The sequence below is a fragment of the Ixodes scapularis genome, unplaced genomic scaffold (assembly GCF_016920785.2).
Source record: "Ixodes scapularis isolate PalLabHiFi unplaced genomic scaffold, ASM1692078v2 ptg000247l_1___fragment_3__unscaffolded, whole genome shotgun sequence".
Lineage (NCBI taxonomy): Eukaryota > Metazoa > Arthropoda > Arachnida > Ixodida > Ixodidae > Ixodes > Ixodes scapularis.
Window position 1 is genome coordinate 1025199 of NW_024609948.1, and position 71622 is coordinate 1096820.

The 71622-nt window shown below is 48.2% G+C and overlaps 1 protein-coding gene across 3 annotated transcripts; it reads left to right on the forward strand.

The window, feature by feature from the left end:
* The first annotated feature begins 20903 nt into the window (after positions 1-20903).
* LOC120847855 (P2X purinoceptor 7-like) lies at positions 20904-28503 on the forward strand. Of its 3 annotated transcripts, XR_006076993.1 has the most exons (4): positions 20904-21378; positions 21441-21656; positions 26558-26767; positions 28163-28298. XR_006076993.1 is itself a non-coding variant. In XM_040219768.3 (3 exons), the coding sequence occupies exons 1-3, from the start codon at positions 20999-21001 to the stop codon at positions 28314-28316; spliced, it is 750 nt and encodes a 249-aa protein (XP_040075702.2). In that variant the 5' UTR covers positions 20904-20998; the 3' UTR covers positions 28317-28503. The 3 variants fall into 3 exon arrangements, 2 of the variants coding, with proteins under 2 accessions (XP_040075702.2, XP_042143674.1); XM_040219768.3 differs by lacking the exon at positions 26558-26767 and having other exon boundaries at positions 28163-28503; XM_042287740.1 differs by lacking the exons at positions 26558-26767; positions 28163-28298 and adding an exon at positions 23355-23805.
* Positions 28504-71622: the final 43119 nt, after the last annotated feature.

The following is a 71622-nucleotide window of genomic DNA, read 5'->3' on the forward strand; positions in this document are numbered from 1 at the left end:
TGCCCAGAAACAAACTCTAGATTTTTTGGCTCTACGAGAGAAGGACCTGGTCGAATGGATCGACGTCTACCTAAAGAAACACGCGTCTTTGCAGAGTGGTGATAGGATCGAGTTTCTAGACTCTTTATTCGAGACGTTATGGATCGACCTATCTAGACTCGAAGGGATAGTGAAGGCGAACGAGCGCGTGATAGGGGTGGCCAAGTCCGACCGAGAAATTGCCGACGCGGTGGACGAGTTAAAGAAGAACGGCTTGACAAAATTTGACGAGGACTTAAAAGAGTACGAACGCCTGCGCAACCGGGCGCAAAACAACACGCTCGTTTCCTTCAAAGACGCGCAACAGTTGTTGGATCGGTTGAGGGAGGTCGGACGAGTCTTGCGTTTTCTAAAGAGCGAACGACAGAGGATATGCGTTCGACTTCCATCTCGCGTTATCGACTACATTTCGCGACACCCGGACTTTGAATCGGGCGGAATCCAGTCGGGAGTCGCCAACGCTCGCGAATATAAAGTGTTTCTGGCCTTTTGCGATGCTTGTGTCAAAAATTCCCTCGCTTGTCCAAAGCCTAGACTTGAACACCACTGGGGAGTTGAACGAGGCCGTGGCGTCTTACGAACGAGTCTCAAAGCACTACCGTATCTACGACGCAGAGTACGAGACGCACGTGGAGTCTAGGCGAGAGATCCTAGCCGTGGTGCCCCAAACTAGCGCGCGAGTCAGATCCCTCGAAGCGGACCAAGAGTTTTTGCGAGCCTCCAAGGACGTCCTAGGCAGAGTGGCGTCCGACGAGTTGGCCGAGTTTGGAGCGACACTCGCTAGAATCGCCGACAGGATACGCGAAGGGGCCGCTCTCTTTGAAAAGCATCGGGCCGTGTTGTCTGCGGCGTTTGCGGTCGGGAGAGATTTTCCCAACCACCTGACCAACTACTACTACCAGCGCGACTGTATGCCATTCGCCAAGACGTTGAACGCGGTTAGCGCGCAGGCCGGCCTCTACGACGAATTCGAGGCAATGCGCGACGGCAGAACGGTGTCGAAGGAGTCTCTAGCCGAAGTGTACGTGCCTCACGCCGAGACCCTGGTGTGTTCGTTGGCGGCTTACGAGGCACACGTTCGTAAGGTATTTACGGACGATGCCATCGATCACATGCGCAGAGCCAAGGAGCGAATATCGCCCGTGCCTCTGGACGCGACCATCGACAACGAGAACCTCAGGGCCGCAATCGTGCGTACCGGTGCGTTAAATAAATCGCAGTTGTCAGAACTGGAAGACAAGATCAGAGAAAGCTTGAATAGGACGCGGACCGTGATCGAAGAAGTGGGCCGCCTGACTACGTTCGGAGAGCACTGGGGTTTTCTGACGGGAGTTGGTAGCGACTACACGGAAGACCGCCACGGGGTATTTGGATACGACGCGGCGTTGGAGACGACGCGCGGAACGCGGTCGCCCAAAGAGTGGCTGTCCACTCTGGCCACGGAAAGAGGTTACAACACGGCCGAGATAGTGCAACTCCTCAAAACGGTGTCGTCGGTAAAGAACTTGTACAACGAGATACTCGGCGTGTTTCCTCCGGAATTGTGTAGTCTGTATTATCGCGTCGTCAAGCAAGTGGTGCTCTCGGACGCCGATTACAGAGGCAGGGTTCTACACGCGGCCGAGGCCCTGGCAAAGATTCGAGCCAAACTGGGCGAGTCGTGCGACCCGAGTGCCTTTGCCAAAACGTTCGCAAATGTCAGAGACGCGGTCGACAGTATGAGGTTTCTTCTCGCGCACGTCGCTTGCGTTCGCACGATTGAAAAGACACAGACGGCTCTAAACGTGTTCTTTGGGCGCTTCCCCCCGCCGCCACTTCAGAGAGACGTTGAGATTCTTCGCAAGTACGCTCTGTTGGCGGCGGGCAACCACGAGCTGGCCGCCCTGGTGTGCGAAATAATGGAGAAGACCCTGAAGGACGCTCGGTCCAACGTTCCGCTCTTGAATTACGTGGACGACCACCCCGACCTGGACGAGTACTTTCTCGTCAGGGTCGTGGAAGCGGCCAAGACATTCGCGAAGCGGTCCACCGTCTGCGAGTGGTTTTTTCGGCGGATGCGCGAGTATTATTCGAAAGAAGAGTACGACACCATGATGACCTCTCATTCTCGGGCCTTCAATTACCGAAACGATTGGATCGACGTTAAACTCATGGCCACCGTGCTGGCCGAGGGCGTGGTTTGCGAACTGAACCCTACCGTGATCGAATTTATAAACGAGTTGCGGAAGGACGAGCGTAGGTTGTTAGGGCTGTTCGAGCGATACCGTGAGGCGGTGTCCACGTTTGAAAACTACAGGCTGGATTGGGCCGGCCTGATCAAGAGAGTCAGGCGGATGCCTCGCGAACGGATCCCGGGAACAGACTGGAGCGAGCGCGTCCATCCGAGCCTCGCGGCCAAACTCGCACACGGAGACGCGGCGGTGAAACTGTTCGAGCTCGTGTGCGACGCCGAAACGGAAGAAGACGCAATGAGCTCCGTATTTAGAGAAACTTCTTCTTCAAAAGACAATTTGGATTACGGGTCGGTGTTTCACGACATGGATCTGTGGACCACCGTGATCGAAAAGACTACCGCGATAGCCGAGCGGCTCTTGGACAAGCACGCGGACGTGTTTGGTTTTCTGGAGAGGCGCGAAGGCAGAGTATCGGCCGGGAACGAGGCCTCCGAGGTTGTGCTGCGTGCGATTGCGCGCGCCGCAAACACCTGGGTGGGCAAGCACTTGTGGCGAGAACTGGTGGCAGCCGAGCTCCTGAGGAAGCACGACTACGACGCGGACGTCGTGTTTAGACTTCACGGGAAACTCGTCTATTCCACCACGGGAAAGGAGTTTTCGAGCGGGGACGTGCCCATCGACGTGTACGAGTTTCTCAAGGACAATGATCCGCCGACCGGGACTAGTCCCTCGATGGAAGTGTTTCGCATGATGCGTCCCGAAAATGTACACGGTAAGCCAGTATAACCACTGATTTTTGTTTACATCTTATATTATTTAACAACTAATTTCTGTAACTCTTGGACATTTTGCATCACTCAAACTATTTACGCCGAGAGTGTAGTCGACAGTAGGCCGGCATATCACCTGGTTTATACCTGTGCGTGATTAATTTTGTAATTATTTTTGTATTTTTTGTAACTCTTGGACTCTGGTGCATTAGTATTATTCTCCTTTATTTTCCTTTTCTTTGTCTTCTATTCATCTGTTTTGCTTTTCTTTTTCTTTTGCCTTCCCCCATTTGCCTTGTCTCCCCTTTTCTTCCTAGACAACCTATTCCTTGGGGTCGAAGAAGAGGAAGTTTGAAATACAATTCAGTTGATAGTTCAGCGCTGTGTGAGTGTATTTTTTTGTGTGTTTGGATTTTGACTAACTGTCTACTTGCGCTGGTTCGTGATGATGCGTTAAAATAGCTCATAATTTAGTTTACAACGTTAAATTATCACTGTTTATATTGCTGAGAGTTTTCACTCTTCGCGTTCACCATTGCGACCGCCGTCCTTCAGCTGGCAACGTTGCTTTCTTTCTCTCGTGTTCTGTCGCTCTCTTTTGCGATCTTTCACTCGGGACCCCGGGTACAGTGGCTACAAGGAGAAGTGTGGCGAGCGCGCCGGCTCAGGCGTGGCACTTCGCCAGGGAACAAGTAGATGGCGCTGCGGCACTTATACACGTTAGCGGCGCGCTGAGGCAGCATTGGTAAGGCTGTGTTTTTATTTGATTACGCCTCCGTATGTCTCACCATATAATAGAAATGGAATGTTTTTTCGTAGTTAACTAAAACTGAACGTCGGAACTATCATTTTCTAATTTTGAAGAAAAGGAATTAGTGAAATATCACGACGTGCGGGCACATATCGACGGCTCGGAAAGTGGGGAAATGTGTTCGACTACGTAACATTTGCAAATATTTTGCCACCCAGTGCTATTTTGAATAAACAGAGTCACTGGCCACTATTCTTTGCCTTACCTTATGAGTAGCTAAGCGTGAGCGCGTGAAAAAATATGCCCTTGTGTTAGTCGTCAAATACGCAGTTGTCAAAAGGTAGAAAGCATTTTATATGTACAGAGCTTTTAACGTTCGTATCGTTGCATGTTTCGCAGGTGCTCACCGTCGTCCTCGTCTCTCTCTGCGCTCTCGTGCTCAGCAGGATGCTAACACTCGGCTATCCTATGAAAAATTGCCTCAATTGTCTTCTTCGTCTTCGCAGTCGTTATGATCGGGTTCGTTGTCTAAGTCGAAGGCATAGTAACGCTTCATCTTGTCAATCGGGGCCGTAGACGTGTAGAAACGCTAAGTGATCGGCCCGGAATGTCCTCTATACGATATGTGTCATTTGGAAGCTTCTCCGTTACTACGTAGGGACCTTAAAACCTTTTTAAAAGCTTTCTTGAATGTCCTATATAGGAAGTGATTCTCTCTCCACCACGACGATGTCTCCGGGCTCAAAGGTCGAAGCGCTGCACCGCTTCTTATTGTAGCGACGTTGCTGTTTTTCCTGATCTGTACGAATGGCGTGTATGGCCGCTGTCGTCTTGTCGCCAACTCAGTTTTAGTTACGTTGGTTTTGTCCCGTGCTGCATCTCCGAGGGACAATGAAGACGATTTTATTTAATTTTTTAAGTGGTGTTTTAATGCTTCTTGGGAACATAGCATGCCGCCCAATTTTTTGTAGACATTTATGACGCGTATTTATGTGCCGATGAAAGAAGTAAAGAAACCGAAACTAAACCATCTCCAGTCTCGTTTCTGGGCCTCCGAAAACGGAGGTGACGTAGGGAGTGACGTCAAGTGTGAATAGTCGGTATCGGTAGTATTTAGGAGATCGAGACTCTGGTTATCGTGGTGGGTTATAGCAGCGCGGTGGCGCGGTCATAGAGTAATATAGTAAACGTAAAGAGAGGACACAGGAGCCGATTCGCGGCCCAGATAGTGCGTTTCATACCCTCCGCTACGTGGCGCTTTTCTACAATTTGGTTAAAATTAATTAAAACTCTTTGTGTGAAAAGTATTTATATTTTAAATGGCAATGCTTTAAAATTGTTTAAAGTACTTAAAACGACTAAATAGTTTAAATCAAATGCGTCACAAAAACCACGTGATGAATGGCGCCTGCCATGGCCTGCCTGCCTGCACGCCGTCACCTCTGCATCATTCTGCATGGCCTCTGCTCGTCCCTGCGTCGTTCGTCTGTGCCGTGCGTGCCTTCCATCTGTGCTTTCTGCTGCATCATGTTCGGTCGACTTTGCATCAATCAAGGTGATGCATGACCGCCCGCGTGCTCGCATGCTCGGCGTGAATTCGTGGAGCCGATCGGTTCGAGCTTCTCGCGCTGTTGTTTCTGCCGGGCTGTCTGGCTGCACTTGAACGTATGTGCATGTTGATTTTCGATGAGATTGTTTTAAAAAAGAATTTAACTTACGACCCTGCACACGACGTTGTCCATGGGTTTACAGATGACGGTGTTGAACGAACCTCGACATTGCAGATAGAGCCTCGGTTGTTATGCTGTCTGAAATTTCCAGGAGGTGCGTTTAGCCCCTTGCATACACTGCTGTGCACACTTCAATAACGTCTTCTGTTTAACGCAGCCTCCTCATTTCTCTCATTCGGAAGCTTTAAGGGGCGGTGCAACGATATTCAATTAGAATGTTTTTCACTTTACACAAGCTTACTGGGACTAGTGGGGCTCAAGGATACTCGCACGCAACGCCACTGACCAAGAAACTCCTTTGTTGCGCTGTAATTTCGAGGACAAAACCGAGTGTTTTCATTCAATCTCTCCTTCGAAAAACCTGATGACGTAGCTGGGCGGTAGCATTACCGCCCAGTGACGATATTTGAATACGGCTCATAGATTGGACCCGAGCATGGCGTGGACACTCGATTTGGGCTCGTGATAATGGATAGCTCGATAAACATTCGGGTAGTGTCCTGTGTCCAATCGCTGCAATGACGACAACAGCCGAACCATAACAATGTCTGGAACTCAGCGCGTGTACTGTGCCTTGCCAACCCCAGCGCATGGTTATGATCAACATTGGCCGGCATATAATCGGCGCCAGATCACGGCGCCGCTTGTTCTAGCTGCGAGTTGAGGGGATGAACTCTGCTCGTTTTTTTTTTATATTTTTTTCTGCGACTTCGATTGCGTATGGTGAAAACGAACGGGTATTTCACAGATCAATAACGCCAGGGATTTGTTTTAAGCGGTATTTGCGCAAAATACAAATATCAGTGCTTCGCCCCTTTAAGACTGTTGGCTTCACAGTAAAGTCTGTGGTTAGGGAGCTTCAAACGTAAGCTTGGTGTGTGTGGTCATAAGCCATTTTTTGAAGTTGACAACGAACAGGTTTACTTTGTCTTTGATGTTCCGCACCTTCCCAAAACAACCAAGAGCAATCTCCAAGCCCACAAACTTTGCATTGGAAATTAGGTCGTTGAGTGGTCTTCTATTGTTGAAATTTATTGTTCTATCCATGAGATGAGCTTGCAATTGGCTCCGAAACTCGAGAGACACACTTTTTCAAGGACCTTTATGTAACATGGAAGGAAATTGTGCCCCACAGGTACTGAGTGCCTCACTCTTTCTTGCAATCATATCCCTTGTTTATGCCAAGGAACTTTCTGAGACAGCCATGGCTACAGCCTATTTTTGTGATAGGATGTGCATACTTTTTGATTGTCTAAATAGCTAAAAAATTCAAGAAGACATGGCAGAAGTTGCCTCATGCCTTTCTGAAGGGAGAATCTCAAATACTTGATTTTCTCCACCAATAACTCGGATGGATTTCAGCATGGCAGTTCCAAAGTAGGAGGCAGCCATAAGTCATCATTGGGTGGCAAGTTACTATAAAAAGTGTCCTCATGCTTTGGGATGAGCTTTCAAGCAGCCATGACTTTGATTTCTTACTTACACGACGCCTGCAGCTAGACACACTTGAGATCGTTTTTGGAGCTATATACGACAGATGCTGGGCTGCAACACAAACCCAAAGGTGCATCAGTTCAACTCAGGACTAAAACATCTCTGAATAAAGAAACTGTTCAAGCTGTCGGACAATGAAAACGTAGAGGATAACAAGGCTGACCTCCTAAAGGAGTTACAAATATCTTCGCACCATGGAAGTTTGATTTCAGACATTGTGGAATGTCTTCCAATTGATAACTTCCCGCCACTAGAGGATATTTCTGAGCTGGCATCAGACATCAGGTCTAACATAATTGATGACTCGTCCACTTTTTTATTACGTTTGGGGCTATTTGATCAAGCTTTTGCTTGAACAGACAACTTACAGCTGTGGCTGTTCTCAGCTGCTATCGGATGAGTCTAATAACTTGACCAGGCCTCACCAGTACTGTCTTGTTCCTAAAGCATACCACGTGCCTGGAAAATTCTTCGGGAACTTAGAAGTACCACCACAGGCTGCCTTTCATTTCATTCAGCAACTAGGAAATCACTTTCTTCCCATAATAGAGAGTGTGACACATGTTCGAGGAGTATGTGCCACCTTGTATAGCACACTTTGAGGTCTGGGTGGTTTTAGCCTTTGCCCAGAGTAGTACCACAAAGGGTTTTTAAACTTGTTTTGCAGAATACGCTTGTGTTGACATGTTTGATTTCTTAACCGAAATTTGGACAAAGTTCGACATCTTGTAAACCCTGAGATGGGGAACGATAAAAAAACGGACGAACACAACAAAATCACACAACAACAAAAACGGACGAACACAACAAGAAGATTTTGTTGTGTTCGTCCGTTTTCTTTTTTTTTTTTATCGTTCCCCATCTCAGGGTTTACAAGATGTCGATTGATTACCAGCTCGCCTGCACTTTCTCACTGTTTACAAAGTTCGGTTGCACTCTTCAGTGGCTAGTAAGAACGAGACAGGTTTAACTGTTAATATTGTATTAAAAAGGGGCGGTTGCCAAACCAAAAACAAAAAGTGCTTATTAAGTGGGCGGTGCAGCTTGCTCTCCAAATATTTGTTTCCCCTTTTGCCAGCGAATGTGTATCACGGCTCCCCAACAGAAATATTTGTCCACTTTCTACAAAATTTCGATAGAAAATAGTGTATAGAGGCTAAAAGTATTTGAAAGAAAATGTATCCACTTTTGTATCCACTGTCCATAGTTTTTTAGCCGTTTTTTTCTGAAGCCATATTTATTTTCTGAACAATTTCGGGGAATGTTTAGGGGCGTTGAATCTTGTCAGATTTCGAATAGAGTTCTCATTGTTTGGTAATGGCTCGCCCGCAGTGAGTTTGAGGCTATGCAAATTGGTGTTTTTTATATTTGCTGGAAATCGGGAATTTGTACTATCCGGCGTGTCCATCGCACTGTTATTATACTCTTATGACTGGTAATGATAGCGATGACCTATTTATTTTTGCACTTACTTCCCGTACCCGAGTCGGCGTGAAAGTGAATGTATCATACAGCATGTTCTCCGTGGAAAGGTTTTGTTAACTTGGTTCCGCTCAGAATCTATTACGAAGTGTACGATATGCCGAAGTCCTGCATATTCATTTATTTTTGTGAGTGTCGATCTCTTTTGTATAAAACATACGGAGCTTCTGAAGTAAATCATGTATGCATGAATGTGGTCCAATAAAATGTGTTGGAACCACTTACTGTTGTTGGCTCCAAAATGCTCCACCAGCCAGGAGTCAATGCGGCGATTGTGTAACTTGAATGCTTTACAATAGAAAAAAAAAGAAAAGAAATATATACACTTCTGCTTTGTGAAGTAAGTTGAAATATTATTTGACACATTTTGCAAGAACTCCATCGTAAAAAATAAAGTAAAAGAGCGTCAATATTAAAAAAAAAAAGAATGCTAAAAAAAACAGGGGCTTGGGGAGTCAAGGAACTCCCGAGAGCCGAGCGGGACGGGGAGGAAAGAGAGAGAGAGAAGGGTACCGGAGAAGCGGAGCAAAAATGCCCAAACCGAAACCGAAACTAACTTGACCGGAAACGGAATCAGATTATACTTAATACCGCCCGCTAGGAGCGCTCCCTGTCACTGGTCTATCTGGGCCGCTGGGGCCTATGGCAGTGTCCGCTCTTTACCTTGTGTATATTACTCTATGGCGCGGTCGTTGCGCCGACTCTGTCAACATGGACGAATGCAGCTCTCGCGAGCGAGTTCGAGCTTCCGTTCAGTGACCGAACACCAACGGAACGGGAGTACGTTTGTGGCGGCCACTGCCATCACCCGACGGAGACCGCCCAGTCGGCAACGAGCGGCCCGCATGCCGAAGGACGGACGCGGGGGAGATGCCGAAGGGAAAGCGGCAGCGATCCCGCCGTTCCGGGATCCGGTTCCTCCGCGGACGTCCTCTTTTCGTCGTCAACGAACACGAACAGCTACCCACACGTGAAAACTAGCGTCGCCCGAACGTATACTGGTCTTCAGTCGACCGCTAGAACAGCCATCTACAGCTACCATTTTGCAAAATCTTTTGAGTACCGTGTCAGAGGAGTGCAACTTCCTATACCGCCCATGGAACGCAAATTGGAAAACCCTGGGAGGCCGCAGCGCCATTTGAATCCCCTGGTATCTGGTGGCTGTACTAAAATCAACATGGCGGCACAGCGAAACCAAAACCGAAACTGCACGGCAGCGCCATTGTGTTTGGATGGATGGGCGGTAGCTTGCGCCACCTAGAGTTAAAAATATATATATTGTAGCATTTTGTTTTTGCCCGGTTTGCGCGTTGCTTTGCTAGGCTTCTGCTGCTTTGCGGCTGGTTTTCGCATTTCGATGCTGGTTAATGTGCGTTGAAACGCACACAAGCCAGCGCTGAAAAGCGAGACCAGCAGCAAAGCAGCAGAAAACCTAGCAAAGCAACGAAAGTGACACATACACAAAAAATATGCAATGCTTGTCCTTTTGCGTTCATTTTTATTCAAAAGACAGTAGAAAATACAGACGAAATTTCTCACTGTTTTGCACACGAGAAACAAAGAAATGAACAAAAAAACAGGATAAAACGTTAAGGTTACGTGCGACGAAGGTGATGATATGCGTCCTTGAAATTTGATTATATAAGTAAGCATATAAGTAAAGACCGATGACGGTGTCTTAATTGCAACTAAAGGAAACTAAGCAATGAGTACCAAGAAAAACAGCTCAGCTCTTTGGTATTGAGTCTTCATCGAGAACCTGCCCATTCGTTTTTAATATTATCACTTAAATTTAGGAGTGAGTCACTGCTAAACGAAACGGGAAACCAGAGCGGATCGCTCTATCGCTCATCCTGAGTTAATCGAAAAATATTTAGGCTCATATTTTCACTCCTCGCGAACAGACGCGTGAATCGCTGACAACAGTACCAAATAAACAGCTCACAGCAAAAAGTTTGCCATCTTTTAAGGTTAGCATATGTGCTCGATCTTGATATGAAAAAGTCTACACAGAAGTCTCCAGTAATTTGACAATGACATATTTCTCGCGGCGAGTGAAGAGCAATCCTGAACAATGATAGGATTTGGTTTTGTGATTGGAAACCATTGCAGCTATTGCCAAAATCAAACAATTAATACTCACTACCACTGCGAGAGTTAGGTTTTGTTTCTCAAAACAGTGAGAAATTTCTCTTGCTCAGAAACTTGAGCAAGAGAAGACCAAAAGAGCGTACCGCACGTCCATTCGAACTCGAAACCATTGATATCCCGGCTTTCGGCAGTCATTGTTTCCGCACTTGGCACATCAGGTGGTGTGTTGATGACGAAAATCCATGCTTGACCACATTACACCAACAACAACAAGTTCCCACGAAAAAGAAAAGATAGCCGCGCGCGCACGAACGCGGGACGAATCTCGCGCCGCGACGCACTCCCAGAAGCGAAACAACTCGCCGGCTCGCGTCCCTCGCGCGTTCCAACGGTCCACCGACTTCCCGGCGCCAGCGGCCAGCGCATCGCGAGGCGAGAGGCGCGGGTTCAGAGAGAGAGAAAGCGCGCCCAGACGCGTTGAAAGAGTGAAAGAGAAAGTTACAATAACAAGCTTCAAAGCCATATTTCCCGGACAATTTCACGAAGGTTGTCAGGGCGGATGTGGCCCTCGTCGATTCGGGAAGATGCCAGCGTCGATGCAACAGGCGTGTCGGCGATTCGGTTGTAGTGGCTGGCTCGGGCTTGCAGGGCACGCTCGATGTTTGTTGCCTCGGCGACAAAATCTTCGACAGTTGTCGGAGGGCTGCGGGCGAGGCCACCAAAGATGTTTTCTCTCACGCCCTGCATGAGGATTCATAGCTTTTTCTCTTCTGTAGCCCGAGGGTCGGCGCGGGCGCTCAGGCGCAGGACGTCCTCTACGAAGCCGGTGACATTCTCGTTGGGGCCCTGGGTTCTGGTTCGCAGTAGGTCCTCGGCTCTCTCTCGGCGGTGGTGGTTGATGAATGTAGCCTTGAGATCGGCCTTGAAAATGTCCCACGACGTCAGGGAGGACTCATGATTTTCGTACCAGTGCTTGGCGGTCCCCAGAAGCGAAAAATAGACATTGTGCAGGCGCTGCTCGTCGGTCCAGCAGTTGTGGCGTGCAACGCGTTCATAATCGTCAATCCAGTCTTCGACGTCTTCGTGCTGCTCGCCGTGGAATGGAGCAGCCGTCCGCGGTACGACGGGCAGGTGAACGACGGCAAGAGCGGCCGGGGTCTCCGACTGGTTGGCCATCGTCGTCCTTCTGGTTTGCTTGGTCTTGGTTGGCAGCAGTCCGTATTCCAGGTCTAGGAACTGGATGTGGCGACTTACTCAGGTCTCGGTGGTGTCTTCGTTGGGTACTCGGGAGCTTGGGTTCGGACTCGTACTGCGGGAACTCGGAGGGGTGCGCTGCACGAACATGCGGTACCCCAGACCTCCACCAGAATGTCACGGGTGGTGACCAGAATAACAATAAATCAACAGGAAGAAATAAACGTTTAATGTGGCGAACTTGTGCCCAAAACAAGAAGGGAATAGAAAATAGTAATAAAGCGTCGCGTCGAAGTCGGCGAGACAGCAGAGTCGAGTGTTGGGGCGAAACTGACTCCGCTCGCCTTGCGGAATCCCTTATGTACCCTCGTGGGTTTCTGGATCGTTCGGCGAAGAAGGTTCGGCGCGTAGAACATTCTAACCTCGAATCAGCAAGACAGTTCTCGAATTCACCAGAACATCACATTACAGTGTCAACAAAAATGTGTAGCCGCGGCCAGGAATCGAACCCTGGCCTTTTGCGTGGAAGGCAAGCGCGATAACCGTTATGCCACGCGCACGCTGCCTACTTGGCCAGCTGCGCGCGCGGCAATATATAAAAATAACACCGTTATGCCACGCGCACGCTGCCTACTTGGCCAGCTGCGCGCGCGGCAATATATAAAAATAACACAATAACGGGAGGAACTGACCCAAAAAAAAGATTACGCTATGTACACAGCACTGTCGACGTATGAAGGAACCGGGCGGCTTCAGAAGGCCGGGGCGAGGCTTTTGCCAAAGGTCTTGAGGAGGTTTTGGAGGAAAATCATGTCCTCCCTCCTCAGGGTCTGTCTCTTGGCGTGGAGGGAACACAGGTAACTCGCAGACAGGAAGTTAGTCACGAACTGCTCCGACGCGTCCTGGAAAAGAGGTGACGCCCGTCAAACGCCAACGAATCGAGGCGATGCGTTAGAACTGGGAGAGGCCCACAATTTTACTGTCGAAAAATTTACGGCTCACATTTTTTATATCGTTTCCATTGGCAAAAGAGGAGAAAATGTGCCACCTTCGTTCAGAATGCTGCAAATTTGCTGCATACGGTAGAATCTCGATGATACGACGACGGTTCGTCCGAATTTCGGTAAGATACGAATTTTTCGAAATTCCCGGCAGAAGTTCGTTAAGACTAATCTATTACGTTTCGGGATAGTCCGAATGCTTTCTCGGCCGCGGAGGATCATGTGAACGATCATCAACAACCTTTACACTTCCTGCGGGACGGCATCACTTGACTCCTACGACTGTAGCACGCTTTTTGAGTCATTTCTCTCGCCGTTCTTTCTATGTACGCACCATGCAATCCCGATAACCGTAGGTGCGTTCCAAAATTCGAAAACACACCCACGTCCACCGCTGCTCTGTGTTGTCGCGTGATGAGAATTTGGCTCGCTGGAGTAACTCGCGTTTGCTCACTCAAGGGTTGCTGCTTTATATTTATTGTCACGCGATAAATGAGTTTCAGCAACTCTGACTGACTTGAGTAAACGTGAGAAATGACGTTTGGAATTGACGTTGATTGTGGAATCAACCCTTATGTAACGGCTTCCGCAAGTGTGAATTCACAAATCCTACAGTGGCTGCTCCTCCGGAACCAGACGAAAACTTGAGAATTGAGGACCGAGACCTGCGCTTTATGCTGAGAAATCGGCCTTCGATTTCGTTACCGCAGATGACAGCCTCGCTACTTGCGGATTAAGGACTGCCGAGGCAATCGTTGAGGAAGTGACAGCATTGCAAGGACGGTCAAGTAGCGGAGATGATGACGGCGACGTAAACTAATGACAAGCAGCCACCGACGACTGCTGAAACACTGCATGCTCTCGATGTGCTGTGCCGCATAGTGAGCCCGAGATCAAGGTCAGCAATGACAGGTACGCTCGTTCTTCCGTGTTCCAAAAGTGCCTTTTGGGTGACATCGGAAAAAGAAGATGTAGTAACTGTGGGTTTATTTACATGATTAAAAAAACGTATGCCGCTGGCTAACCTAGGGCCTGCTTCATGTCGGCTCAGTCCAGTCAATCGCGCTCAGTGTTCTGTCTCGAGCTCGCTCGCGGTCTTTTCGCGAGATTTCGTCTTCTGCCTCTTTGTCCGAGTTACCACACTCCTCCCGCTTTAATCGTTTAGGTGCCAGCGGGAGCTCCAGCATCCGGTAGGCTCGGTGGCACGCCAAGTCTGTCTGGGGGACGCCGGATCCGTTGAGGGTAACGGTTTGAGTGCTCAGTCGGAGGCGTGGCTGCGTCTCCTGCCGGGCCTGGCTGTACCACTGTAGGTGGGGCTCTTCCCGATGAACTCTGCAAGTCTCCAGCTGAGTCCGTCGACACTCTAGGAGTGGCAGCCGGGCCTAAGAGCATCCATGGTGGTGGGCAGGTTGTTTCACTACTTGGTAACTGAGCATCCAGTCGCAAAAGATGGTCCAAGTGAACGGAGACTGTACGTTCCCGTACCTCCACTAGATACAATAGTGGCCCTCTTCGGGAAACAATAACTCCAGGAGACCAAGGGGGTTGGTTCCCTCTCACGTCTCGCACGAGGACCTTATCTCCTACATCAAAATAACGAAGTGATCGTCGTGACTTGTCGTGTGCCAACTGTTGCTGGCGTTGGTGCTTGGTCACAGTCCGCTCCACACTTGGCTTGACTAAATCCAGGCGAGTACGAAGCGGCCGCTTGAGGAACAGTTCAGCCGGTGTTCTCTCTGTGATTGTATGAGGAGTGCTCCGATAGTTCAGAAGAAACCTGGCCAGCCTTTGGTGCTCTGTTTCTGTGAGTGTGTTTCCAGCAGCTGCGTCTTTCTTCCATGCTCGCTTAAATGTCTGCACCGCTCGCTCAGCCGCGCCATTTGAAGCGGGATGGTATGGGGGTGTACGGATGTGCTTCACGCCGTTCATTCGCAAGAAGTTCCCGAAGTCTGCAGAAATGAACTGCGGTCCGTTATCCGAGACAACTTCAGAGGGCACTCCATATGACGCGAAGAGGTTCCGCAACAATTCAATGGTGCGTGCTGCTGTAGTCGTTTTTGTGGGCAGGACTTCGATCCACTTGGAGAAGCTGTCCATTACTACCAGGTAGTGCTGCTTGTCGAGCTCGGCGTAATCTATATGTATCCTCTCCCACGGATTTCTCGCCCAAGACCACGGGTGTAGAGGTGCAGCAGCTGGTTGGTTCTGCATGGATGCACAGGCGTAGCACTGCTTAATGAAATCTTCAATGTCTTGGTCCAAAATTGGCCACCAGAGATAGTTTCGTGCCTTGGCCTTCATGCGACTGACGCCTGGGTGATTCTCGTGCAGCTCATGTAGTAGTCGTTTTCTAAGATTCGGTGGTACGACGACTCGGCTTCCCCATAGAAGACAGCCTTGGTCCGTAGAGAGCTGCTCCCGTTTTTCGAAGTAAGTACGCAGGTTTTTATCTTGAAGGGAGGTGGGCCAACCATTTAGGGTAAAGTTCAGGACTTTGGATAAGGTCGGGTCTCTCCTTGTTTCCACCGCGATTTGGTGACTTGTGACTGGGAGAAGTTCCACATTGGAGACCTGAAGTACCGACGTGTCTTCGTCCGGGTCACTGGAAGCAAGGTCTAAAGGCAAACGTGACAGTGCATCTGCATTGCCGTGTTCTTTGGACTTCCGGTACACGATGTCATAGTTGTATGATAGGAGAGTAAGTGCCCAACGTTGCATTCGTAGAGCGGCTAAGCTTGGAATTGCTGTTTGGGTGTTGAAGATCGCAGTCAAAGGCTTATGATCTGTAATAAGGGTGAATTTCCGACCGTATAGGTACTTGTGGAACTTCTTCACACCGAACACAATACCAAGTGCTTCTCGTTCGATCTGTGCGTAGTTGCGCTCACTCGGTGAGAGCGTCCTAGAGGCGCAAGCAATTGGCACTTCGTCACCGTTTGGCATGATGTGAGATATGACTGCTCCCACTCCGCTTGGAGATGCATCGCAGGCGAGGCAAAGCGGCTTGCTAGGGTCGTAATGTGTGAGCCACTTGCTTCGCAGCAAGCTCTCTTTTGCCTCTTTGAAGGCTTTTTCACATTCTGACGTCCACTTCCAGCGGCTGTCCTTCTCTAGAAGTTGGTGTAGTGGTTTCAAAATCGTGGAAAGGCCCGTCAAAAATCGTCCGTAATAGTTTAACAGGCCTAAAAATGAACGAAGTTCCATCACGTTGGAAGGCGACGGCGCGTTCTGGATGGCTTGCACCTTACTTTCGGTTGGGTGCAATCCTTGGGCGTCGATTCTGTAGCCGAGATATTCCATGCTGCTCTTGAGGAACTCGCATTTTCGAAGATTGGCCCGAATTCCGTTTGCTGTCAGTCGAGCCAGAACTCGGTCCAACAATTGAAGATGATCCTCCAGAGTACTTGACGTGACCAAGATGTCGTCGAGATAGCAAACTACGTGCTCCAGTCCTTGCAGGATCTGATCCATGGACCGTTGGAAAATCGACGGCGCTGTGGATATTCCGAAAGGTAGGCGATTGTACCGGTAAAGACCCTTGTGTGTGGTGATGGTAGTGTAAACCTTCGAGTTGGGTTCTAGTTCCAACTGTTGGTAGGCACTGGTCAAGTCTATCTTGCTGAAGTACTTGCCACCAGCAAGCGTCGCGAACAAGTCTTCCGCACTTGGTAGTGGATAGGTCTCCGGCTGAATGCAACGGTTCACGGTGACCTTGTAATCTCCACAAAGTCGAACGGACTTGTCCTTTTTTGGGACCACCACGATCGGTGCCGCCCAGCTGCTTCTATCAACTTTGGTGATTGTGCCGCGTTTTTCAAGGGCCTCCAACTCTTTCTCCACCACCTCACGCAGGGCGTATGGGAGGGGGCGAGGTTTGAAGAAAATCGGGGCACATTCGGGCTTGACGTGAATCGCTACTTTGATTCCTTTCACCGTTCCCAGTTGGTCGCTGAAAAGCATCTTGTGCTTGGCTAGCAAACTGTCTAGTCCGTTCCGAGCAGCAGGCTCTGTCAGTGAGAAGATGTTGGACCAGTTGATGCGGATGTGCCGCAGCCAGTTTCTTCCCAGCAAAGCTGGTCGATCTCCGTGGACGACCACCAATGGAAGCGTCAATGTCTGATCTTCGTAGGTTACCGGAACTTGTGCCTCTCCAAGGACAGGAATGGCGTCACCGGTGTACGAGCGGAGGCGAAGAGTCGAGGGTTCTAGTGGCAAACCGCGCAGCGACTCGTTGTATTGCCTCTCGGAGATGATGGTTAGAGCCGCCCCAGTGTCAAGCAGCATTTTTACAGCATTTCCTGCAATTTGCAGCAGGACTTCGATGCCGTCGCCGACACTGTGTGTCTCCATCAACTGGATACAGTGTGACGTAGTCGTCTTGGGGACTTTCTTGGCTGGATATCTGGTGTTGCGCACGTGTCTTGCTTTTGCAAACTCGCGCAATGTGTCCCTTCTTCCCGCAGTTACGGCACACTTCCTTCTTAAAAGGACAGTCCTGATGAAGGTGATGGTAGCCACAACGGTAGCAGGTGCTAGACGTAGAGGCACTCGACGCTCTTGGCGCCGCCAGCTTTTTTTTTGTTGAACGCGTCTGAACTTGAACTTTTTGAATTCCTTGAATTTGAGGAACTGCCGTCTGGGTGAGCTGACGAGCGTCTCTTCTGGCGAGCTCTAACCCTAAGGCGATATCGCATGCTGACTTGAAAGTCAGCGTCCTCTCGATGAGCAGGCGGTTGATGTAATACTCGTCTCACAGCCCACAAACGAACCGGTCTCTCAAGGCATCATTCAGGAAGTCCTTGAAATCGCAAGTATGAGCAAGCTTCTTTAGCGCGGCTATGAACTCAGCGAGAGTTTCGCCCTCCTCTTGACTGCGTCGGTAGAACCGAAATCGTTCTGCAATCGTGATGGGGTTGGGCATAAAATGTTGAATGAGTACTTGTTTGAGGTCCTCGTAAGAACATTCAGTTGTTGTTCTTGGAGATACGAGGTCTCGAAGCAGCTCATAAGTTAATGCAGGAAGTGTTGCAAGCAAAATGTCTGCCTTCTTGCCTTCCGGAACCTCATTAGCCGCGAGCCAGCGTTCGAATCTCTCAATGTAAAGATCGAATCGCTCTGACTTGTTGAAATCAGGAACGTTACCGATGTAGGTCATCCTCACCCGGTCTGTGTCAGCGTCGGCGGGGTCCCTTCCTAAAGTCCTAGCAGTCGTAGCTTCCGCCAGGGTGTCAGAGCAGTGGACGTTCGGGTTGAAGGGGCTTTACCTATGCCGTTGATGCACACGGATGATGGCTGGAACACCCTCGTCGCCAATTGTAGTAACTGTGGGTTTATTTACATGATTAAAAAAACGTATGCCGCTGGCTAACCTAGGGCCTGCTTCATGTCGGCTCAGTCCAGTCAATCGCGCTCAGTGTTCTGTCTCGAGCTCGCTCGCGGTCTTTTCGCGAGATCTCGTCTTCTGCCTCTTTGTCCGAGTTACCACAGAAGACTCAGAAGAACATTATCGACTTCTTTAGATGGGAGTGTGACCAATGAATTGGAAGTAGCCCCCTTTGGTTTCACATAGTCATGTGACTTGATTTTTTGTTAGTATGAATTATGGACGATACAAATATCTCCTGCGATCCCTCGAGATTCATATCATCGATCTTCTACTGCAATTGCAAAAAACAAAACCATATTTTTTTTTTTTTTAATTTGCAGTCTTGTGTGGTTGTCATCGGAACTATGGCGTGACCCTTTTCGCGGCGCCATCTATCCATCTATCGGAAATAAAGGAAACCGTTTCCTCTCCTTCGCTACCTTCAACGTCTTTCCCCGCGGCAAGCCTTCCCACCTCGATACCTCGACGATGGCAAGTGTGGCCTTGAAAAGTCGACCAACGGGCAGGGAAGGCTGCTGGTCCCAAAGACGACACCGAAACTCACTCGAAACACTTCTACTTGTTCAATCTCTTTGTAGATTAAAAACTAGCGCACACAAGAAAGAAAGGGTTCCCGCTCCTCATATTATGGTTGGTCTCGACTAATTCCCACAATTAATTGGCCAAAGTTAGAAAATCGTTGCACCACCTCTTGAAAGGGGAGACGCTGCTCTTTCACGTAATGGAGGACTGGCGGTCGGGTCTGTTAGTGCACGGTGGCTCGGAGAGCGTAGAGCACAAGCTCGCACAGCAAGACCCAAGGTTCCTGGGTCTTGTGATCCTCCCCTCTCCTGCCCGTTTCGATCTGGACGAGCATCCTACCGGCGTGCGGTCGTGTTTCGCCAAGCGAAGTATGCCGAAGACCCAAGGCTAGCAGTGGTATCGACTAAATAGGCCACGTAGGTTGATTCAGTCACAGGCCTACCTGACCCACGACTGAATAGGCATGTATTGACGAAAAAAGGACTACCGTAAAATCCGAAGAGATGTCCCACCCGAGAAAGGTAACCCACCCCCATTTCTGGCTCGAGGTGCTATTTCATTTGAAACACCGAAAGATGGCCCCCTCTTAGTAATCGTAGTTTCGGATCAATGATGACCGTGGCGTAAATGCGTCTAGTTAGCTATGGCGAGACATAAGCCAACACTGCTGATTGGATTAGTCGTCTTTGCTTCATTGCCCCTTGCCGCGATAACAACTTTGACAGGGACACACAATCAAAAAATAGCATTTATTCAACTTGCCCCAACTGCACACCAAAAGCTAGCCCACCCCTCATTTCCACCCAATTTTCTAACTATTTTAGGTGGGCTATCTCTCAGGACTTTACGGCATGTAGGCCAACGTCGACGGGGCGCCACGTCGGCGACCAAAAGACGAGGCAGGCTTACCTGTAGCACCGGCAAGGCGAGCCTCTGCATGATAGCGGTCGGAGCGACTGGGGGCCAAACCTTGCAGTATCTCCCTCACCACCCGCGCAAATGACAGCCGCGGAATGAGGGGCCGCGTGGTCCTCTAAATTTGCTTAGAAGACACTTAACGGTCGTCTCGGAAAGAAGCTATGCATTTATTAATTTTACCGCTAAACCTGGCGGGAAATGCACCGACGGGCAGATGGATGGGCGAAATCTTCCGATTGATGGAGCTCCGTTGAAAAGCATTCCGCACCTTCAAAAAGAGAACTCTAGCAATTTCTGCAGTTAGGCAAATCAATACCAAATAAACACACAAAACAAGCTCTTTTTGCATTGTTGTGCCAAAGGCAGACTTAACACAGAATGCATTGCATACTGCTTCACAATGAAACTGCCGGAAAGACTCTGCACGCATCTTGCGCCTCGACGGCACGAATGTTGTCGTGCGCTACGTCTCTGCAAGAGAGCCCCGCCAAAAGCGGAGTAAGCTCCGCCCGCGCACCGAAAGTGGTCTTGAAGTGGCAATGAACACACCGCCGCTGGAGCACCGCCCTTCTGCGATGCCATCGGGCGGAAATCGAGGGACCATTTTTCTTTGGACGCGGTAAATGCGCCGATCGGGGAACCGTTTTGGACGCCCTGGTGGGAGTAAAATGCGAAGTTCGCGCACGCAATCGACAACTAAAACTTACCCGTCTGCTACAATCTCTTAAAATTATGCGATTTCTCGTTTGTTTGAGCAGTATTTATGGTCCGTAGCTGAAAACAGTTCCGAGAGATTAAAATTAACTTCTTTGGGGAGAGGGGATTTTTAAAAACCCTTAGCTTTTTAGGGAACATCGAGACAATGTGTACAGGGTTTCCCAGATTACTTGCATCAAACTTTAAAACAAAGCAAACGGAGTCCTCCAGGGAAGTAAAACCAACTGCACGTCGTTAGCAAGCGTCTTAACATAGTTGCCGCATTTTCCTCGATCTGCCCAATTATTCGGTCGATTAAGACTAATTAGCAAACTTCAGTTTGTGAATTGGAAAGCGCCCCGTGTCTTTTAGATGTGGTACAAGTCATCCCAGACGCCTGAAATATATATCTTTTAACCTGTTTACAATCCACGCACTAAATACTCGCAAATGGCGTTCATTTACACCTACGCAACGACGCGTTTGATTGCACGGTGCCCCACACGCCGTACCAAAAATAACAGGAAGTCGCTGTTGCCGGGTGCCATTAAAGGGGCCCTCCGGAGCGTTCTGCGATGGTCTATATATGGCGGTAACTCAATCTATGGGTCCTAAGGATCCTAAAAATCGTAAAATTACAGTCATGCGCGGCGGATTTCCCTATTAAAATTGCTATCAAAGTCCCCGGCACGCCCCCCTTTCTGAGATGACCCCGGAAAACGGGAGGGGCATCTCTTTACGCATCAGCCAATGGCAATCGAAGGATTCCAGTGTCACTACGCGTCACCGACCGCCGACCCGCGGAGGAATCTCTCCAACGCGCGGACCGTCGTCAAGGGGCCCGGACCAAAGTTGCTCGGACTTTGTGCTCAGCATTCGTCGTTCGTCGCATCCCACGGTCGCGCTATGGACCTTTCGGACCTAACGTCTCTAGAGCTCGAAATCCTGGAACGGACAGCTGACATGGGTGCCATATCCTATGATTCGACCCCGATGCGCGACGTCGACGAACGCAGCGCCGCGGGCACCGACTGTGGCAACGACGAACGGCCGCGCCGCGGTGAAGCGAGTCCGCAAGAGCTGGAAGACGCACCCGACGATGGAATCGGGCGGCTTGGGAACACGGACTGGTACGTGGTGCGCTCCATTATACCCCGCTTTAATGGGTAATTGATGCGTGTTTTCTGCGAAGGTGTCTATGTGGTTCCTGCGCGCCGATGGAGACCGTCGTCGAGTGCGTCTGCTGCCGCGAATACCCGGCCGTCGCACGGAAGCAGCAGGGCCGGCAGGGCTGCGTAACGGGCCACCCGGACTTCGAGGCCCTGTGCCTCAACCCTGAGGTGTTGAGGTTGGCCTACCTCAACATGCGGCACTACGGGCAGCAAGGGATGGGCGCAAGTGCCAGCGAGTGAGTACGATGTCATGCTTTGCGCGTGAGCAAACTCACCATGTCTCGGTGAGGACCGTGCCCTCGGCAACTACGTTCACTGTCCGATTCACAGCGTACATACGTACTTGTAATAACTTGTTGTTAGGCTAGATGAACGTTTAGCACCATCCTGGGAAGCGGTCGATGAATTGTTTGTGTTGCCGATAGTGAAATTAATTATAACCCCCACTGTCCAGGCGCAATATAGCGCTCCAGGGAGGCTTTCAAGAGACTAAATGAGAAGCAGCCTGCCTAGTTACCACCCAGTCATTTGTTCAATACAGAAACACGGACACTTCCAACTGCTGTCCCACTATAAACTACACATATTCTTATATGTTCTAAACGAACTGTTCTGATGAGACCGCCCTCTTCGAGCGTTACACTTCTTCCCGTTAGGCCAGATCATGGAGAGCTATTTTTCCTTGCATTTGCGGTTATCAGTTTAGATATGTCATTTTCTTGCTCTGTTTAGATGCAATGTTATGCAACAATAGCACTATGAAATATATGACAGTCACATGGCCTCGTCTCTTGTCGAGACGGCCTCGCCTCGTCGAGAGCAATAGAAGGCGACACCTTGGATGTACATATGCTTTGGCGTTGTCCCCATGCCCAATGCTCCCTTACCTCCCTCTTTTTCACCCTTCTCGACCCTCTGACTAGGCAGGCTGGCTCAACCCCCCCCCCCCCCCCAGCTTCAACTCGTTGATACACTACTGCTCCTACTGGTACAGCATGTCCATGCTGTACCGGGTGAGCACTGGTGGCCCCAATCAAGCACCGGACTATGGTGTAACTAATAAAGGTTCCCTCTCTCTCTCTTTCTCTGTCTCTCAAGAGAGCAGTGGATATCCCACACGTTTGGCTTTGGCGCAAACGACAAAGATAACGCAGTCCGTGTCAGAAACCCAAGTCTGGCTCGCAGCTTGCTCAAATGGTGTCTCTGAACAGAGCCGAATTAGCGCCTGAAGCCCCTCTACAAGCTCGCAGAGAGCAGGTGGCCTCAAAGGCTTGAAAGTCCTACTTTGTCAACGAGAGCCGAAGATTAATTCACTCCCGAGATTGTATTCGTCTCATGCAGTTTCCTTGCTTTTCTGTCTTAGCATAACTCAACAAAGGGTGAAAGCTACTGCCCTTGTGGGCCAGTCTGAGCGACGGAGCTAAGCACGTGCCAAAATTCCACAGGAGGAGTACACTAAGACATTACGTTGTCACATGCATTGTTTTTACACGCCCCGATTGGCTTGCTGATGCCGTAGCTTTTGCATTTTCCCAAGTTCAGAAAAACGAAGAATTACTGTTTCCAGATTCTTTCCTGCTAGCTTCATGGACTGGACCAGCACTATACTACAGAACAACACTTTTGAAGCAACAAATAAATAAGCACGAAGTTATGATATTGACGCAGTAATTCGCAACCGTGTTGGGGAAGGATGCTCCAGTCACTTTGTTTCTCAGAGCTAAGAGTTCAGAAAACTGCATACACCTACTTTATCTTGCATGCATCAATGCCTTGTTGCTATCTTAAAAATGAGCTTAGCTATGCCAGCTAAGTTGATGCTGGGCAATCTTTTTGAGAAGAAACAAACACCAACTGCTTCAAGTGCACTGTCAACGTCGACAGTACAGTTGGCACCTTCAGCTCAGACATCCTCGTCCTTTTACCAGGTCTAGTCTCTGCGTGTGACCTTCAAGCCCATCAAAACAGGGGCCGATATCAAAATGACGAAAATCAAAATGTAAAGGCCAAACATTGAAACGTCGAAAAATAAAATGCCCAACAGCAAAACGCCGAAAGGTGAGAATGCGTACATATCTGATCGCCATATTTGGTACGGTATTGGCAGATGCTAGCTGCACCAGTGTGTTGGAATCATGGAAGTGTCTTCTGCAAAATTAGGAGCATGAAAAATGTGCAAGCTGCGCTCGAAGACGATATCGAGGCAGAAATCAGATTAGAACCTCGCCATCTACCACACAAGAAGCAAAGCATGCGAGAAGAGAGCCTGACAGCCACTTTGGGCAACTGGGACAAGCTCAACATCCTTAGCTTTCTTTGGGAAATACACACAAACTATTAGATCATATTCAACAAACAAAGAATTCCTCTGGCAGAACAAATGTTTCTTCCACGTTCTCAATCTAGAACCCTGTAGGTTCGTGTTGAACATAATATTTTGGAATTGTTTGGTCTCTGGTACCGGGTGATTCGGCTAATAGAGATTTCGGCGGTTTGTTCTTTCAACATTTTTTATTTTTGGCATTTCGATAATGCATCCTTTCAATTTTTGGGTGTCCCAAGCGAGTGCAATGTTCTCTGGTCAAAACAATCAAAAACTTGAGAACGATGACATAGGCACAGATTGCTGTTGAGTCCATGGATGCCACTACGTCTTTCCTCTAGAAGGCAAGTGGAGACTTATATTCCAACCCTATCGGCAAAAGTCATATTCTTTACTCCAGTATCCAAATTGTCAGAAGGGGCTTTAGACGGTGTTTGCAAGCTTTTTGGTCAAGAAACTACACAAAAAGGCAGTCATTGAAGGCTCATTGCTCTGGTTCGTGCACCGTTTACAATGCAATGGCAATGCGAACTAGAAACCTTCCATTCGCCCAGCGATGCAAAGTATCCCCCTCCCCCCCCCCCCCCCCACACACACACCAGCAATGTAAAACACCCCCCTGAAACAAATTTCTGGCTATGCCACTGCAGGCCATGCACTCAAAAAAATAAAAAAATTTCCTCCTTCCCATACCATAATTGTCAAGGCAGTGCAGCCATATGGGGGGCGTACCATACTGATTTACGATTTATTTTTCCGCAGATATTGTCCACTTAGGGGTCGGTAGGCGTGTCGACCTCCTCAACGTAGTCCCCCTGGAGACGAACGCACTGGTTCTAGTAGTGTGGCAGCCTTTCCGTTCCGGGACCACTCTTTGGGAGTGCTTCGCACCCACGCCTGGACAGCCGCTTCGAGTTCACCAGTGTCCATGGAATAGGGTCCTCATAGGTGGTTTTTTCATGGTGCTGAATGGCTGATGGTCACTGCGGGCTAGGTTGAGGGAGTACGGTGAATGTAGGGATGGGCATTGTCATGCTGCAAGAGCGTACCTGCTGCCCCTTTCCCTGGCAGCTTCTCGTGAATCGCGCAATCACCTGAGGGTAGCCACATACGGGGCGATGTTGATGGTGGTGGCCGGTTACATGCAGTCAATGAGCATAATGCCCTCCGTATTCAGAAAGCCACGCGAGGATGTCTTTGCGGACATTGATGACTCGGAGGCATCTGTCCAGGCGTGGCTGAGACACACTTATAAACAGTGCAGGGATGTGATTGCTGCGCCAATTGCGCCAAACTGCACCAAGGGGCTAACTTTGCTACATCCTGCTACATTTCACCGAAATATGGCTAATCCGTGCCAAGCCTGCGCCAAAGAAGCAATTTTGGTCGCCTTTCATAAACGAAACGAAACTGAGAACCGTAATTGAGCATGCGTAAGCTAGGTCGCACAAGACGCCACCCGACACAAAGTACCCTGTATTAATCGTCTATTTGGTCTTGCATGATTTTTCCCGACGTCTCGCGTTTCGTGCACTCGTCGTCTCAGGAATCTCGTCTCGCGTCTTTTTTTTTTTTAGCGGTAGACACGGGCGTGTGCGGACTCTCAGACGTTAGTGTATTGGGTGCCAAACATGCCGTCATGCTGTGAGACAAAACCACGTTTTTGCGCGGCGGGAGTTACTTTTTGAGCTGAAGCGCTCGCGCGACGTCGTGTGTTGCCGTCCCCACGTCGCTGCAGATATGGCGCTTACTAAACTGAAACGCATCGACATTCCTGCTCTTGTTTAAATCATACGCTGCTATAAAAATCCCTCTCTAACTCAATGACTGCTTGGCGAAGTTTTGATTACTTAGGTTTTTCCTGGTGGGCTTTCTTTCGAGAGGGACCCCGGTACGTGAAAAATCTGCCGCAAAAGAAAGTTGGTGAAGAGAAGTGAGCTAAAGCAAAGAAGGCAATGTCTGCACGCTGAACCCGCACAGCGCGCTTGTTTGTCTCGAGTTCAGTCGTTGCACGAAGCGCTCCAAGAACTTTTTTGACCTTGATTCGCAGTGTCTTGCATCAATACGCTCAGGTTCTTTTTTTCTGTGTGCTTAGCCTGTACCTCGCCTGCCGGCCTGGCAAGCACAAGTCGCTGGACTGTTTATTGTCGTATGCTGGACAGTTACATTTTGCATACTATTTTGGGAACCATGCAGTTGGCGACGGAGCGCGGAGTGGCATGGTTTCGGTTTCGGTCAAACAGCCGTTGTCTCCGCCCGCGCGACGAAGCACGTGTAACTGCAAGCCTGCCGAAGTTGCCCTTACGTGCATGTGAACATCATTGCAACAAAGGCACCAGCCGGGACGCTTACAATGCGTTGTTTTACGTTTGCTTACTTTTTTTATAAAAATCTGCCACGTCAAGAATTTTGGCGGTGCCAGAAGAGTCCATGTGCGTATGGCAGCTGCCTAATTTGCTGTGCCAAGAGCTGCACAATAGTTTGTGCTCACTTGATTGTCACAAGGGGGGACGCCACGACAACAGCCACACTTGCATCTGCTCGTTTTCTCTGTCGTAACTTTGCCGGCATCTGACAGCATGACACTTTGGCTCCCGTAACATATTTTGTTGCCACTTTGGGACGGCTTTTGGTCCATGGGAGGTATATAGGGCAGTAAACACCCCAGTCAGAGACATGTCAAGGCGTCCTGCCCTCCAATCCTTCCTAGCTTCGATCCCTTAATCCCCTGATCTAGTTGAAAAGCCAAAATCTCAAGATGGGGTGATAATTATTGGGTGTCTGGGTCTTGATTTACACTATTTTTGGATGCAGATGCCAGACACCCTGAAGCCGGTGGATGATCATCTCGACATGTTCCTTGTGGTGCCAGCAACACTTGCACCGCTGGTGTGGCATTCTTTGCACGCTATGCTGGGATAGTTTTTTAGGAGTGCCATATCTGGACAGCTTATTCAGAAGCAGGCTGTCGTCGTCGAGATCCATGCTTTTTTTTTAACAGATGATGTTGCAGTGCCCACATGGGTGAGTATGACAGAAAGGATTCGAGATTGGAATAGGTCACCAAACAGTATCGCATCATTTTTCGTTAAAATATTTTTCTAACAACACTATTCATTGAAATAAACACTGAAATTCAAAGTTTCTCGTGCAAGAATGGGGAGGCCTGGGGGTGCTCATATGTATCCCCACTACTCTGATGATAGTAGTGTCACCTCTAAATCAACACAGCATAATGGAAGACATATCGCAGTCTAAAACGGGAAAAAATGTTGATATATGTGTCTTGCAGATGCGTATATGACCAAATAGCAAATGATTGCGGTGCCCTGAGCCCTAAGGTATTCAGGACCAATAAACACATGGGGGTGGTAGCAGCTGTCATGGCAAATGGAAGCTGTCAGAATGACATGTTCGGATATTGACACGGATTGTGTCGGAGAGACATGAAATCACAACTGCTGGGGCCACTCCAGTATTGCATGAGCACTTCAGCTCGTATGTTTACACCAAAACTGTTCTGTGCGAGCTTCATAGAACACTCATGGCCAGGCTGCTATTCTCAAATCCCTAATCACCAGTACCAATGCCAAGCTTCGGCAGTGCCAGCAGCACTTTAGACAATGTTAAATTGGGACGTTCTCTGATGAGTTCACATTCCCTGGCACTTGTGTGCAGGAAACCTTTGCAGTAGGTGTGTGCGAATATTGGTTCAAATTGAATAGTATGTTTGCCATAACCTTCGCGCTGCAAAGGGAAGCCGATGCAACCGGCTCTTTTTGCGCTGTTGATGCTAGAAACGACAGTGCACTATTTAATTCGAACCAATATTTGCACACCACTACTTCACAGGCTTACGAACTGCACTGTTTTGTCCCAAATTAAACAACATCATATGGGGAGCTTTCCACTGTTCTGGATGAATGGCTCCCATTCCCTCTGGCCAGTGCACATAATTTTCATGTGTCCTTCCCAAAACACAGCGACGCAATATTCGTCACCAACACCAATGACAGATATTATCTACAATTATGAACTGGGACCCTGTGAACTTATTTTATGTATCATGACCACGCAACAGATATTCCTTCCTTGTTAATTCCGGTGTATAACTGGTTGTTGTGTCGATAGGAGTTGGAGGTGCGTTAGGAGAACCAAGGCCTGTAGTTTTTTTGTTTGTTTTTTTTTAAACTCTGGAGCATTTAGAATGAATCTACAGCAGTTCACTTCAATTTGGCTTCCATGTCTAGCCCATCCGACATGGACTGCCAAATAGGGATTCTGCTATGTGATAGCTGGAGTAGACGTAACAGAAAAGCAGAGTATGATTACATGCCTAGAGAAATGAAAACAAGTGTAGAATTTGCCAACAGAGTGATAGGCTTTGCTTCTTACATCCAATCTCTGTCATTGTTCCAGGCACTACAGATTTGCAGCCTACAGGCAGTGTGCCCTGTGGCTGTGGAGCCGCTTGGGAAAGAAGAATAGGCGGCCCCTGCCATCCTGTGTGGTCAAGACAATTAGGGGCAGGTATCCTGCTGACGTGTATGCGGGCTACAGGGATGCAGAATAAATTGCGTTGACCTAGAGACCACGCAACCCCCTTCCCTTGTCTCTTCACCCTCCCTGCATGTGTGTGAAGTCGCTCGTAGCCATGAACGGAATCCTCTAAATCACGTGACCTATTATCTACGATATCACGTGACCATAACTATGATCACATGAACGTAGTCAAACCAAAGCCAGTGCACCTACGTCACATTCAGTCACACGACGAAGCCGCCTCGGTGGCTCCGAGGCGAGAGTGCCGGCCTACGGATCCCCATGTGGCGGGTTCGAATCCCGGCCGAGGTGCCTGCAATCTGATGGAGGTATATTGCGGAGAAGGCAGCTTGGTAATCGAGCTTTCGATTGCACGTCAAAAGATCCCCAGGTGGTCGAAATTAATCCTCGGTCCTCCGCTGGGGCGTGCCAGATGCCCGTCGTTGGTTTGGCACGTAAAACCCCCAAATTTGATTTGAGTCGCACGACCGGATTGTTTCATTTTCCTCCTAGAATCCAAAGGCTGTCATCAAAACTACTAGGGCGTGAGAAGTGCTCATTTGGAACACTAACCTAAGCAGTAAAATTTGGCACCCACTAATACCATTTTAAAGTAAAGATTGTGCTTTTCATCTCGTCTTGGTGAATCGGGTTTTCGGACTATGCTGGTTCGGTCGTGGCCCTGTCTGTTCTTCCGCAGTTGCGAACGGCCGCTAAGAAGTGCGAAAAGTACTCAACTGCAACGCTATAAAAGAAGGTGGCGATTCTCAAGCTAACAGAAAGTGACCGAACGCAAGCGGAGTCGTAACCTAAAGCGAGCCATTATTGACGGCTCTTTTCAAGCATGCTTAGGTGCACCATATAATTGCGTGCAAAGGCCATATTTAGAGTGAAATATTTTTTTTTTAAATATTTAAAAAGTTATTTACGTATGATGCGCTCTGCCGCACCGCTGGCCAACGCCCAAAAAGCCTGAAGATGGGGGCCATCGTTGACCACTTCAAGTGCGCCAACCTCAAGCTACTAACCTCGGACAAGGAAGGGGGATTTTTCGTCCTGCCCGATGAACTGTACAGCAAAAAAGCCAAGGAACCTGTTGACAAGAACTTCAAGCCAGTGAAGCCAGGATCTCTGAACAGGGTGAAGTCGAGGGCAAAGAAATTATGCTGTGAATTAGACCTTCCTGTTTTAGCGAGGAAGGTGAACACTAGTAATAAGCTGTCCCTGGACATTTTTTTCGTGACTAAGACGCATTAAAAGGGACGTCCCTTTTAGGGCGATAGTTACAGAGAGAGACTCGTGTCAGTACCAGTTTTCCATCTTTCTTATAATGCACCTTTCGTCATTGAAACTGCATGATGAGTTCCTAGTCCGCAGCTCAGATGAGGTGATTGACTTCCTGAGGGGTTGGTCTAGAGGGAAGTGTGATGCCTTTTCAATTGATGTTGAAGATCTTTTTTACTTTGTCCCGCATCAGGCCCATTTTACAGCTGTAACCAAATGCATCGACAAGAATGGAGAAACGGCTTTCGGGAGCTCCTGTGGTATGAGTGTGGAGATTCATTGGACTCCTGTCTTTCTATCTTGAACATACCTTTGTGTCTTTTGATGGTGATGTGATGTGCAAAAACAGGGCATTTGCATTGGTTTGCAAGTGGCCCCCGTCTTGTGTGATATTGTTTTAATACTCTGTGACCCAAGCTATAGCTGAAAGACTTGGGAATAAAGACGATATTAGAATTTTTAGGTATGTCTATGATTACCTCGTCATTGTCCTCGCACATAAGGAGCTTACTGATATTGTTGCAGTTGATTTAATGGAAGTTTTTGCGGCCTGCTCCCATGGGGTGAGGTTTACCCATGAAAGAACATTGGAAGGGTCTTTGCAGTTTCTAGATTTGAAACTTATGTTTCTAGAAGACCACATTTGCTGGGCTTATGAACCCCGCTCTAAGAAGGATGCACTCCCCTACGACTCCGCACATTCCAAACTGGTAAAACGAGGTACCGCCCAGTCCTTTCTCGGAGCTGCATTGGCCAAATCCTGTCATCATGAAATGGGCAGGAGCTTCCTGTTACAGGTGGATCATCTAGAAAGCGTAGGTTTTCCGCGGAAACCTCTGACTGACGCAGCGGACAGCCTGAAAAGGAAATATAGAGGTGTTCGCCTAAACGCCCGTGAACGGCAAAAAAACCAGACCGGCTATCATTCCTTACGTTCACGCTATCTCCCACAACTTAAAAAATGTCGTGAAGCGTTACAATGTTCCGGTTGTTTTTTCGGCCCCGAAGAAACCCTCGGCCTTGTGCAGAAGGATAAATGCCCCGGAAAGGCTAGTGAGGAATGCAAAAAGAAACACCAAACGAAGTTTGTGGATTGTAAAACATCTGTCGTCTACGATATACCACTATTCTGTGGGAGCTCGTATGTAAAGCCAACAGGCCGCTGCATTAATGATTGTGCAAGGGAGCACGCGGCAACTATCTAACAGACGCCGTGCATTGTGATCGACGCCCGTGCACCTCAAAGTTGTCAAACACAATCATCCTGGGGCTGGAAGTGACAATGTTGTATTTTAGGTATTTAGGCATGTGTGTTTTCTAATAAACGTTCTGTTGCGAGTGCGCCCCGTGTTGTCGTCCACTTCTTCACCTGTCCCCGTTCCTTTGGCGCTCATTTCCAACCTAACACCTTTGAGGACTGGGTGATCCCACAGGACAAGCCACCGCCTACGGTGCGGCTCCAATGGAATCAGCTCTGCAGCATTTACGAGGACGGCGGACCAGCGGGGCTCTTGTCCTGATGGCCATCGGTGACTGCGAACTCCCTTCAGTAATTGCTACAAAACGCTTTGCAACGTTTTGTAGCACTGCATTGTGAAACAGCCGTCAGCCACTCTCAGGTGCAACTTTGTGTATTTTTTTTTTTTGCCACTGAAGATGCTTTAAAGCAAGAACAGTCATGTATGACATTAAATAAAGAAGTTTTCTCAGCTCAACTTTGTTCCCTTTCACTGGAGCAACACCAGATGCCTTGATTAAGTACAACTGCTGCAGAGTCAGTATTTCGGAGATTAAATGTCCTTGGGACGTCAGAACTTCACTAAAAAAGAAATGGACAATGGAGTATGAAACAGCAAATTCTTTGTACAAGTGTAAAGGCAGATGGGTGTAACAAAGGTGTCTTCAGCTTCACTCCATGTTTACAGTGACGTTTCTCCAGTTGAGCTTTCGGATCCCTCTGACCCCGCTTACTTTACAGATCTAGTGAGTGGTCTGAAATTTTTTTTCAGCTACTTTTATATTCCAGAACTGCAGAGATGTCCTTCCGTGAAAAGCTCTGGACCAAACCAAATCATCATGATTAATCATGAAACTGGCACGGAATTTAACAAGGAAGCATGTCTACCCCACAAAACTAGAAAAGATGAATGTGCTTCATGCTGTGCAAATATTATCCCCACAAGTATTTTCAGCCTTAGAACACCTTCAAAAAAAATCAAACGGTGATCCTGCTCTTTATGTTTTCAAAGAAAAAATAAAGAGCAGGATCACCGCCCTACCACACGTTTCATGAAGACAATGAAGGAATGGTTTGACATTCATGACACGACCTACACAGGAAGTGCACAAAAAAGACCCATCTCAATGAAGGACGACCCTCAACTGGTGTGGCTTGAAAACGAGCTTTCATGCTATGTGTGAAGAGCATCCAGGAAACACTCGTGGCTTCAGGAATAAATGCTTTCACAAATGAGACCTTCCAAGCCTTGCTTTTTAGCACGAAGTCAGCTGTGGAGACAACAAAGTTCCTTTTAGCAAAAGGTGCCAACTTCGTCCCGACAAGGAAGTCAAACAGCAACCACCTCAAAGCACTTTTTGGGAGAATAAGATTTATGTGTGGTGGCTGTGACAAGTTAGTGGCGCCCCCTCCAATCCGCCCGTCTGCGGCCGCCTGGCTCGGCGGGCAACATTGTTCACCGCGCCAATAAACGCCGTTGAGCGCACGTGCTCCGGCCAATCATCGTCCACCCTCACAACCAGGCTGCGTGTCGTCTCTCCTCGGCGGGTGCTTCGGCCCCCTTTGTCCACGTTCGAGAAAGATCGTGACACTGGCGACGAGGAACCGTGGCACTGGAGGCCACCAACGTGCACGGTTCGGCCCACGCCGCCGAGAGAGTCGCAACACCGCGCCCCGCTCCTGTCGCCATGCCGCTCTACGGGAGGCTCGAGCCGTTCGAGGGAGATGAGTCCGCCTGGCCAGTCTACGAAGAACAGGTCCACGTGTTCTTCCGGGCGAACGACACGCTTGAGGCGAAACAGCGGGACATCTTCTTGGCCAGCTGCGGGACCCGTGTCTTTAGCCTCCTGCTCGACCTCCTCAAGCCGGCCACGCCGCACGTCAAAACGCTGGGTGAGCTGCTCGCTACGCTGCGCTCGCACTTCAGCCCGGCGCCGTCCACGCTCATGGAGCGGTTCCGCTTCAACAACCAGAGCCGCCCGGACGGGGAGACCCTCAGACAGTTCGTCGCTGCGCTACGAGGGTTAGCGAGCACCTGCGCTTACGGCGACCAGTTGGACTCGCTACTCCGGGACCGGTTCGTCTGCGGCATCAACAACCCTGCCATGCAGACGCGACTCCTGGAGCTCCCCGACCCCTCGCTGGACGACGCGGTGAAGGCAGCGCTGGCGATGGAAGCAGCAGCGAAGAACGCCAGCGAGATAGCGCGTGCGGCCGGCTCACCGTCGACGGAAGCGGCGGTGAACAAGATGGCGACAAGGAGCGGTGCCTGCAGCCGCTGCGGTGCTGCCCACTCCCCCTCACAGTGCCAGTTCGTCCAAGCGCAATGCTTCACGTGCGGGAGAACTGGGCACCTCGCACGTGTCTGCCGAGGGGGGAGGACGAGCGGTGGCCAGCAGCAGCAGCAGCAGCAGCAGCCTGGTTCAAGCCCGGGTTCCAGCCAAGCCCGCGGCCAGGGTGGTCGTCGCAAAAGAACGCGGCGGGGACGAGCGGCACAAGGTCCGGGTACCTCCTCAGCCAGGGTCCACGTCGTGGCCGAGGACCCGCAGATTTTCGACGTGTGGCAGACGAGTAAGCCTCCATCGTCTGTGCCACCTTACTTGGTGTCAGTCGAAATCTGCGGCCACCCCATCACCATGGAGCTGAACACAGGGGCCAGCGTGTCGGTCATGCCCGGGAAGCTGTTCAAGCGGACCTTCCCCGGCGTGTCCATCGAGGCGTCTGACGTCATGCTGCGCAGCTACTCCGGTCAGCTTTCCCAGGTCCAGGGTCGGGCCCAAGTCAGCGTTCGCCTTGGCGACAGGGAGGCAATCCTTCCCCTTTACTTAACCAAGGGGTCGTCGCCAACGCTGCTGGGCCGGAACTGGATTCACTCGCTGGGTGTTCGGCTGCCGGAGCACCAAGAAGCTGCGCTGCACGTGGTGAAGGACGTCCCGAGCCTCCTGACCGACTTCCAGTCCCTGTTCCAGCCGGGGGTGGGCACTTTCGCCGGCACGACGGTCGGCATCCACGTACCCGAGAGAGCCCGGCCTCGGTTTTTCAAGCCGCGTCCGATGCCGTTTGCCCTGAAGGACGGGGTCACCCAGGAGCTGCAACTGCTGCAGCGAGAGGGAATCCTGGTGCCCGTCAAGTCTTCCGAGTGGGCTGCACCGATCGTTCCAGTCCTCAAGCAAGACGGCCGCGTCAGGATCTGCGGGGACTTCAAGGTCACCATCAACCCCGTCGCTACCGTCGAGAAGTACCCGCTGCCTCGGGTAGAAGATCTCTGGTCGGCTCTGTCCGGGGGACAGAAGTTCTCCAAGCTCGACCTTCGAGATGCCTACCAGCAGCTGGTGCTAAAGGATGCCGCCCGGAAGTATGTCACCATTTCAACAACCATGGGACTCTTCCAGTACACGCGCCTACCGTTCGGCGTGGCCTCAGCCCCAGCCATCTTCCAGAGAGAGATGGACAACCTCTTCAGGGGCATGAGGCACGTGGCGGTGTACTTGGACGACATCCTGGTTACCGGTACCGACGACGAGGACCACCTGCAGAACCTGCGCAAAGTCCTGACACTACTACAGGACGCCGGTCTCAAGCTGAGGCTGGACAAGTGCGTGTTCCTGACCCCCAACGTGGAGTACCTGGGACACATCATCTCCCAGGCTGGCCTGGCCCCGGCACCCCGCAAGATTGAGGCCGTGCTCAAGGCGCCGAAGCCCAAGAGCAAGAAGGAGCTTCAGAGCTACCTCGGCCTCATCAACTTCTACAGGAGGTTCCTGCCCAACCTGTCGACGCATCTGGAGCCGCTGCATTGCATGCTTCGTGATGGGCAGCAGTGGGCCTGGAAGAAGGAGCAGGACTTGGCCTTCCAGCGCAGCAAGGAGCTGGTCGTTAAGGCTCCAGTGCTGGTGCACTTCGATCCGGCCAAGCCTGCTGTCCTCACCGTAGATGCGTCACCGTACGGGGTAGGAGCCGTCCTGTCGCACCGGGGTCAGGATGGGCAGGAACGCCCTGTAGCGTTTGCTTCTCGTCGTCTCCATGCGGAGACGACGAGAAGCAAACGCTCATTCACACTGGAAGCGGATCCGCGTTCGCAAAAGGGTTGCGAACGCGGTTGTATAAAGATCCAGTACAATTACACGCGCACTTCATGTCATTGAGTGCGCGTGCAATTGTACTGGATCTTTATACAACCGCAATCGCAACCGCTTTGCAACCGCGGATCCGCTTCCAGTGTGAATGAGCGGTAAGAGCTGCGCTCCAAAAGAAAGACTGGAGCATTAACGAGGAAAGAAAAAGGTAAACAAAGATAAGGCGTTCAAAGAGTGATTGCTCAACCCCTGTTGTTAACATACTCGACTTTACGAAATTCTTTTTCCTTTTTTTTTTTGTTCACTGTATTTTGGGGCTAGTCATGCACCGACAGCGGTGTCTGGTGAAAAGAGCGCACGCGACCGTTCCAACAGTGGGCACTCCCTGCCCTCCCCACGCGCACGGGTGCCCTTCCCCTTTCTTTTGCCAGCCTCCATTTTTTTTTTTTAATTGGTCCTTCTTTTTTATCTTTTATACAATTACTTTTTCACTGCGTATCCCTTGCGTGTATGCAGGCTTGGCGGCCTGCCAGTCCCGCAACCCCAGCTATGTGCTCCTTGCCGGCGCAATCCGACCCAGAGAGAAGCGAAGGACAGCCGCGCTTGGCCGTTCTTCGTCTTCGTTCGCTACATCGAGTGTCCCCGCCATGGGAGTTATGGACGTTCGATACAGAAAAACAATGATTTTCTAGGGGTTGTTTGGACTGTTTCATTTAAACAATACGAAGTTCACGGGCGTGATATAACCGGGCTCGACTGTACGTTTGGTCCACTCCATTGATATCTGAAGAATTTTGGACTGTGAGAGTCAATCTATAACACTTCTAAGAATAAAAAAATATATAAAAAATAAACAAATTTGCGGATAAAAGAACAAGTTCCCCGAGTTTTCCCTGACTATTCAAAATCCCTGAGAATTCCCGGTTGGTAGACACACCAGCATACTTGTGTACTGCCAACGCTACGCTTCCATTTGCTCACTGCAAAAGTTTGATCGAATGGGAGGATTGTCCGCTGCAGCCGCTGTGGACAACGAAAGTGATGGCGTTGTCTATCGCAACCCAATCTGGAAATATTTCTTAAAAATCCCACCGGTGACTAATGCACGATGCATGAAGCACAGGGCAATCCTCAAAACTTTAACGGGCACAACGACCACCTTAGCATTCCATCTAAAGAATCACCCAGATGCACTTCAGGCCTACAAGAAAGAGCGTCTAGCAAGCGGAACTACCATCAAGCTCAAGTGCGGGAGTATGCCGAGTCAGCTGTCGGTAGCCGATACCTTGAAGCCAAAAATGAAACCAACCCCGCAGGGGGCACCTGTGAGAACAGGTGTTTGGAGAGTAGCGTGGTGACTAGCACCACGCTACTCTCCAAGTGCTACTCACTTGGTGAGTAGCACCACCACAGACCCCAGCCACTTTGGCGACACCACAGACCCTGAGTAAAAAGTGGCTAAGACCCACCCACGTCTGGCTGTGCGTGGCGAGCCCATGTCCAGGGAAAAGGGCATCCTGGTGGTTGAGCTGTGCTCGGGGTAGGTTTGGACCCTTCGGGGCCCCCCGGGCGCGGCAACACACGACTTTGGCCCCTGCTTCCTGTAGACGGGTGTCCTGGCTTGGCCAGACCAGGATGATTCAGTCAGTCGCCACATCGTCTACTATCCCCTCTTATCTTTCTCTTTTTTCTGCTCTTCTTTCTTTCATATTCACCATCTTTGGCGGCAAGGGCTAACCTTGGGTGGCGATAGACCCCTTGTCTGGACCCGCACTAGGTTATAGTGTCTTGGTAGCACTGATAGCGTAATGTCGTCAGCAAATCCTTTATTGCTATGGCGCATTACCTATCCCCATGTTGGGCTCCGTGGTGGGTGGTGTGCTACAGACGCCGAACGCCTCCCCATTTCTCATGGGTTCCAAACAAAACCAAAAACCTGATCGGGCCCTGAAAAGGGTCCGGACCGAAGTACACGTTATGAAAGCATTTACACCTGTGGAGAAGTTTCCTTGATTTCTTGTTATGCATTCTGAAATGGAAAAACCCTTATCCAAGCTATCCCCTTTCCTGGTTTCGAAGACTCTTGAATCTGTGATCGGAAAGAATTTTAAAGCAAACAAAATGCCATCTGGAGATCTTCTCGTTGAAGTTGTGACCTCTCAACAATGCGCAGACCTGCTGGCACTCAACTTGGTTTCTCACTACAGGGTTACTGTATCACCCCACCGCACTTTGAACACTATTAAAGGCGTAATATCAGAAGATGACCTTCTAGAATCCCCCGAAGAGGAAATTGTCGATGGCCTTCGTGACCAAGGAGTCATAGCTACAAAGCGAATTTCTTTTCGCCGGGACGGTCAGGAGATTAAGACAAAGCATGTCATTCTGATTTTTGAGCTGAGAGCGCTCCCAGAATCGATCAAAGCTGTAAAGTGCGGCCGTATGTGCCAAACCCTCAGCGTTGCTTTCACTGCCAGAGGTATGGCCATAGTGCACTGAGCTTCCGTGGAAAGACATGTGCCAAGTGTGGCAAAAATTATCACCCTTCAGAGAATTGCTCAAATCTACCTTGCTGCATCAACTGTGGTGAACCTCACCCTGCTTATTCCCGTTCTTGCAGAAAATGGAAACAAGAAAAAGAAATTATAACACTCAAAGTGAAAGAGAACATCTCATTCCCCGAAGCCAGGAAGAGATTCTCCTTCCTGCAAAAGGGGCCATACTCTTTGATGGCATGTGCAGGGGTGTGCCATCAAAGTCTCTCTGTAGAAACCCAGGTCTGTCCTAATGACCTGGTAATTCCACCACCTCCCCCTGCCTCACAAAGATTCGGTCCACGACTCACGTTTGTCGTTGGAACCGAAGACACCACAGGGGCCTCCAGATGGTGCAGAGGCGAGGGATGCCTCTGTGCTAATGGAGGGGAGACAAGAGGAGAGACGGCAACAGCAGCCTCAGGGAGAAGGCATTGGTGCCTCCTCCATTCCAAAGGACGGGCCATCGAACGATGTGCCTGCCTTGGTTACTCGGACCCCTCCCAGGAAGAAGGAGGGTGTGTTTTGTTTTAAGACGCCAGGAGAGGCCTCAACATCTAAGGAGGTCCCCGTACCAGCTGCTCCCTCAGCCGTACAGCCTGAGGAGGAGCGGATGGAACTTAGTGAACCTCCTCCCCCTCGTTCAGTCCCACCTGATGACACCAGGCTTAAAAAGTCTTCCCAGAAAAAGCTCAATCCGCGAGCAACCGCACCCAAACCGCCCCAGGGCACCTAGAGCAGGTTTCTTTTTTTGTTTTGTTGTTACTTTAAATCATTTTTAACATGAACACATATAGTTTTATACAGTGGAACTGTAGAAGTCTCCTGCAAAATATTGATGACATTCATTTCTTTCTAGATGAGCTAAAGCCCATTGCTGTGTGCTTGCAGGAGGCATATGTTAACAACACCCATACAAATGTTTTTAATCGTCACCGCATTTTTAGAAAGGATCGGGACTCAGACCACTCTTCTGGTGGTGTTGCCATTGTTGTACGGAGTGGCATAGCATGTGTGGAAGTTCCTCTCGTACATCACTAAAAGCAGTTGCGGTACGTGTTCTTACCGATCGTCTCATTACGGTTGTGTCCTTGTATTTACCACCTCATTGTCAACTGCATCTTCATGAACTTCAAGGATTCGTTCAGCAACTCCCAACGCCTTTTTTAATTTGTGGTGATTTTAATGCTCACAGTCCCATGTGGGGCAGTAAGCACCTTGACTCTCGTGGCGCTGTTGTAGAAAGATTTCTACTCTCGTCAGACATATGTCTTTTAAATAAGAAAGAACCAACATTTTATAGTTCCACTCATAATTGCTTCACATCCATTGACCTCTCCATTTCATCACCATCAATACTTCCCTGTTTTTCTTGGAAGGTTTTAGACAACCCTTTTGGGAGTGATCATTTCCCGGTTGTAATCGAAAGCCTCGTTCCTCTGCCGACTATTTTAAAACAAACCCCTAGGTGGAAACTGGACAAAGCCGACTGGACACTCTTTAAACTTGATGCCGTGCTTGATCCGTCAGTTCTAGCAAATTTGTCACCTGAAGAAGCGACAGTGTATGTTACGGAGCAAATCATAAGTGCCGCCCAAGACGCCATTCCTCGCACCTCTGAAAATTTACCCAAGAGGTGTAGGCCTTCGTGGAATGAAGACTGTGCTACCACAAGGGAAAAGCAGCATAGGGCATGGGATCCCTTTCGGAGGTACCCTACTTCTTCAAATAGGAAAGCATTTAAAAGACTAAAAGCGAAGGCCCGATGGACTAGGAGGAAAGCTAAGTGGAAGTCCTGGACCAAGTACATTTCCTCCCTTAATAGTTTTGTCTCGGAGAAGGAAGTTTGGGATAGGTACAAAAAAGTCGTTGCTTTGTTATTCCTCTATTTAGCTCCCCTGCTAATTCGCTGAAAGATGTTGCTAATGTGCTTGGAGAGCACTTTGAGAATGTTTCCAGCTCCCGAAATTATCGCATGGAATTTAAACGTTTTAAAGCAAGTGCTGAGTGTCACCGTATACCCATGTCCGGTTGTAGCTCTGAGCCATACAACACTCCTTTCACAATGCAAGAACTAGAGGTGGCTCTGGGCTCCAAGAAGAGGTCGGCTCCAGGCCCTGATGGAATCCACCATGAAATGCTCCGTCAGTTGTCTTGTGAATCGCTGAACACACTACTAGGTTTTTTCAACTATCTGTGGGAAGCAGCTTACTTTCCTCAAATCTGGAAACAGGCGCATGTAATTCCTTTGCTGAAAGCTGGGAAGGACCCTTCGGACCCACGTAGTTACCGTCCAATCGCGTAAACGAGTTGCCTTGGCAAAACCTTCGAACGCCTCATTAATAGGCGGTTAATATATATTTTGGAGCATAACCACTTCTTTGCTAATAACCAATGTGGCTTTCGAGAAGGGCGGTCTACTTTGGACCACATACTTTGTCTGGAAACGACCATACGTGAAGCTTTCGTAAATAGGCAACATTGTGTATCTGTTTTCTTCGACCTGGAGAAAGCATATGATACGACATGGCGGTATGGTATCCTTCATGATTTATATGCCTCTGGTGTGCGTGGTCGCATGTTGCGGTGTACAAGCAGTTTTCTTACAGGTCGCTCCTTTCAAGTTCGACTTGGCACCACCCAGCATATCCAGGAAATTGGTGTTCCGCAAGGAGGTGTACTGAGTGTCTCCTTGTTTGCCGTAAAGATAAACTCGTTGTCAAAGGTAATTCCACCTTCCGTTTCATACTCCCTCTACGTGGATGATATTCACATCTCGGCCTCTTCTTGTAATTTGTCTAGCTGTGAGCGGCAACTGCAGCTTACCATCAACAGAATTAGTCAGTGGGCTGACGAAATGGGTTTAAGTTTTCAGCTGATAAGACTCTCTGCGTGCCATTTTCTCTGCGTCGGGGGCTGTTTCTAGATCCAGAACTGACGCTAAACAGGGTTCCTATTAGTGTAAAAACAGAGCATAAATTTTTGGGCATAACGTTTGATAAAAAGTTAAACTTTGTTTCCCACCTGAAGGACCTGAAGAAGAAGTGCTTTAAATCAGCTACTATTCTTAAAGTCTTAGCGCACAAGTCATGGGGATCCGACAGAATATGTCTGCTACGCCTGTACAACTCCCTTATCCGGTCACGTCTGGACTATGGTGCTATAGTTTACGACTCAGCGAGGCCTTCTGCACTGAAAATGTTAGATCCTGTGCATCATCTCGGTTTAAGGCTCGCTACAGGTGCCTTCCGCCCATCGCCCATTCCTAGCTTGTACGCTGAATTTAATCAGATGTCACTTAGGCACAGACAATGTTATCTTGCTGTGACTTATGCTTCCAGAATTTTGTCCTATCCAAATCACCCAACTTATGGTGCCTTGCAACATTATCGGTTTGGTTGTCTTTTCGAACATAAGCCCACGGTTGTACCGCCTTTAAGTCTTCACCTTGAGGACATTTGTACATCTCTTGACCTCACCCTTGACGAGACCGACCTTTTGCAGAAGGGTGAAAATAAAGCTCCGTGGAGTATGTTGCCCGTCTTTTGCGATTGGTATTTTACTAGATTTGATAAACATAACGTCCCCCCAGTGGTGATTCAGCAAAAATTTCTTGGGGTGCAGAAGAAGTATGGTAACTACTCCCAATTTTATACCGATGGTGCCAAATCATTGCATTTTGTAGGATCAGCAGTTTACTCTGAAGGATTCAGTAAACTTCAGCGTCTCAAGGAATGTGCAAGTATTTACACGGCAGAGCTCTATGCAGTGTTGATGGCCTTGGAATATACCCTCATCAGCAAGACGATAAAATCTATTTCATTCGCGGACTCTCAAAGTGTGCTCACCACACTTTGCTCAATAAAGGGAAGTAAAAATAGACTGGCACAACTTGTCCGATCTAAGGTACAATGTGGTCTGCGGCTTGGCCGAGTCATAACATTCTGCTGGGTGCCTAGCCATGTGGGGATCCTAGGTAATGAAAGAGCAGACGAATTGGCCACGAGCTCTAACCACCTACTGCCAACCACCTCACGGATTCCATTTCAAGACATGAAGCCCTCGGTAAAATCATCAGTTTTCCAGCTATGGCAATCGGAGTGGAGTCTGGAATGCGAAAATAAACTTCACAGGATTAAACCAGCTCTTGGTATGTGGGAGAGTGCATCCCACAAAACCCTCCGCCTTGAAGTTCTTTTGTGTCGTCTTAGAATTGGACATTCCTTCCTCACCCACAAACAGCTGCTCAGGGGGAAGCCCCACCCCTGTGTGATGAATGTGGGGAGCGTTTAACAATTTTACACATTTTGTGGCTGTGCCCAGGGCTTGAGCAAGAACGACGTACACATTTCCCAGAGTTTTTTTCACACCAGATTCTTTTCACCCTAGCGCTGCTAATTGGGGGGACTCCTATAGTACCATTTGATTGTGTCATAAATTACTTAAGAAAGACCGGCTTCCTACTGGAGTTGTAATTTTAACTCTATGACTTTTAACCTTGTCAATGAACCTCTTTTCGATAATTCCAGGGTGTCGAACCGGAACCGAACCGAACCGAAAACCAGAATCGAACCGGTATTTTTTCCGGAACTGAACCCGAACCGTTATATTGTTATTGCGATGAACCCGAACCGGAACTGAACCGGAAAAAAATAACGGTTACCGGCTCATGTCAAAACGGTTCGGCCACGCGCTGTTGACAATGAATGTGCTATCAATGCCATTTGTTTTTTAAGTGCCGTCAACTGACACACACCTCGCTTACATATTTTTCTTCTCCACTCAGTCTTAGGAATATAAACGCTGCATCCATGAATCTTGACATAGGAACCAGTATTGCGCTGGTCGCGGCTTGCACAGAAGAAAAAGAATTGGAAGGCTGTGCAAAAAAAAAATCGCGTCACGGGATTTCATTTTACTACAATCTCGTAAATCCTAAATGCTGCTGTGTGCTCATTTCATAACACGTTTCTAGAACGCGCGAGTTCTTGAAGCTTGCTTTCATCGGCATGAGAAAAGAAATGGCTGTGGAGTTTGATAATAATGCATCCGGTTTCGTATAGGCACTTAGAAGCTAACATATTTGTGAGACAGCGAACTCTTCTATTTTAATATTTATCCTATTACGTCCTTCTGGCGTTGCGTTCGGTGAAGTGTTTTTCATATTCCGTATCTTGTTTAATGAAAGCTTCTTTAAGGGTCTAATTTGAGTTACCGAAGGCTAGTTCAAATAAAGAAAGCTGTATTTTCTCCCCACTGTTCCTTCAATTGCTTACACGCCGAGGTGGCGGGATAGTTAGCGAGTTCTACTTGTCAGTGGGTTTGTAAGGAGGTCGCGAATTTTACAGCTACTGCGTCGAACCCAATTAGATGAAGTCCTAATGCGTAAACGTCGGTGAGGTAACCTTTGAGCGCACATAAAGAAACCATTCCTGGTAGAAATCCCTGAGCCTTACACTGCGATGTATCCCGTTTCGTATGTGCTGATTTCAGATGTTTTATTTGTAATTTATTTTGATGTTGCAATTTGTCATTTATAATTTTCGAACCGGTTCGCGAACCGGTTTAGCACCCCGAACCGGTTCGCGAACCGGTTGGCGGATCGAATTAATCGAACCGGAACAAAATAAATTTACCTGAACCTGAACCGTAACCGAACCCGTATTTTTTTCGGTTCGACACACTGGATAATTCGTATAAAAAAGTCCTGAGTATGTCCCAACTAAACAAGCTTGGCGCAGTATGGCCATAGTAACTTTGCGCCATAAAGCCCGTAATCAACAACAACAAAAATGAAACTAAAGGCACCAAGAGCAGAGCACATGACGAAGATGATTGGTAACTTCACCGGTCACGGAATGCACCCATACACTGTCGGTGAAGAGGGAGGTTTCATAGACATGGTAGCATTTGCAATGCCAGACTACAGCGTGCCGTCGCGGATGACTTTCTCACGAGCAGTTATACCGGACCTCTACGAGTCAGAAAACGGGAAGCGAAGAGAAAGTTGCAGGAAATTTTCAGCAGAGGTGCGGAGTGTTATTCCATTACAACGGATGGCTGGATATCGTGCGCCAAAGACAGATACGTCTGTGTGACTGTTTACATGATGGACTAAGACTTCTTACAACGTGTGCGTTTTGGCGTGTACGAAAATTATCAATTTTCACACGGCCAACAGCCTGGTACCGTTGATTGAGAGCGTCATCGAGGAGTGGGAGCTTCCAGCATCAGGTGCCTCGCCGGTGCTGCTATATTTTTTACACAAGTGAATCCGAACCACAGCAAAACTCCCCTTCGCCCAGGGTACCGTCCTAGGTCATACTGTTCTGCTGCGGCCGTGGATCCATTGTAATCATGGCTTTACTTGTACGGGGACTACGATCGCCAATGCTAGGCTCTGGTGCTTACCCTGTCTCCGCCTTGTCGGATGTCATCTTTTCGTGCACCGTGTATTTTTAGCTTTCAACAGATACCTCTAAAGAAGTCTTGAGTACTATCGCAATACTTGTATCATCACAATACTTTAACTTGCCCTTTTTTTGTAACTTTCAACGGTAAAGTCGTACATTTCTTTTAAGTACCGTATTTTCCGGTCTATAAGTCGCACTGTTGTATAAGTCGCACTTCCGTATATCGAGCCATTTTTACAAAAAAGTTTATATATCAGCCACACCTTTGTATAAGTCGCACCTCTTTGCATGGTTTGCGCTTTTCTTTTTAAGCTGATTGGTACCGCCAGACCGGAATTTCGCACTGGTAATCAGCTGGTTCATACGTACTGTAACGTTTGACGCCTGGTGATGTTCAGATTAGCGAGAAATGCCTAGAGCACGGCACTCTCTGGCAGCGGCAGTCAGGACATTCGGAACTGAAGGACGCAAAATGAGCTGGCCAGCTTTACTCAAGCATACGCATGCCGAGCGAACGAAAGTTTAACGTGCCAGAAACCTGCCAACAAACCTTGGGCGGCCCACTAAGCCTAGCCACGGAGACAATACGAACGTATTACCACTTACCTTGAAGTGTTATTGGAGTGAGGCAAAATACAAAACCATGACTGAATTAGGCTAAGTCAACCAAACTTTTATTATCACTGCCACACTGTCTACTCAGTAAAGCCATTGAATTCCTTGCTTTCCGAGTCACTTTGGAAGAGTGCGGCGATCACTGGATCTTACGCGATGGGCTCTTAGTCGTCGTCAGGCCCGCTGCTGTAGTCGCTTTCAGCGGCACCACTCTCAGGTGCAGATTCAATGAGACCGGCTTTTCTGAAACTGGTGGCTACAGTTCCTACGGAGACGGAGTTCCACGCTTCACTGACCCACTCAGCCACTTCGCCCAATGATGCGTGCCTCATGAGCCCAGTTTTCGTGAAACTTTGGTCGCTGCTTGTCATCCAGGTTTCCCACAAACGCCGCAGGATAGCTTTGAAGCAGCAGTTCACGGAAATGTTTAGTGTCTGCAGCATCTTCGTCATGCCGCCAGGAATTATGACCGGGATGCAGTTCTTCGCTTTGATGTTGGTCTGGACCAAATCGGTCATGTGCGCCCTCATGCTGTCCATAACTAGAAGGCCCTCATTCGTGTGAAAGAATCCGTCCGGTCGCCGTGATTTCTCCAGCCAGAGCCCCATCATCTCTATCCATCCAGCCTTTCTCGTTGCATTGGATGACGACTCCAGGCGGAAAACTGTCTTTAGGCATAGTCTTCCTCTTAAAAACAATCATGGCCGGCAATTTGGTGCCATCAGCGCAGAAGCCAACACGACGGTAAAATCCGATTTCTCGTGGCCGATTGTTCTTACACTGACCGTCTTTTCGCTCTTCTTGGCCACGGTCCTGCCCATCAGGATATCAAAAGTCAGAGGGACTTCGTCTATGTTGACAATGTGGTTAGGCCTAACATCATGGGCTTGAATTTGTTCCTTGACGAATGCCTGGAAACTCGCCATCTTTTCCTTGAAATCATCTGGAAGTTTCTGGCAGACTGTTGTGCGGGCTCTGATGGCTAGCTGGTGCCATCTCATGAAGCGGAAGCACCAAGACGGCCCGCCGACAAAGTCAGCCACGTTCATATCTTTTGCCAATGTTTGTGCCTTCAGCCGTAGCAGTGTATGACCACGTGGAAAAAAATTTATCTCAAACACTTATTTGTGTCATGGTATTGTAATTTATCTTGAGGGTGCAGCCAAATTTTGGATTGCTTTTGCAACAATATTGGGGAAAACATTTATTTATTGAAAGATTGACAGACGAAGACTAATATTTGTAGGGACCCAGATTATGTTTCTTCACATCTTTCCGGTGTTTTGACGGTTGTTTCAAACAAAAATGAGAAGGAAGGCAAGATAATCACTGCGTCGACTTTATTGCTCTTTTTGTTCATTCAGTTTTGTTCAGCCCATGAGAAAGTTTTGCCTCGGTTGTATGGAAAAGGTTGAACTCCATTTGTGTCCGCAGACAATCAATCACCAATTTTAATTGTAACTTTTGATTAAGCCAAGCATTTCTTTTCAAATATTTCACGAAACAAAATGAAAAATTAAAGTACCATACCGCCCGAAACAAACATATATTATTCTTGTTCTATAGATTTGTTACAATCGGCCCACAAAGCCTACATAGCATCTCACACATAGCAGATTTTAGTGAGATCCGTATTAAAAGTCTGTACTTGAATCATTGCCAAGCTGACAGGCAGTGAAAGCTATGTACCCTCTGTCTCTAGATCAGTCAGTCACCTGCCGCTCAGTGCCTGATCCATTCTATGCCCGTAACTACCTGGAGAGTATGACAACGTTGTATGCGTGCGACCTTTTATTCATTGTTCCTACAAGCATGTAGCTTCTACTGCCCTGTCAGCCTAGCAGTGAACATACTACAGTCATTTGCTTGAGAGCTTGGCACTTCATTTTTAAGGGTGGGACTAAATTTGTTGTACAAGTGCTTTGGACGTGCATTTTGTGCATGCTGTTCGTTGCCCACGAAGCTTTACTATTACCTATGGAATTTTTGTAATCTCATTCACATTTTGGCATGAGTATATCATGTCTGTCAAGAGTGTCCCGCCACTAGAATCAACATATTCCTCTCAAGACGATGCATCTGAAAGGCAAAGTGGAAGTACCTGAGGGATAACTAAGCCAAGGAGGTAGCCAAGGCGGCAGGAACAGAGTGCAGTGGTTGTGGAACCTCAGACATCTACAAGTTAAAGTGGTACACTTTTCATATTTCCCATTGGTTACCGTATCTCGCATAGTCATGCAGTTTACTTAGTATGCAACTACAACATTCTTTCTGTCAATTATGCGGGTGAGAGGCTACAGGAACGTAAGCAAAGCCAGTCCAGCACTCAAATTGGATGTAAGATAGCACGGAGTGTATTTCAACGTCTCCTCGTCACTATGTTAGTGGGTTTATAGTCACGTTTCCAGGTGTCTTTCATAAGTGGTCATGTCCGATGAAACTTCTAATGAATTCTAGGCGTGCCTCCATCACACAGCCAGGCATCTGGATGCACCACAGGTGCAACCAAGCCAACTGATGACCAAGATCCTGTGGTGACTATTTGCCCGTCTTTACTTTCTTTTTGGTCTTTCAGATTAATGAGCATAGGCTGTAGCTTACAAAAGCTGTTTGTTTTCGTTTTTGTGTGTGTTCCTCTATGCAGCGCTTCCACCTTGTGGCACTTCCTTTGGCTTCAGAGCTGCATCATTTCATAATGCCAACAGCACCACCTTGCTTCCCCCCTTTCCCCCTTGATGCATTTTTAATGACCCTTATCTCTTAAATACTGAGCACACTGGCTAACCACCTAGATGAGGGGTCAGCCCCTGGCACAGTGTAAACCCTCTACCCATGTGCAGTCGCTGGGCCGAACAGATTTTTTTTGGTTTGTGTATTTTGTACAAGGAAAGCCATCATAGCTTTCCGATGTTAATTTGGTTTGACATTACTGGTTGATATTTCACTTCAAACTCAAACCTGGGATTCTCACGGATGAAAAAAGCTTTAGAGCTTTATCTCAAGTATTCCGACAGTGCAGCATACTTCATTTCAGAATAACTTTGAACAAGGTTAGAGCTGCATCTCTCACAAGGCAATCGAAGTAACAGAGCGAGGTAAGCGACGGCCCTCTGCAAGAAGATTGCAACCTCAAACAGTATGCTCTTGCATGCCTCGCTCCGACAGTCATCGGCTGGCCCCAGGCCATTCATTTAACTGTTTTGCAAAGTGGTATGTTGAAACGGATTGTAGCGAATCAAATCACTCACTTTTCTTGTTGCAAAGACACCGCTAACAAAAACTCTTCAAACTCACAGTATTACGTGATTTGAGGAAGGACTCAAACAACATCTGCATTTTTCAGGAATAAGATCAGACAGACATATGGCAAATTCAAGATATTTATCCAGTGGAGCTCGCCCATCTTTAAGTAGCCTATGAGATGGAGGACTCGTTCGCCGTGTTTTTTCATGATGAGTAAGAGGACTCATTCAGTTCATTTTTACATTGGCTTTCCATGTTGGTATTTTCGAATCTAAAGAGTACGCTGATGCTCGCTGTGTAAACAGAGGTTTTTGAGGATAAAACACACATAGTCACACATCCTTTTGCAAATGACGGATCAAAGAGCTCTACACCTCTGCGTGACTTTTAATTAGTACATTCAACTTTCCTGTTTGCATCTTGGCAAGCAAAATTGACAACTAATATGTGTATTGAGAAGGGGCTCAAGTGTTCTGTAGGCTAGATTTTAGAAATCAGTGCAGTGCTAAAGCATTTAAGCCTAAATAACCTTTTCTTCATAACTGCAGATCATTTTTAGTGTGTACCAGCATATCCCACAGACACACACACACACTTGTTCCCCATCTGGCCCAACCCCACATTAACTTCGCGTCTCCTCGGCCAGCTGCTTCAAAGGGTTGCTGAGCCCTGATCTAGACTGCTTGGCTTTTATTGACAGTGGCAAATGCATTTCCAGGACTCAGCTGCTTTCTTGGCTGCACAGCGTGGACCAGAGACAGAAAGTACACATCCACCAAGCCCAACGCCTGCAGATGAGAAGGAAGCGACCGAGCCCCCTGCTGCTCCCCGGCATGTGCCTCGGCCTGCTGGTGTTCGGCCAGTAAAGTGAAAGAGGTCCATGGATGGTGGAAACACACCAGTGGAGCAGGTCCTGAGAGCAGCCACCCCTAACCCGAGATTTGCAGACTGCCCTCCAAAGCAGACGGACAAGATACCAGAGTCCCTGGCACTGATTTCTTTGTTCATGCAGCGAATGGTTGCTGACAGGTGCCGGCATTTCATCTGTCAGATAAAGGACCTAGCACATGATGAGGTAGTTGGCTGCACAGTGTAGAACAGAGAGTACACATCCACCAAGCCCAACCCCTGCAGATGTGAAGGAAGTGACCGAGTTGCCTGCTGCGCCCCGACGTGTGCCTCGGCCTGCTGGTGTTCGGCCAGTAAAGCGAAAGAGGTCCATGGATGGTGGAAACATACCAGTGGAGCAGGTCCTGAGAGCAGCCACTGCTAACCCGAGATTTTCAGACTGCCCTCCAAAGCAGACGGACAAGATACCAGAGTCCCTGGCACAGATTTCTTTGTTCATGCAGCGAATGGTTGCTGACAGGTGCCGGCATTTCATCTGTCAGATAAGGGACCTAGCACATGATGAGGTAGTTGGCTGCACAGTGTAGAACAGAGAGTACACATCCACCAAGCCCAACCCCTGCAGATGTGAAGGAAGTGACCGAGTTGCCTGCTGCGCCCCGACGTGTGCCTCGGCCTGCTGGTGTTCGGCCAGTAAAGCGAAAGAGGTCCATGGATGGTGGAAACATACCAGTGGAGCAGGTCCTGAGAGCAGCCACTGCTAACCCGAGGTTTTCAGACTGTCCTCCAGAGCACACGGACAAGATAGCAGAGTCCCTGGCACACGACCGTTCGTTCATGCAGTGAATGGTTGTTGACAGGCGCCGGCATTTCATCCGTCAGATAAGGGACCTAGCACATGATGAGGTAGTAGTTGGCTGCACAGCATGGACCAGAGAGTACACATCCACCAAGCCCAACCCCTGCAGATGTGAAGGAAGTGACCGAGTTGCCTGCTGCGCCCCGAAATGTGCCTCGGCCTGCTGGTGTTTGGCCAGTTAAGCGAAAGAGGTTCATGGATAGTGGAAACACACCAGTAGAGCAGGTCCTGAGAGCAGCCGCTACTAACCCGAGGTTCTCAGACTGCCCTCTAGAGCACACGGACAAGATAGCAGAGTCCCTGGCACACAACCGTTCGTTCATGCAGTGAATGGTTGTTGACAGGCGCCGGCATTTCATCCGTCAGATAAGGGACCTAGCACATGATGAGGTAGTAGTTGGCTGCACAGCGTGGACCAGAGAGTACACATCCACCAAGCCCAACCTTTGCAGATGAGAAGGAAGTGACCGAGCCCACTGCTGCTCCCCGACATGTGCCTCGGCCTGCTGGTGTTCGGCCAGTAAAGTGAAAGAGGTCCATGGATGGTGGAAACACACCAGTGGAGCAGGTCCTGAGAGCAGCCACTGCTAACCCAAGATTTTCAGACTGCCCTCCAAAGCACACGGACAAGATACCAGAGTACCTGGCACACATTTGTTTGTTCATGCAGCGAATGGTTGTTGACAGGTGCGGGCATTTCATCTGTCAGATAAGGGACCTAGGACATGATGAGGTAGTAGTCGGCTGCACAGCGTGGACCAGAGAGTACACATCCACCAAGCCCAACCCCTGCAGATGTGAAGGAAGTGACCGAGCCCCCTGCTGCACCCCGACATGTGCCTCGGCCACTGTTGGTGTTCGGCAAGTAAAGCGAAAGAGGTCCATGGATGGTGGAAACATACCAGTGGAGCAGGTCCTGAGAGCAGCCACTGCTAACCTGAGGTTTTCAGACTGCCATCCAGAACACACGGACAAGATAGCAGAGTCCGTGGCACAAATTTGTTTGTTCATGCAGCGGATGGTTGTTCACAAGCGCTGGCCTTTCATCCGTCAGATAAGGGATTTAGCACATGATGAGCTAGTAGTTGGCTGCACGGCATGGACTAGACAGTACAGATCCACCAAGCCCAACCCCTGCAGATGTGAAGGAAGTGACCCAGCCCCCTGCTGCGCCCCGACATGTGCCTCGGCCTGCTGGTGTTCGGTCGGTAAAGCGAAAGAGGTCCATGGATGGTGGAAACACACAAGTAGAGCAGGTCCTGAGAGCAGCCGCTGCTAACCCAAGGTTCTCAGACTGCCCTCCAGAGCACACGGACAAGATAGCAGAGTCCCTGGCACACAACCATTCGTTCATGCAGCGAATGGTTGTTCACAGGTGCCGGCATTTCATCCGTCAGGTAAGGGACCTAGCACATGATGAGGTAGTAGTTGGCTGCACAGCGTGGACCAGAGAGTACACATCCAGCAAGCCCAACCTCTGCGGATGTGAAGGAAGTGACCGAGCCCCCTGTTGCGCCGCGACATGTGCCTCGGCCTGCTGGTGTTCGGTCGGTAAAGCGAAAGAGGTCCATGGATGGTGGAAACACCAGTGGAGCAGGTCCTGAGGGCTGCCGCTGCTAACCAGAGGATTTCAGACTGCCCTCCAGAGCACACGGAAGAGATAGCACAGTCCCTGGCACACATTCGTTTGTTCATGCAGCGAATGGGCAATCACAGACACCTGCATTTCATCCGTCAGATAACGGACCTAGCACACACTGAGGTAGTAGAGAAACGACAGCCGTAGGAGGACAGGGAAAGGGAGGACATATAGAGGCAAGAGAGGGAGAAGCTGCATGAGGCCGAGATGGAGAGACACGAAAGAGAAAAGCAGGAGGTGCAGGGAAAGGAGATGGAGGTCAGGCTGAGAGTAGTGGGATTCAGCTCGTCAAGTAGACTTTACGGTAGAACCAGAGACTTATGACTTCACTAATGACTGAGCATAGTGGATGATGCCACATTCCGTTCCACCATAAGTCCCAGCATGGCAGATGCTGTGCACCATCACAGGCAATGACGCGCTGTAATCGCGTCGTGTGAATGTGTGCTACGCGCGACGCCGCACGAAAACGGCAGGTCACGTGACATGGTCTCAGCGCCGGATTGGCATCACCTGCTGATGGAGTCGGCCGTGCTCCAAATTGTGGTCGCACGGAGTATAGGACATGAAGATCAGAGATGGTCGTGTGCTCTGTTGGAAGGTGGAACATGGTCTTCCTCATCCTATCTGCATTCTTTCTATTCGCACCTTTATCTGTAACTGCCATCAAACTCACTCTCATTAAACTGCCTGATCCACGTGACTTGCCATCATGGCTACCTTTTCACTAATTGCTGCTTTCTTCCGAGGCTTCACGTGCTTTCACTGTGCTTCTTGGTTTGGCCCGTTGCTGGAAAGCGTTAGGGGTCTCCTTGATCATCATTGTCTCGAGCCAGATGGCTTGCTTGCTTTTCTAAATGCATGTCTTGGTTGTGGGATCTGCTGGTGCTTGCAAATAAGTTAGGTTATGGTATATGTTTGTTATTACGGTTTTATGGTCGAAGCCTATGATGCTGGTTTGAGACGAACATGATATCAAGAGGTTTGGATTTTGCTGGTGCTGTAAAGGTCTGCCAGTCTCCATGTGGTCGAACTGGAGTGTGTTGGTCAAGTGGGAACTGGTACGTTGGAAATTTGCATTTCAGCTTAAAACAAATGCGAGAAATTCTTCTTGCCTCCCTTTTATACCTTTAGTTCAATCAAATGGCCCAGTGCCCCAAATGAACGTTTTTTTCTCAATGGCATAAAGACGGCCTAAATGCCTCCGCTCTAGGTCCGTAAAACATTTAGCGCCTTTATTTGTGAACTTTGTTTGAGGAAAGTGGTTTTTCTTTTTATGTTCTAAAAAACACGTCCATCACCTAGGTGTCAGATTTTTAAACGTTTTTTAAAAATGCCTTTAATCTGTCAGGTCCACACTGTAGTATAACGATGGAAGAAAAACAGGAGTGAGCTTTCTTATCTAGGAAAACAAACACACGCATAGTCAAAAACCATTCCACACAAGTTTTAAGGGGGGACACCATTCAGAAAACATTTCTGCAAAAAAAGTTGATTTTGAAAAATGTCATAATTACATTCACCAACATAAAGAGATTATTCCCAGAAAGTTTCATTAGCCTACACTGCATAGTTAATTTCTTATAAATTATTTTCGGGCCACCGATGCTAAAGGAAAGCTAAAGGTTGGAGCATTTTGAACACATTTTTCTCTATTCCACTTTTTGGCATAAACTTCACTTTAGGAAAACTATCGTTCTGTTATTATGTAACTTGGATTCATTTTTTTTTATTTTTTGGGGGTGAAATTTTAAGGGGAGATAGCTATGAGCTAGTATTTTTTTTTTGTCATTTTTATGCTCAAGAACTAAAATTTTTGACAAAGAATGGAAATCTAAAAAAACAGGATTTGTGTTTATGTGGCTTTCTTGTCATCAAAGATGGTATAATATAGAAATATAGGTCCATAGCTATCTGCTCTGAACTGTCCTAAAACAATATAACACATGGAAACGACAAATTTATAAATAATTTCAAAACGATAGCTGTTCTTGGGGCAAGTTCCGGCATGAATTGGCAACATTGAACAAAATAGGTGGACGATCCAGGATTGATCTGTTTATCTGCCGAAATAAGATCCAATTCATTAATTTCTTTGCGTCGTCAGTTGCATATTGCACCGTTGCACTCGTCGCTGCCATTCTTCTGCAGTTTGCGACATGGACGGCATCTTGCTGGGGGATATCCAGAGGAAGCGGTTCAGCGTACGCCACCCGCAATTCGCATCTGGCGTGCGTATGTGTATGTTTAGTGTAGGGGAAGGCACCACAGCGTCGTTGCTCAGGCAGGTGCAACGGTGGCGACTGAAGTTGAAGTTTGCAGTTTTGTACATTGGAGGACACGACCTGGTGAACAGCCAGCCACCGGACGTGATCGTAGGCAACATCCTGGTACGTTGGGTATTTTTTACCTCATATTCGTGTTAGTGGCCACACACCACGAAATTCAGACACTGCAGCTTGTTCACTTATTCAGAGGTCCTTGTGGAGCACCTGCGGAGCATTGCGAGCACCATTTTCGTGTTCAAGGTGCTGCGAAGGTGCTGGGTCAACCAGAAAGCTGAGGGCCACAGACTACTGATGAACCGTGTGGTGGCTGCCGCCACACTGACTGCGCCGGCAGAGGGCAAGGCGCCCGACGGCAGCGCCACGCGCCGGCAGGGCGCAGCTTGGGGGGGAGGCGCAGGGGCATTCAGGGTCGAGACGAGGAATAAAGAAGACGTAAGAAATCCTTCCTTGTTGTTACGTGTTTTTCCGGGGTGGACCGCACGGACGAGAGCCCGGGGCTTCCAGGCTGTGGGCATGGAAACCTAGAACCGCCACCTCGCAAGAAACGTGAGGCGGATGGCTGACGTCTTCCTCATCAACCCGAATGTAACCTGTGCCTTTTATCCGTAGTCTAGTAGAATTGGGCAGGGGCCACTGGCCTCTCTGTGGTGTCTGCAGTCTAAATAGATATCTGTCACAGAATTCGAATATTTTTTTTTAATCTTTTGTTAAACTTTTTGCAAGGGAGCGCATTTGGTCGTCGGAAGCTCCCTTGCCCCGCACGTTGAGCGGCAGGGTTCGGGCCCCGTCCACTTTTTGTTTTATGACCCCTGGCCCCCTCGTCGGTTGAGCGGGAGAGTTCGGGCCTCGTCCGCTTTCTGTCTTATGGCCCCTTGCCCGCCCCCCCCCCCCCCCTCCCCCCCGTCCCGAAGACGTTTCTCGCAGGGTTGTTAGTTGGAGGCAATGGGCCGACTCGCTTCCCGGAATGTTCGGAATAGCTTCCAGATGTCCGAGCGGGGGTGCGCTTTATGGTTCGCTGGGGTAGGCTCACTGTGGGGCTTGCCGATGTGACGTGTGTTTTTTTTTATATGTATTATGTTGTTGCCGCTGCAGAGAAACAATTATTTTTGGGGCAAGGAAGAGTGGTGTCTGCCGCTGGAATTTGGGAAAGTGAGGACCTCGGCTTGATTCCGAGCCGAGTGGCTGAGTCAAGGCAGTGTGTGCGAAGACTTGGCCGGAGGGTGAACGCAACGCGAAGTCTGGGCGGGACTGCAGTAGCGACGGAAGGCTGAGCGCGGGAGGAGTTTGGGCTCCCTGGTCCAAGCGCTGCTTTAGGCGCCCAAGTGTGTGTGCGTTCATGGGTGAGTGAGTGCCTGTGCCGAGGAGCCACGCCGACAGCACCCAAGCGCACATCGACCTCCCGAGTTCGGTCGGCATCGCAAGAGGCCGCATCAACCCCATCACCCACCGGACTCAGGTTCGCACCACTCACCCCCATATTACTTTGTATAGTTTATCCCTCCTTTAGTTGTTTCTTTTTTTTTTTAATTTGAGGGCAAGTGCTTAGATTGTAGAAAAATTTCTTTCTGACCGAGCGCTGTGTTTTCATGTACAGATATTATCATACAAGATAAGTCGCGCCTCAGCGCTTACTCTGTGGGGCGGTCCGTTGTGTCTTGCTGTCGGAAGTTTTGTTTGTTTTGTTTTATGGATTGTCTATCGGATTTTCAGTAAACCATCTTGTGGTTGAAAAGAAAAGAGTCTTTGTTGTTCCTTCTCCCCTCACCGTGTCTCCGTCACCAGGGCGTGGACCTATCGTCCGATCAGCTGTCCTATCAAAATTATAAATTTGTTTGCATAGGATATCATTTGGATTTTTTATTGTTAATTTTCATCGAACCTGTGACAATATCCTTGTCATGAAGTGTCCTATTCATAAGGATTGAGTTTCACGCAAGAAGGTGGACGCAAATATGTGCAAGAGCGTGAGTTCCTTGATCAGGAAGCATTCGTAACACCAAAAATTCAGAATTACCAATTATCACAATCATATATGCACCGACTATTCCTTGCGGTAACAAAGAAGTTGCTTAGCTTGTGGCTTGGCGATCCCTTGCATGTGCGTCTCGGTTCCGCAGACCGAAGACAGTTGTCCAATTGAACCTCTCTGGTTACAAAAGTGCCAAAAGATTTTGCTCGCAAACCAAGAAGCACAACGGAGGTTGACCGCAGGAAAGCGATGGAGTTCAGACTTTTATTACCTTACACTGGGCCGGCAGTGTTGAAGTCTGTCCTTCACCCTGGCCTTTACATGAACTTCCTCCCTTTGCACTGTGTTACATTTCTTGTGTCAAGTCCCAGCTTAAGTCATCAATATGTTTATCATGCGGAGCCTCTTCACCACCACTTCGTAAGGACTTTCGCAAAGCTGTATGGAGATGAAAAGGTGTCATACAATGTTCACTGTGTGTCGCATCTCGCAGCTGATGTACGAAATCAAGGACCATTAGATGCATTTAGCACATTTCCTTTTGAGAACAATCTGCAGCACTTGAAGGGACTTCCCCAGAGCCATGCTCAGCTCTACAACCGCTTAAAGGAGCGGGGGGGTCAAGTGGACGCAGCCAGGATGTCTCTAGACAGTGTCCAGCTAACAAATAAGCATGCAGATGGACCTATTCCACCAGCTTGTAGGCCGCCCCAGTACAAGCGTGCAAACAGAGAATAGCTCCAAAAAGGACAGTTAAGGCAGCAGAGAGGAGTATGTGGGATGCAGGTATGCAAACTAGGGATGCCGCGAACTTTTTTCGAATCGAAGTTTCGATGATCGAATCAAGCGGTTCGAAAGGTTCGAAAGATTTCGATTTTTCGCATTGTCTATATCGTAAAATTCGACGGAGGTCGAATTTTCGAACTTGTTAAGCTAAGAAGTTCGACGCTTTTCGAACCGTCGAACTTATTACGCTAAAAAATTTGATCTTTTTCGAACTTTCGAACTTATTGCGCTGCAAAGTTCGATGCTTGTCGAACTTTCGAACTTGACTGACCAAAAAATCGATGAATTTCGAACTTTCGAACTTATTTATCAAGAGAATTCAAAAAGTTTCGAACTTTCGGATTCTGAAAAGTCAGAAGTTCGACGAACTTCGAACTTTTAGGGTAAAAGTTCGACGTTCGTCGAACTTCGAAAGACCGGCGGACGGTTTCATTTGATTTCAAGTAGTGGGGTACATTCGTAATTTTTTTTTCTCGAACTTTTACACGCGGTGCTGCGTTCCTTACGAAAGACAATGTCGTTTATTTCAATGTTCTGGCATGCTTAGGCTTAAAGAAATAAATCCCCGAAGGGGCTAGGAAGGACGACGGGTTTTTGACGATTATCGTTTGTGCCAGATTTGAAGCACGCTGCAGCCGGAGCTATTTATGGTAGATATGTTATACTTTTTTTAAGAATGATCTATGTATAGCCTAGGTAAGTGCCGTCTTAAGATGTGATTATTGTTATTCAACGTGAGTTTCGAAGAAATGTCCAAACATGTATCTGCATGCAATTATAACCTAAACTTGATATTTATTTTCGTCTAAGTTGTTTGAGGTATCGCATTTAAATTAACACCACAGACAGTACATATCATTGCCATCTGCAGAATACGAAATAATATATTTATTGTTTTTTCACGTTAAGGAATAAATTAACTCATGGGAGAAGATTTCTAATAGTGTTCAAGTTCAGCACGTCACTAAAAGAAAACTTTTTTTTTTCGCTTCACGTTCCTGGGACGTGTTTCTTTTAGCCTGTACAGATTTTGGTAAAAGAGACTTGTTTCGAAGTTCTGAATTTCTGAATATGCAAGAATAGAACACTTCCGACGAATTCTTGATAGTTTTTTTTTTTTTCCTGCTTTTTATTCCCGCATTTATTCTTTTTTTTTTTTTTTTTTTTTGTTACTATCGGCACAGGTGTTTAGGTCGAAAAGACAGCTTTGAACTTCCGAACCACTAAGCATGTGACGAGCAGTGCCTTCTGACAACGAGTTTCTAACAATGACCATCTACGCAACCTTTTATGCAGTGAAGAGCGACAGTAGCCATACATATGCATAAATAATTTCAGATCAAAATAAGCTCGACCACGCACTCTTTCCCCGTATTGTTTTCTTTAACAGTTCGAAATACCTGCAAGGGGAAGAAGGAGGCTGAAGCCCCCCCCCCCCCCCCCCCCCCCCGCTACCCTCTTTCCCCCCGTTTTTCCTCTTCCGACGCCACTTGTATGGTAGAACGCTCCTCGACCTCGAGTTGTGTCGGCTTTTGTGCTTTTTGCGAGGCGATTCCTCCGTCCCAGAAAATAAACCTCCAGGACAATTATAAACTTCACCGGATCGGATTACTACCAGCGTGCAAGGGGTGGCGAGGTAGTTTGCCAGGTCGCTTCAAGGTTTTTCTGAGCCTCAACCTCCTGCTCGTTCTGGCCGTTTCGAACTGGATGAGTCTCGTAAAACAGTGTGTTCGTGCAATCACTACTGCGTGATGCAGGTTAAAGACCCCCCCCCCCCCCCCCCCCCGGGCTGGCGGTCACAATTCTGCACTGGCTAATATTCTAGCACGTCCGGGACGCTCACCAACTTCGCAGAATCTAGATATCACACCCTAACTTTTCTAAACTTGATTTCATGAAAACCAGTGAGTCGTGAAAACGTTATTTGAAACTGAAACTGTGGAAAAACTTGAAAATCGGACTTCGAACTTTGAAAACTTGGACTAAAAAAAAATTCAAAATCTTCAGTTTTTTTTTTTTTTTTTTTATTTAGCGTTAAAAGAGAATCGAAACCTTCGAACTTTTCAAACTTTATGCAAAAAGAAATCGAAATCTTCGAATTGTTCGAACTTCGTGTCTATAAAAATTCGAAGCGTTCGAAGTTTTCGAATTTTTTTTTTACACAGAATTTCGAGATCTTCGAATTTATCGAACCTGAAGTAAAAAATATTCGAAATATTCGAATTCGAAATTTTGGAAACCGTGAAAGCTTCGAAATTTTCGAATTCGAAACTCCGCTGCGGTCAAAAGTTGCGAATTTTTTTAAATCGAACCTCGGTCGGTATGAAAATATCGAAATTTTTCGAAATCGAACCTCAGTTCGCTTCGCAAATATCGAAACCTTTCGAAATCGAACCTAGGGTGGTTCGCGACATCCCTAATGCAAACTAAATTGTCCTTAGGAATGTACAGGCAAATACCATGTAAGCCAATACTGGCAACTCCCGCAGATCGAGGGCGAAAAGCAATCGCAGCGCCCCTGGCGAGCTCGGAGTATTCGCTAGCAGACGAATTCTCCACAATGCATTGGTTTTGCCTATCTCCGTGCAAGGTGAGCAACGAAAAAAAAATGGTCACGGGTATTCGCTGCTTTGAATGTTAAAAAGTAGGTTCCACCTCATGAGTCAAGGATATTTTCTTCGCGAGGGGAAGATGTTACAGCTTGTAGGGTGCAATTTTCGGGCTCTCCCGAACAAAACATTCCGACAGAAGACTCGGAACTTATGTCTGCCAGGCGAGACACGAATGTACCTTCGCCGTCTTTCTTTGAAAGGGGTAATGTAAAAAACGTCTTAGAACATTGCTACGTTTCAACTTTACTGTGCATATCGATCAGTTTTTTTTTTGTTTTTTTGTTGTTGCAATTTCAATTTCTCACGATTGTATTGCTTACGACCGTTTCGTCGAATAGGCGAGCTGGCTACACCCCGATCGTCTCTGGATGAAGAAGCAAAAGGCAATTTCGAACCACGTACCTTACTGCGATGTCAGTATGCTCTGGGAAAAGATGATTGTGCAATCTGACGCTATTACTGAAACTAATAAAAGCGGAGTTACAAAAAAGAACACCCGGTGGACGGTCGTGCACCTCCTTCCATTTTTCAAAGTCTACTTTCTTTTTATGTTTGAGGCGACGGTACGCCGTCGTTGTCTTTCTTCCTCCTGCGTTTATGTTTTATTTTGCTTTTTTTCTTTCTTGTGCGTACTTGACGTTCGAACCATCGCGTATTTTGCTTTGCCTTGTTTGGCTTAGTTTTTACTTTCTTTCCTTCGCTTCGTCGCTTACTGCCACCGGTTCGTCTGCTACGCTATGCCTGAACATTTGGAGGGCCGTCTGCAACTTTGTTGTTATTGTTGTTTTTCCCCTGTCGTCTATGATAACCTCCTATGTTCGCCTTCGATTGAGTTTCTGATCCGAAATCTTCATATGTACTTTTTGATACTTAATAAATATATTAAGGAGTGTAAGCTCGTTATCCATTTCTATTTGGATTTTATTTGAGTACGCGGTCACGTCTGCTATGAGTCATAGTTGGTTGATCAACCGGCCGCCTTCGGGCATACACCAGTGCATACTTGGAGATGGCAGGCATGCCGTGTGCCTGCCATCTCCACTGCGAAAACAAGTTTTTCTGATGTGGTGGAAAATGCTTCTTCCTCTTCCCGAAGACAAAGCAAACGTGAGTAATTAAGTTACTTCAAATTAAACTGGAACAGCTATCCAAGTCTGGCTTCAAAATCGCCACTCACGCCTCAACAAACGAATATTTCACCAAACGAAAGTTCAGCTGAAAACGCACTTGAGGCCGCTGATCGACACTCAAAACAAAGGCACGGTGTGCAAGGATTGCCTAGACATGTACGCCAACAAGTATACTGGAATGTACTTTTGAACTGCTGCGCCAAGCGAGCAAACAAACAACCTCTCAAAGTCACTGGGAAAAGAAAAGCGAAAGCAAAAAAGGTCACACACTGCTAGCACGTACCAGATTGCAGCTCTTTTGTTCTTAGTCCCTACCAACGCCGCGAAAGCAAATAAACAAACGTGTGATGTGCACCTAAAAAAAAAAAAAAAAATGAAGCTCTTTTTTTTTTTTTTTTAGTCGTTTTGTCGTGTTGCTTCCGCTTTGTTTGTTCTGGACTCAACACCGAGGGCAAGCACCACCTGTTAATTTTCAACCGACGACCCGTGCGATCGTCGTCGTTGAAGGAAATCTTTGCTGGGTAATTTGTATTTTTGTATCGTCTCCTAACTTCTTCGTTGCCATCGCCGGCCGCTGTGCGCGACTGTTCTCCATTTTTTATTTTCGTCTGGGATGGGACTTCATCTTTTCTGCAGAGTTCGGAAAGTGTTTGCACGGTCATTTTTCTCGTTACTTTTTGTTTTTTTAATGCTGCAGAGGATGGTGTACTTGCTCTGGTAATTTTAACATATTGTTTGCGCACGTTTTAATAATCACCTATTCAGGTAAGAAATTGTGACAACACAGTTTGTAACGGATAAACAGTAACTTCTTAAGACATAGTTTGAGTGGCTCAACGCCTTTTTTCCGCTTCCCAGGTGCACTTCAAACGCGTGTGATCCCCCCGAGTGGCGTACGAGACCTCTAAATAAACTGCTCTATCTTCGTTTATGCGCGCGTTGTTATTTATTTGTAGTTGTAGTTGCAATCAGCGGATTCTGCTTTGCAAATGGGTTGACTGTAATGAGTTCTTTCAGCTGTTAGGGTGAAGAAACGGGGCACGCAAAGCTCGAGGACGTCGCGGAGCCTATACTTCTCTATTGCGTTGTCCGCTTCCGTAGACTCCGAGTCCGCTAGAGGCGCCACTGTCACGTTCGCCGCATTTCCCATAGGTTTTCAGAGGAGTTACCAGAATTGGCGAAGCTATATCGTATTTGGTACAGGTTTTTCAAGTCGGATATCGAGAGCATGTATGACAATTCCAGGGGAAGCACATTGCTGTTCGAGGCAAGGTCAAGAGTGTTGCATTGCAGGACATACAGAGCTAGATACCAAGAAGTAGACATGTCATGCACAGCGTGTGGGGAGAAGGATGAAACAGCTGAGAACTTTATTGTAAAGGGCTTCGCCCTGCAGTTGCTTAAGGTGCGGCTGATTTTAAGGCACTGGGTTTTAAGGATAGCGAGGAAAAGGTATACTTTGGGAGTGTAGAGAAAATGAAACAGAGGTTGTCTGATTAGTGGTACAAGTCGAGGGATGGCTGAACTTTCCTCCTTTCCTCTTCCTGGTGACCTCTATGGTGGAAGGCACGTGCCATCGGTTGAGGAGAGGCGCTGCAATCACACGGAACCTAAGTTTTGGAATGGTTATCCTAAAAAGGCTTCTCCTTGAATTTCGAGGTGCATAGTAATAATTAACATCTAAAATTAAGAACAATGGCTAGATGGTGCGAGCCACCATCTTATTTTAAGGGGTTCAGCCATATCCATCCATCCATCCCTCCTGTGATGAAGAAATCCATCTGTCCCTCTCAGCTGCAGATGGATTTCAGGTGCGTTGTAAAAGATGCCTTCCTTTATAAGTGCCGAAGAGGGCGTTTTCGTAGTACTGTCGCACATTCGCCTGCACCAGACTGCTGCACTTAACGCAATTAAGTGGGATTGTGCTGACGCACGACGAAGTCAAGTTCACCAATCTCATCAACGGCAGTTCGTATGCACTGCCCGAACCTTTAGCCGTGCACCTCCCGGCTTTCGGGAAAATCTTTCTCGCAAGCGGTGCAGCGCCGAAGCTTAGGCTTGTGCCTCGAACATACGTGGATGCCAACGAAATAGTTGGGTTCTTCGGTTGCATAGGACCAACTTGAATTCATAAGTGAATTTTTTCAGAATAAGGCATCTTTTGGCAAATATTTAAGACAATTTAAATTTATATTTTAGATCCGAGATTTTACATGCAGAGCATGTTATGCTTGTACACTCCTAACACAAACTTTAACGCCCTCCTGTTGCAACTCATGTTTTTGCATTGCGCCCGGAATTTGTTTGAAAAACAAGAAGTCAAAATTGTGATTTTGAGCGGGAATTTAAAAAAAATAATTATCCTCGAGTTCTTCCTTACCTTTTTTGCAATTCATCCTTGACAGCCCGTAGCTCTATATTTACAGACATGTTGCATTATTTTGTAATAAATTAAAAAATAAGCATGTAAATAGTTCTATGTTTCAGTTAATTACCATTGGGGCTTCAGCAGTGGTACGCGAGCACCGAATGCCCTGGTGGACGTTTGTGGTATCACTTCACTAACGCCCAGGCATCAGATATTGTTGATTCAAATAGATATTCCCAATCTGTTGTTCATGGGGAACCAATCTGGCTATTTAGGCTACTCCATCTTTATGATTAGTAGAAAAAATTGAGCGTGCCAGATGGGCGTTTTTTATGCATGTCATGCAGCACAGATATTGAATTAGAGAGCTATCACGAAACGAATTTGCATAACTACGAAGAGCCCCATGTCTACTAACTGTGCAAATTTTGGCCCTTTAAACCCAACACTGTCGAGACCAGTAATAATGAAGTTGGTTATAAGGAAACAGCAGCTACAGCGAAGTTATTACGATTTCCCATTCCCTTTTTCAATATATTTAACTCTGTTTTTAGCGAAGGAAATTGATCGGCTCCCGCGGATATAATGAATAAAAAATGGTACGGTAATGAAAAAACATTATACTGAAGAGAAATTTTACAATAAATAAAAAAAGTTTCTAAGTCTCAGACGGCCGCACCTTGCTGCTGCGGCAGAGCCACCACCCAGAACGGGCCACAGACGACGCTGCAAAGGCCACCGGCAGCAGCCTCTACATCGTCGTCCGCTCCCCCTTCCTTATCAGTGAAGCGGCTTTTCCGCACTGCCCGCATTGAAGCCGTCGTGGCAGGCCGATAGGGGCATTCGGAGCGCTATAGCAACAATGCACCGGCAGAGATGATGGAGAGAGCCTATATTGGAGAGAGACCAACTCCAACCATTGGGAGCACTTGGCTGCATTAAGTATGGCTGCATTCGGTCATCACATGGCCGGTGTGGAGAGAAAACTGGGCATAGAGGTGGACGCATTTGCAGAAGGGGAACACTTTTGGGTTTTGACTCCTTGCAGGCTGTAACTTCAAAGGTTCAAAGGTTCAAAGGTGTTTATTGGCTAAAACAACCATACGACCGAGAGCCTGAGGCAATCAAAAGGCAGAAGCCCGTGCATACATATGCTGATTTCCTCCTCGGCCATACGTTAACAAATGAAATGGAGATGCTGGAATGTAATTTACAAAAGGGTGAGAATACTTAGTCTAATGAAGAGAGTAGGTGTCATGGTGATTCCGCACCAGATCTTTAAATTCGTCTACGCTTGGGGCCTGGCGAGCAGCATCTGGTAAGTGATTCCACAGGGTAGGCGCTTGGACAAAGAGGGAGGTAGAGGCACTAATGGTGCGGGCAAAGCGCTGTTCAAGTTTCGAGGGGTCTCGCCTAGACCTCCTCAAGTAACCATCGGGGATGGGACAGACACCATGTAGGTACCTGTAGAGGAGGACCCGTCTGAAGAACAGTCGACGTTTATCAAGTCTGGACCACCGGAGGGATTGCAGCCGCCTTTCATAGGGTAGCTTGCTTGCCCTCTTGTCCTGCAAGTAGAGTGCTGTCTTTGTGGCCTTTCTTTGCGTCGACTCTAGTCTCCTCTGTAGGTCAACCTGGCGGGGGCTCCAGACAGAGGAGCAATACTCCAAAACCGGCAGTACAAGAGCCGTGTACAGTGTACAAAAGGCATGGCTTGGCATCTCTCTTGTTGTCCTGGTTATGAAGCCTCTCAGTTTGCTCGCCCTTTTACAGACGTAGTCAACGTGCCTTCTAAAGGAGAGGGTCTTGTCAAACCAAACACCAAGAATCTTAGTGTCTGTGACCTCTTGTATGCGCTTCCCTTGTGCATTGTAGACGACGTCGACGGGTTTCTTTTTTCTTGATATTTTAAGGTACACAGTTTTGTCTGGGTTGAGGAGCAGTCCGTTAACTTCTGACCACCTGCAGATCTTGTGCAGATCGGACTGCAGGATTTGGCGGTCGTGAGAGGAGTGGATTATGCGGTACAGTATGTGATCATCTGCATACCGAAGAATGTTAGATTGTATGTCGACCGCAAGGTCGTTGATGTAGAGGGTGAAGAGGAGTGGCCCTATAACAGAGCCCTGAGGTACACCCACTCTGACATTGTGCCATTGGCTAAAGGCACCGTGGAAGTTAACTCGCTGACGGCGATTACCCAGGAAGTTCGATACCCATTTAAGGGTTGCTCCGGATATCCCAAAGCCTGGGAGCTTGGTAAGGATGTGGTCATGGTTCACACTGTCGAAGGCCTTCGAGAAGTCTATGGACAGAACATCTGCTTCCTTCGAGCTGTCCAGGGCACTGCTCAGGTCGTGGTGCAGGAGAGAGAGCAGAGTTTCGCAACTCCGCCCCTTCCTAAAGCCATGTTGAGAGCTGCATAAAAGGTTGTTGACTTCTAGGTGCGTGGATATTTTACTACAAATTAAGGTTTCAAATATTTTGCAGAGGATGCAGGTGAGGCTTATTGGCCGGTAACTTTCGAGAGAGTTCAGTGGTTTCCCCGTTCCTTTGTGGACAGGGGTCACATGCGCTGGCTTCCAGACATCAGGGATGAGTGCCCTGGAAAAGGAGTAGTTGTACAGGTCTGCCAATGGGGACGAGAGTGCCGCAGCACAGGCCTTCAGCAGGAAGGGGGGAATGCCATCTGGGCCAGGGGAGGCGCCAGGTTTCAGCTGGGAGATGGCAGCCGCAACGTCCTCGGTGGTAACGGGTGACGGGACGAACATAGGAATTGACTCTGTGAGGTTGTGCTTCTCAGCAGGGGGACTTTCAACTTGGGAAGGAGGGCAGGAGTTGTTAAACGACGGCACAGCATCGCTGAAGTGTTGGCCAAAGGAGTTGGCGATGACCTGAGCATTGTCAGTGCATGTACCTCCTATTTGAAACTGGGTAGCAACACTGTTACGTCGTAATGATCCGTAGAACTGCCAGAAACGTCTGGGGCATGTTCTTGCCTGGCTTGCCATGTCGCAGAGGTAATTCCGATAGGATACTCTTATCTCCCTTTTCAGCTGTCTCAAGAGATCCTTGTATGCCGCCCAATGAGGGGCATCCTGTGTTTTTGAGGCCCTTTTGAAGAAGCGCCTAGTCTTGCTTGATAGCTGCTTGATGAGTCCAGTTATCCATGGTTTGCCTTTCTTGTGTTTGGAAGAGATCATAGTATGCGTAGAGTCTCTGCATGCAGCCCAGAACATACCATAGAATAGGTCCCATGGGTTGTAGTCTGTCAGAAAGTCCGTGCAGAGAAACCAAGGAGCCAGGGCAACAGAGCGTTCCAGTGAGTCACGTCCGTCCTTGTTAAACAAGATTGCCTGCTTTGAGATTATTTGTTTTCTTGTGCAGCTGAAGTTCCAGGAGGAGGAGATTCCAATGTGGTCAGAGTTAGATAGCGGGGGAGTGTCAGACACAGATAGTAATTGGGCAAGGTTCCGGCAGAGAAATAGGTCTAGGGTGTGACCCAAAACATTGCCACGGACGTGCGTTGGAAAGCGGACAATCTGTGTGAGGTTTGCATACTGCATCCAGTCCAGGAACTTGGCCTCTGTCTCATTTGTTGGCATCGGATCAACAGAATTCCAGTTGATGTGGAGGTTGAAGTCCCCAGTTAACAGAATGTTCATGTGTCCTTCTTTACGGGAGCTGATCCGATCGAAAACTGCGCACAGCTCAGCGAAGACATCATGACCTGTATTGGGGGCCCTCTACAGTGAACCGAGAAGCAGTTTTCGGCCTCGGCAGTTAAGTTCGGTCCAAACCAGCTCGGAGTTGGGAGCCTCTAAGTCCGCACGGCGCACAGGGGAGAATTTACGTTTTACGGCGACCAGGACGCCGCCTCCACGTCCACTTCGGTCTCTTCTGAACACGGCGACTCGGGGCCAAATATTTCATGGTCCGGAACAGAGTCACTAAGCCACGTTTCGCACACGCACAATGCATCGGGTGAATTACAGGCCAGGTCGGATTTGAGTTCAGGTACCTTGTTCAGGAGACTTCTTGCGTTGTAGCACTGCACGCGGAAGGGCCCAGGGTTGCAGTGGATATCGCCGGAGAGTATCAATAGTCCAAGTAGCATAATTTTCGTGGTACTGACGGAGTGGCTGGTTTTAGGCCTAGTGGGCCGAGGAAGCAGGCGTTTACCGTCCCGGACTGTTGATTCGGGCGAGACCCGCTGTTCCGCAGCAATCACTTCGGAGGCATTCATTCTTTGGCTTTGACAGAGAACGACGAAAAAGCACAACATGGTGAAAAGAGCAGGAGTCCAGCTCAGCTGCCCTGATCTGCGACCGGCTGACGCCATGACACTTCTTCTTCTTTCTTGTTCTTGTTCTTGTTCTGCAAACGCAGCCCACAAACCAGATGATTGAGCAGTTGCCCCTCTCTCAAATCTAGGCTTTCTACACCAACGAAAGACGAACTTGAGCGCAAACTCGGTGCCATGCGTGCTTCTTTGTTTGCTTCATGTTCAGTGTTGGTATCGCTGGTCGGCGTGGGCGCTCTTGCGCGGAAGTCTAACTTCGCTGAAGCACCGATTCGGCGAGTCATCGCCACTGAACGATGAAGAGTTCCGGCACCGCCGGCACCTCAATGGGGAAGTCGAAGGCAATCTCCTTGAAACAAAAGGTGCCAATCTGATCGAAGTGCGGATAAACGTAAAGAATGCCGTGCACCGCCGGTATCCTAGGGCGGTGGCCGTCGCAGCTGTCAACACGGTCCGTACGTAGCTCGCAAGATCTTTTCTCGATCGGAGGTTCTCGCAGTTGGCGAGAAGCAGCTCCGATCTTGAAGAGCGCGCGTGCAAGGAAGCCTCGACCGCTTTCTGCAGGCACGATAACCCGTAACAACCCTTTCTTTTTTTTTTTTTTTTTTTTTTTTTTGTGGGGGGGGGGGGGGGTGTTTAGGAGTACAGATATAACGAAGAAGCGGATATAGCAAAGTGATTTCCAGTCCCGTTGATTTCGTCAAACTGATCTCGACAGTATCAAAAAGAAGTATGCCCGAGGAAGATCTTCCCCTAAATGCACGACTCAGGATAGACATGCCCAGTTAAGTATTGCAAAGATTAAATTCCAAAGGCGTTCCTTTGAAAGGCAGCTATAATTTTTTCCTTTCTTCACTTCAAGCACCTGGCACATGGCTCATCTCGGCGAGCCGTCGCCAAGAGCTACTGTCACAGCCTCTCATTTGCCAGCCAGGGTGTGCAGGAGACAAGTCAAGGACTGCGAGAAGTCCTAACACCATCGTACATGCATGCCCGAACTGAAGAGGTGTGAAGAGAAATTACAGATACTTTTAATGACCCCCGAAAATTTCCAAAACTCTGCACGTGCGACTGACGGTAAACACAATGCACTGGAAGCTTGTGGATCGGCAACCATCAACTACAAATAAACGCACAGCATCATCCTTTTGGCAGTGGGTAATGCTCATTACAAATTTTTTATGGTTGACATTGGCGAATTTGGCTCTTGCAATGACAGTGTCCAGACAGTACCTCATTGGCCAGAAAATGTCAGGTACTCTCCAGCTTCCTTGTCATCCACGAAAAATACCTTTCGTGTTTCTAGTTCGAGACGAGACATTTCCCCTTATGGAGAAGTTCACGAGAACTTATCCGAGCCGAACCCCGACACTCCTGGAACATTGTTTCAGCTAAAGGCTGTCGAGGGCTTGACGCATTTCTGAAAATGCATTTGGCATTTTAGTTGCACGGTGGAGGCTTTTCCAACAAACAATTCAGGCAAACCTCAAGGCAGTGGATAACCTTCCGTGCTCTAGAGTATTGCTTCACAACTCTATGAGAACATGCAACAACGCCAGGTGCGCCCCGTGAACGAATCCGACGACAACTTTCCAGACGGGCAGTCGGAGACAAGTGCTCGTAACTCGGGCCTTCGAAACCTAAGGCCATTGAACGGCAAACGTGAGTCTCCAAAAGCTAATGATGTTTGTCTAGCTTTTAAACCCATTTCTGGTTGGCGGCTGGGGAAGCGCAGTGGCAGCATAAGACGGTGACCTGTGGATCTCGCCGCAACACGCTTTGAGAAGTTTAATGCACACATTATTCTTTCTTTCAAGCTCTCTTTACCACTAACATAAATGTGAGTCCCTTCACTCCATGTTGTAACCAGCCCAAAAAATTTGATAAAAATGTTTCCGCACTGGGGCACGACGGGGACCTTTCTTCATCCCTTCAGACATGGCTAGAGCCCTGCATAACCACGGATTATCCGCGGATATCCGCAGTAAACGGGCGGATGCGGATAAAAATTAGACAAATTTTGGCGAATTGCGGATCGGATGTCAGGGGCTGCGGATGCGGATATCCACAGATCCGGATCCAAATTTTTACCCGGTGGCATTCAGTTCGTCGGCTGACGTTTCATCAACAGACCATTTCGTCGACATGCGACGTTTGACTGGAAGGCTTCCCGTGTTTGTTTCATCGTAAAACATGAGACGTTTCATCGCACACAGCCGTGCTATTTTCGTAACAAACTTTTTGCGTCTTGCCAAGAGGGAGGGGGGCACGGTTTAGTTAAGCACGCCTTAATGAATCACGCGCTAGCTTTTAGCGGCTTATTTATTTATTCGGTTACCTACAGCGCCCTTAATAGGGCATTATTGTAGGGGGGAAGACAGTACAAGATATACACAGATGCATAGTACATAATAAACAGCAGACTGTGTGACGCGGGAAAGTGAAGAAGTGCGTTGTAGACTTAGTGAAGAAGTGCGTTGTAGACAAAACATCACAGGGACATGGGCCCACAAAACGTACAGCGTGTCCATAAAATGTATGTCCATGAAAAGTTGTCCACGAAACGTGTTTCCACAAAACGCGTTTCGAAGAAACGATAGGAATCCTAAGGAAGATGTGATTCTGACTGAAGATCCCTTCAGTTAGTGTTCCATCTCGTCAAAAATGCTATTTATAGAAAAAGTAAAGAATACATGGTGGCAATCGTCTCCAGAAAGCTAGCACACTGGCAGGGAAAGAGCGGAAAACTTTCTTTGGGAAAAGAAAACCTCAAACGTAAAAGTCAAAAGAAAGTAGAAGAGACCTCCCCCTCTCCGCAAAGAGTAGTGTGGTCATGATTCCAAAAACAAAACAAGTGCCCCGACGGCGAGCGCGACCCTGTGGTGCCACGGTTTGTAAACTTTCGGAATCAACAGCGCACGCACATAGGAAGCCCATGAACTGCCTGTGTGTTTCTTTTTTGTATGCTTAGAGTCCTAGCCAAAAAGTCTGGTAGTTAATATTCGTCCAACTGCGCCGTAGCCGGACGACTATGAACCTCTCTTACTTTTTAATTGTTTGACGGAACGACAGGACGAGCGCTGACTAACGACCGATTCCAAAACACGTGCGGGAAGGTATTTATCGGACAGACGGGGCAGTGCCTCAACATTTGCTTGCGGGTGCACCGGAGTTCTTTAACAGAAACAGGAAGCTCCCACTTGGCGTTACACTGCAGGGACTGCGCCTGTACACCGTTACTTGACAAGGCCATTGTTTTGTATAAACACAGGGACCAAAAAGCTTGATTGTCGAAGCTCATAGAATAAAGGAGGAGGGGCCAGCCTGCGTGAGTCAGGCTTCCTTGAATTTGCTCGACAGTGAGGTCGAATGTTTAGATCGGGGATGACGCACATAGAATTGTGTAACAGATAGCACCCAATCTTGTGAGGCGCATGCGCATTTCCATCGTGATTGGAGAGTCGTGTTGTTGTACGTTTCCTTCGTGATTTCCTGATAATAAACCTTTTAGTTGTTAGTCAGCGCTCGTCCTGTCCAGTTCCTTCCTCTATCCCTGTAAAATTCGCGCTGTTCCATTATGAATACATACCAATTCGCCCAACTATCCTGTTTGACAATCACATAACTCAGATAATTTTTTTTTTTCGACGCACAGTGTCTCGGGAAGGCTGATCGCTTTTAATATAATTACAATGAAACTGATAATGATAAAATGACATCCCCTTTGAATGGTCACACAAAAATTTCTTTGTACAAAGATAAGCAAACAGCTTAAAAAGTGCTATTTGTATTTTTTTTTCATTCACGCTTGGTGTTTTGTTATACAATGAATACTTGGATTGTGAGTCGGATGTGGTTCCACATTTTGTGGATGTGGTTCGGATACGGGTACAAAGTATGCGGATGCGGGTTGGATACAATAATGTAAAAAGTTTGAGGATGCGGTTCGGATGCGGATCCAAAGTCTGCAGATGCAGATCGGATGCGCATAATCAAACTGTTATCCGAGCAGGGCTCTAGACATGGCATACACATTTGTGTATTCGACTTTGCAAATTTATTTACTCTTTAGATGTGGGCCTGTACCGCTGGAGACAGGTTGTACACGATCGTGTACAGCTTATGGAGCGGGTTGGTGGCGCCATCTGCCGTGGCTGCCTTTAACTACAATTAATAACACCGTTGCAAGATGGATGCCTCCTTGTTCTACAGCGACGCGGGTGGCGAGTGGCTCCGAAAAACAAATCTTTGCTTAATTGGATGTTTTCTGACGAGACTTGCTGCATGCCTAAGCATTCCAAAGATGCTAATGAATGTAACACAGTAGCTTGAAATGTTAGGATGCAGTAATTGCTTCTCTAACGGATTAGTGAATTTCGCAAACACATGTGTCAAAAATTGGACGTTTAGTGATTTATACAGTGTAAGGTCGGTCTGCCAGGATCAGGCGACACTGGTTTACACTGTAGATGAGCAATTTCGCCAGTGCAGTACGACTGCTAACCTGGGGTCTTTAACGTGCGCCACGCAGTAGTGATACACGACCGCACGCCGGTACGATGCTCATCCAGATCGAAACGGGCAGGGGTGGGGCTCGAACCCAGGATCCCTGGGTTCTGCAGCGCGATCTTTCGCTCCACGCGCGTCGAGCTGGGTATGCGCTTTAGCCCACTCGGCCACCGATCCCCCCACGTACAGCGTGCCGCTATGGCCACATTGTGCAAAAATGTTCTTCGAAGAAAACATTAGTGCTATAGTGCCGTTAGCATTCTTGCAAGGAGCTTTTCATTGGAAATTCCTCTATTCTAGTGACAATGTGTTGCTTCTTCCCAATTCAGACATCCGAAATCATGCGAGAAATCGCACGAGGGTCGGCAGTGCCACAGCACAGAGGTTGCTAATGCAAATTTCCGATGGAAATGCATCCGATGTCGGCCTCTCTGTTAAGGAGGACAGAGAGCCTCATCGATCTGCGAGTACAGGCGCTTTAAATATTTGGATGACATTGTTAACTGCTTAGCTAAGTTAAAGAGAATGCCTTTTGTCACTTAGGTCAACCCCCTGGAACACGAGGCAGGCCTTCAGGGCTGCAACAGCCGGCTCCTGCTCCAGAGGAAAATGATGAAGCGGAG

Excerpts from the sequence above, each read along its gene's own strand:
- LOC120847855 (XM_040219768.3), top strand. The coding sequence starts at position 20,999 with ATGGCAATCGAAGGATTCCAGTGTCACTACGCGTCACCGACCGCCGAC. Across the intron at positions 21,379-21,440 it reads CGGCTTGGGAACACGGACTG|GTGTCTATGTGGTTCCTGCG; the intron begins GTACGTGGTGCG and ends TTTTCTGCGAAG. Across the intron at positions 21,657-28,162 it reads ATGGGCGCAAGTGCCAGCGA|GCACTACAGATTTGCAGCCT; the intron begins GTGAGTACGATG and ends TCATTGTTCCAG.